Genomic DNA, 70,882 nt, shown 5'->3' on the forward strand with positions numbered 1-70,882 from the left:
CAAACAAAAAAATTAAAAAGGGAGGTTTTATGCCCTTCCTGCCTTGGCCATATCCCTGGGTCATGGCTGATGAAGAAAGGGGAGGCAAATCTCAGGAATTAATAGATTTCTGCTTACAGAAGAAACATGTAAATTCCCCTTTTCAACATAAAGTGTGCCTGTAATCCCAGCCTTTGAAATGGTGGTAGTTATTCAGTAAGATAAAGGCTGCTGTGAGCCTGCCCTACCACATTACAGCAAAGTACTTTGTCACTGGCACCCTAAAAAGTTCCAGTTTCTGCATGACAAAGATATAAAACAACTTGCAGGACAATTAAAGAACAGTTTGTCCTCACCCTATTATTACCAGCCATTCTTCCGCCTTTCGATATTTGCCCGTAAATTGCTACCTCCCCCATCAATATAATTGTAATCAGCCACGGTTAACATTTGTCTTTGGATGCCTTTTCCAAGGGAAACACAAAGAAGGAAAAATACGGCAAAGAAAAAAGCCACGCTCCGGATAAAGAGCCTCGCCACCAGCCTGCTTTCACACACAGGCTGCGCACTTTGCTGCTAAAATTACATTTTAGGAGCCCCAACGGGCGCGGGAACAATGACCCCGCTCATTTCCATAGTGACAATGGCTGGCGGAGGATTGGAACATGTCTTTTTCCTCTCCCCGATGGTCCTCAGCCAACGACAGTAGAAACCTGCCAAGGAGTTGAGTCCGTGGAAGCTCTCGGAGCTGGGAGGTTCCCGTTTGGGCTGGGAGGCAGCCGCTGGGCCCAGCCCTTCTCCAGATGGTGTTCACACCCTCAAACACCAGCTCCTCCAAGGAGCCCCGGTGGCTTCTGAGTGGGTCAAAACTTCAGCTTTTCTGTACGGCCTGGCTGCGTGCACAGAGCTCCCCCAAATTCATAAAATCGCAGAATGGCTTGGGTTGGAAGGGAGCTCAAAGGCCATCTCGTTCCAAAGGCCATCCTGCCCATGGCAGGGACACCTTCCACTGTCCCAGGCTGCTCCAAGCTCTGTCCAACCTGGCCCGGAACACTTTCAGGGATGGGCAAAGCCACAGCTTCTCTGGACAAGGGCCTCACCACCCTCACAGGGAGGAATCTCTTCCCAATATCCCATCTAAACCTACTCTCTTTTAGTTTGAAGCTGCTCCCTCCTGTCCTATCACTCATGCTCTTGTGAAAAGTCCCTCTCCAGCTCCCCTGGAGCCCCTTCAGGTCCTGGAAGGCCACAATCAGGACACCCCAAATCCTCCTTCTTTCCAGGCTGAACAACCCCAGCCTTTCCTCACAGCAGAGGGGCTCCATCCCTCTGATCACCTCGGTGGCCTCCCCTGGAATTGCTCCAGCAGGTCCATGTCCCTCCTGTGCTGGGGACCCCGGAATTCCCGTAATGCCTTCCTTGGTTTCATCTCTCAGGGGTTTTGTGCTGCTGTTTCAGCGGGGCCCTTTGGCAGCAGCTTCTCCAGCCCCCAGAGCACGGCGTGTTTCCTCGGTTGTGTCAGCCCTTAATCCCGCTCTTTTTTTTCCTTAATAAATGCAAACCTAATTTTCTAACGTCTCCACTTAGATCTAATCCACGAAGCTGTTTATTATCCTCGTTACCCTCTCCTATACCTTTTTCATTTGTATTCAAAAGCCTCTCTTTAATCTGTCTCAATTCTCCAGGTATGGCCTCGCCGCTCTTTCGTACAATCCCATAATGATTTCCACGGATGTGTTTTAGTCCTCTATCGATAGGTCTCGGGATGTTATTTGCTTTCCTTAACTGCTTCCCGCAGCGGGAATCGCTGCTTTTAATATTCCGTGCGCTGACACCTTCAATCTTTTCCTTCACCAGCATCTTGTGCCACCCCATCCAGGGGTTAAATCTTTTATTATTTTATTATTATTATATATATCTATACGGGCACACTGGGGCTGCGGTGAAGGGGCTGCAGTTTGCACCCAGCACTATTCGAAGAGGGGTTTGATGTGTGTGAGAGCGGCCAGAAGGCGCTGATCCTTAAAAAACCCCGTTCTGAAGGGACAGTCCCGGGAGCCAAGGGAGAGGCAGGACGCGCTCCGGTCCCCTCCTCTCCCCCGCCTCTCCGAGGTGGTTTCGCCCCGTCTCCCCCGCCGCGCGCGTTGGTTCCTCCCGGCCGCCCGGCCGCACTCACCCTCCGCCACGCCCTCTCCGGCTGTACCAACTCCTCTCAGCGGGGGAGGATGGAAGAGAGCGGGAGGCCGCGCTGCATGGCCTCAGCGGGTTTGCGGCTCTCTCTGCTCTCTCTCTGAGAGTTATATTGAGAGAAGCCCCGGAATGCGCTTTGGGAGGAGCGGGAAGGTGAGCGGAACAGGGCTGCTCCCCCTCTCGAGGCGGTGGATGGTATAGCCCGCACACCCCGCGCGGCCGAACCCGGAAGGTGGCGGCGCACATGGACGCGGGGACCGGCCCCGGGATTGGCACCGGCACCGGCACCGGCACCGGGATCGGGATCGGGATAGGGAACGGGGCGGGAGGAGCCGCCGGGGCGCTGGGCGCTGCCGTGGCTGCGCTCTACACGGCCACGCTGCCGCCCGCCCTGCCCGGCGGGGATGCGGGTAACGTACCGGGACACCGCAGCGGCGAGGGTGGGGACCCTCGGCCCGTGCTGGCTGGTGCACCGTGGTCAGCCTTGGCGGGGGACGTGGAGGGATGAGGCCCTAGGGCCTGGTGCATTTCTGTCACCCCGTGGGGTTGCTGTCACCCTGCAGGGAGTCGTGCATCAGTGTCACCCCTATAGGGCTGCTCACTCCAGAGGAGCTGGTGTGTTGATGTCACCCCTGGAGCGCTGGTGTCACCCTACAGGGTTGTCATCTCATAGGGATGCTCATCCTGTAGAGACTGGTGCATGGCTCTCACCCCCCTAGGGTTGTTCACTCCAGAGGGGCTGGTGCATTGCTGTCACCCCATTAGGTCGGCTGTCATCCCATAGGAATGCTCATGCTATAGGCGCTGGTACCTCACTGCCACCCCATATGTTTGCTCTTATTCTGCAGGGGCTGGGGCTTTAGTGTCACTCCAGGGGGTTGCTGTCACCCCATAAGGATGCTGATCCCATAGGGATGAGTGCATTGCTGCCACCCCATAAGGATGCTGGTCCCATAGGGATGAGTGCATTGCTGTCACCCCATAAGGATGCTGATCCCATAGGGATGAGTGCATTGCTGTCACCCCATAAGGATGCTGATCCCATAGGGATGAGTGCATTGCTGCCACCCCATAAGGATGCTGGTCCCATAGGGATGATTGCATTGCTGTCACCCCATAAGGATGCTGGTCCCATAGGGATGAGTGCATTGCTGCCACCCCATAAGGATGCTGATCCCATAGGGATGATTGCATTGCTGTCACCCCATAAGGATGCTGGTCCCATAGGGATGATTGCATTGCTGTCACCCCATAAGGATGCTGATCCCATAGGGATGATTGCATTGCTGTCACCCCATAGGGTTGCTGGTCCCATTAGCTCCCCGTAGTGCAGTACAGGCACTTTTGGGGTGCTCACCCCTTTGGGGCTGGAGCATTTAAAGCTCCCCACAGCAGCACTGGCTCCACAGGTGGGTGCAGCAGGGACGCCCTGCTTTGGGGTGTGCACTCCTCGGGGCCGGGGCAATCACCCAGTGGGGTCAGCACAGCAAGGTCCCCCCTGGGGCTGGTGCCCTCGGGCCATCCCATAATAGTTTGCTTGTATTTGAGCCTTTCAGCAAAGGATTTAGCCAGGGGCCCTGGGGACAGCTGGTGGCTTTAGGGGACAGATGTGCCATCCTGCCAGCTGTGCTGTCAGTGCTTTAGACTGTCACTTTCCCGGGCTTGTGCAGCAGGGAAATCTTTGGCTCTGCCTGTCTGGAAGTGCAGCTTCCTGACAGTGTCAGGCTGTCTGAATTTCTGTGTTTGGCACTGCTGATCCCACAGGTGGGACAGAGTTCTCCTGTTTGGTCCTGCTGGTGTTTTATTGATTTAACCTGTTCTTGCTTAAAAAAAACCAAAACAAACAAAAAAACCCCCTTTGGTTTTGAGTGTGTGGTTTGGAGGGCTTGGTTTTTCTTGGGAATATGTTGATAATTTTTATTTCATGGAACAGGTGTCCAGAATAATTTCTTTCTGTGTTATCCTAGAGCAGTGTTCAGAGGCTCTGCTTAACACTGTGCCTCCTGGTCATCAGTGGTTTCAAATCCAAGCTGTGCATGAAATTCCTTCTAAATAAATGGCATTTTAGTGGATTCATGTATTTTACAGGCTCAGGATGTATGTGGAGGTGGAGAGAGAGAGGCACTGGCCAGTCTGGCCACGTGCATCCTGGTGGCTTTTGCTTCTGCTCCCAAGTTACTAAAAGGGCTGGGTTCGCTCCTTCTGGGTGTATCAATTAATGTGTGATTAATATGTGATGACTGATGTATTTACAAATGTTACCATTTTGGTTATTATTATAATTTTTGCCTTTTTTTTTTTTTTTTTTGTCTGTGCTGCATGAAGCCTCAGGAACCTGGTTTTTAACTGTGCTTGAGCCTGGATTCTCCCTCTGGCATGCAAATAACCATTAGCAGCCTTTGCAGAGAGGGATGCAGGTTCTCCTGATGATGTGATGTGATGTGATGGATGGATGCTGGGATTCGTTTTTCTGTTTGATGTGAATTATCCCAGTAGACAGAGCGAGCAACCAACCAGCACTTGGGTTCCTTCCACTTTCCATAGGTTATTGTGGTGTTAGAGGAAATCTCTCAGGACAGTGTCCCCTGACCAGCCCTGTGACCTCACTCTTTATTTATTTATTGAATTTTCTTCTAAATTTCCTGCCTGGCTTCCATGTGTTCACTGGGACTGAGCAGAGACAGGCTCATCGTCCCTGCTGTCCCCTTGTGCCTGTCCCAGCCAGCATTGTGTGTCCCATCACAGTGTCAGGACGTTTTTGGGCAGTATTCCCCTGATTTCTCATGGCTCGAGGGTGGAATGGCTCAGCTGGAGTCCCTGGAGTGTCTGTGCATGGCCCTGCTCGAGATGTTTTATTTGCCTGTGCCTGAAGCTCCAACTTGTGCCACCTAAAGCACTGAGGCTACTCATGTGAGTAAAGAGCTGCTTAAGGATTTGGTGTATCTGCTTCCTGGCAAGGAGCCTCCTATTTTATTTTATTTTTTAGGCTATCTGTATATTTAATTGTTCCCAAAGTTTGCAGTAATCCGAAAATGTCAAAGGCAGTTGGTATTTCCACTGGCAGCTTGCTCGTGTTACTTAGTGTTAGAATAAAGAAATGAATGAGAGAATAATGGGGGGAAGAAGGAATTATAATTCAGAAACATCCACAGATGTTAAAACAGCTTAAAAAGGGATCAAATAAAATTTAAAAAAGAAAAAAAAGAAGAAGAAGCCAACCAAATATTCCCTGTGATGTTTCAAAATCAGCTCTCAAACTTGCTGGGAATAAAGCAGAGTTCAGGCAGCATTGGGGCTGTTCCTTGAACACCTTTGAACACCTTTATGGGGGAGTCAGGCTGGGCAGTCAGAAACTTGTTTACATCAGGAATCACAGAATATCCTAAATTGAAAGGGGCCCACAGGGATCAAGTCCAACTCCTGGCCCTGTGGAGCTGGAGGGAATAAACTCTTCAGTTTGAGCCAGTGCCTGAAGATGCCACAGGTTCATTCTGTCTCACAAGAAAGACATTGAAACCCATTTTGTGGGTGCTGTAGTTCTTCCTCGGTGTGTTTTGTTATTTAATATTAGTGCTCCTCACTCCTCCAGCCCATGCAGGCTGTAAGGGATGCTCAGGTGTGTGGGTGGGAGATGGAGAATTCACCTTATCCAAAGTCGTGGGTGTTATGAATTTACTTTGATTTTCCCACTGGAATTCAACAGGCCTGCAGCCTGAGAGTTTATTTTTTGCAGGTCTCCTTGCCTTTTTTTTTTTTTTTTTTTTTCCTTTCTCCTTACTTCTTACAAGGCAAAGTTGTGCTGTTGTCTTTCAAAGCTTGGCAGTGGCTTCCACCAGTGGTTTATTTATATGATTTTTGCAGCTTCCCAGTTGATTTGTGGCTGTATTTCTTTGGGGTTATTCTTCCCCTTGATATAAATGTCACAGCAGTGTGAATGAACTCAAACTTTTGCTGTTTTATTTGCACATATTGCTGCATCCCAGAAGGACTTCGGTGAAGGTGAATCCATGCCTGGCTTGGGAGCAGCATCCCTGGGATGGGGTGGGCGATGGGCATCACCAGCTGCTGCACACTGGGGAACCCCCACAATGCCAAATTTAGGGTTTCCTTTATTATCATCATCCTTTGCTGCGTGCAGGAGGATTGATCCCTTCACAGCCTCGCCCTGCCCTGGAAATGTTGGAATTGCTGAACCCTGAAGGGCTCATATTTGGGATGCATGGATGGTTTTCACACTGCATCCACTTTTTGGGGGCTGTTTTGCAGTAGGGTGGAGTTTTCCTGAAATAAGAATGGCCAGTGTTTGCTATAAGTGCAGGAAACTCCATGTCTCAGAGATTGTGGTGCAGGTTTGGCCCCGGTCATTGCCAGGCCACAGCTGTAATTCTGCAGAAGCTGCCACCAGCAGAAATGGCTGATTTGCATATTTGTTTTAAAATGCAGCATTTACTGTGGGGTCTGAATTTAAAGGTGCCATTTGTCCAACGCCCCCCTCGCCTTTGCGTGGTGGGATGAGGATGTGATTGTACAGAAATTTAAAATATTGTTAATTTAGCATTTAAAGCCACCAGCGCCCTTTGTTTGGGTCTCTCCCTTCTAACAACGCTGCCATGACCTTGGCACCTGCAAAATTAGCAGGACCAGTAAAATTGGATTATGAAATTTGAGGGAAAGAAGGAAAACCAGTTGTAATTTTTAATTCTGTTTATCCCTGAATGTGTTGCGCCCACTGAATATTTTCAGTGTATGTTGTTCAGGAGTGTTTGCTGAAAAATGTGCCAGTGCTCTAAAAATCCCAATTATTTTGCTAACATGGGTCTTTTTGTGGCAGTTATTTTTCCTGGCATAAAATACAAACAAAATGCAAAATCTAAATGTTGTTTCTAGTGGGAGCTGGGTGCAGCATCCACTGACAGGTAAAAGAGTTACTTGTGAAGCAGAATTGCTTTAACATCAAGGGAGAGCAGCATTCCTGAATAAATGGATGCAGATTTGCACGATCGGTGATTATATTTTTCCTCTTTAAAAACTGTAAAGCTCTGCTTTTGTGCTGGTTTCTAATTTTTTGGGGGGTTTTTTTTGATGAGGAACAACTCGGTTGTTGAACAGACAATGCAGCTTAAGTGCTGCTAACTGTAGTGCTTGAAAGTTATCGAGTCAGATGGTTTTAAATTAAAAATACACACACACAAACGTCTGCATTTTGAGTATCTCAGGCCATTCTTTGCCCGAGCCTACCTATATTTTCACTTATCTGTTCATAAAAGTCTCACGAAAACATACAAAAGATATTTTGTGCAGTGACATCAGAGGGAGAAAATATTCTTAGAAAATTTCATGCTGTTAAATCTCCACAGATTTACAGTTTTATCCAGTCAAATTAATGCAAAACCCCAATGCAAGCATTTGGATTTTGAAAACTTTGGAGGAGTGTCATTTCCTAATAGTAATTATTGGTTTTACATTATTTTTTCACAGGGGAGCTGATCACAGCCGCATATGAGCTTGGAGTAAGTATTAGTTTTATTGTTTAATCAATGCTCTCATTAACAGTTTTAGGAATTAAGGAAGTTTAATTAAGCATGGAGTAAAGTAGATTAATTTATTTTCAAACCACAGTTTTTACTAACTTATAAGTACAGCACGCGACAATTTACTTCAAGTTTTAAATCCAATTAAACTAAATTATAAAGCAAAGGCTTTACTGTATATACAGTAGCTGGCTTATTATCAACCCAAATTTTGTATAAGCTGGGGAGAATAAAATAAATCGGGTTAACAATTTTAATAAGTTTTATTATTTAATAAACTTTATTATGGTGCATGATCCCTTTAGGCAAGACCTTAGGACTGTCAGCGCGGTGGTAATCCGATAGCAGTGTGGTCTTTCAACTTGCTAGCCAATAAAATAGTTGAGAAGCTGCTTTTAAAAAAAAAAACAGAAAAAAAGAAAAAAAAAAATGAAAGAGGAAAAAAAAAGACCCCAACAAAAAACAACAGCCTTTTGAATGACCCTAATATACTGTGAACCCAAACAAGGAGCCCTTTAAGGCACGCTAATGAAACGTGGCACCTCCTTTTCCTGGCCGACGCCGTGTTATTATGGGCGAGGCGTGGAGCCAGAGCCACTGAGGGAAAAAATCTTTGTGGGGTTGGGATGGGCACCGAGGGTTGGGATGGGCACCGAGGGTTGGGATGGATATGAGGGTAGGGATGGGCACCGAGGGTAGGGATGGGCACCAAGGGTGACTCGGGGAGCGGAGCCATTTGGGGCTGCCCCGTTCCCATTCCCAGCCTCTCCCCTTTTCCAACCCCGTGTCGCTCTGTCCGTAGGTCGCCCACCCTCCCGGCTACCCCCTGTTCACGCTGCTAGCCAAAGTGGCCACGGGGCTTCCCGGCGGCTCCCCCGCCTTCCGAGTCAATCTCCTCTGCGGCTTGGTGGGAGCAGCTGCTGCCTCTTTGCTTTTTTGCACGGTTTTCAGGTAAAGTCCTCGGGGGTGCTCGTTCCTTGGCTTCGTGGTGCTTCCCCGGCGGCTCGGGACGTTCCCGAAGGCTCCCTCTGCTCCCCGCTGGCCTTCGGACCGGCGTTTACCTCCCCCCCTTCCCTAATTAGTTCCTCTGATTAACCTAACAGCAACTTAATCTGAATTTGACCTTCTTTCCCGCACAAAAGCCTCCCCCTCTTTTATTTTCTTCCCCCCTCCTTTTCTTTTCTGTTAAATAATAATAATAGCAATAATAAAAAGTGCGCCCTTTCCCTTGCCCAGCCGTGACAGGTTGTTCAGGCTCATTATCACAAATCACCGCTCGGTTTAACTAACCAGAACTAATGAAGTTTGTCGTTCTCGAAAGATGCAGATGGTCTGTTTAAATTAACAGGATGAGCTTCACCTATCAGGAAACCGCGAACTTGGTTTAATTGCAGCTCCCGGCGGAGGTGGATGGGCAGTTGCCTGCCCGTGGTACCCAAGGAGCAGGGGGAGCATCCCTGCCTTTCCCTGGAGCAGCTCTGGGCTGGGGGGAAACGTCCAGAGCCTCCTCTCCGGACCTCTAACCTTGGGAGGACAGGGAACAATCGGGATGCTCACGTGGTCGTGGGGTTTTTGTTAACCCCGCTCGTCTTTGATGTGCAAGTTCTGGCTGCTCTTAACCTCAGCCTGACCCATATTTGAGAGGATTATGGCAACCCGTATAAACAATTTCTGATGTTCTTTTGCAGGGAAAATAGGGCACGTTTGGAGGCTGCGAATGGTATCGGGGCGCTTCGGGATGAGACGGGGCGCTTCCCGACCGGGATTATTTTGACAAAAGCCCTTTTCTCCCACCCATTTCCAGAGCCACCCCTCAGGAAAACCTTCACAGGGAGTGAAAGCAACCTAGAAATAAAAGCAGGAGTAAATGGGGAGGTGGTGAGGGGCAGATTCTGCACAGCCTGACAGCCCTGAGCTCGCCTAAACTTTGTTCCACGGGGTCTGTCTTCCTCTGCTGAAGAGGAGTTGCTTTTTTTGCACATCACCTTGCACGTGGCATCAGCTCCAAAGCACACCTACTGGAACTGCTTGAGCAATTCCTAAATATTTCTGTAGGCATTGAAAGTGATTGCTTTCACTGGTGGGTAATATGTGTAATTAAGTCGGCGTTATTTAATTTAATATCCCGCATTTCACAGCCTATTTGGGAAGCAGGAAGTGGCGCTGCCCTCCCGAGCACAGCACCCGGTGCAGCGTCAGAGCACAGCTCCATTCTGTTAAAAACTCCTGCAAGGAGTTGCTAAAGGTTTTCTGTATTTGGTTCTGATTTCTTTTTTTAATGATGGTTATTCCCGTCATTGCAGTTATTTGGGATTTCCCGGTTTTCAGTTTGAACCGCAGTGTGACAGTTCCTTGGGTGCCCGCTTTGTGCTTTGGAAATGATGCAACCGCTCCTTTAGAGGAATAAGGATACGGGAGAGAAATGACAGGCTACATTTGAGAATTATTTTGGGAATTACTTTAGCACTTCTGAAGGTTTAGGTGTTTTGTTGTTTAATTGGATTTGGAACATGGCGCTTCTGTCAAATTTAGAATTTGCATGGAGGAACGGAAAATGTGGAAGCGAGAGATGATAAAAACTATTAAGACAGAAATTATTTAATAGATACTGGGAGGAACAATTATTCAGCCTAGCAGTGATTGATTTTTTTTTTTTTTTAATAATTGTAAGGTCAGTTTTATTTCCAAATTACAGTATTACATTTTTTCCTTCCAAGCACCTTAAAACTGATCTATTTTTTGGGACATTCATTTGGCTAAAAAAAAAAAAAAAAAAGAAGAAGAATTATTGCTTTTTAATTTACTTTTAAAAGGAAAAAAAAATTATAAAGTGTTCAGTGGCACTGTCTGCTTGAAGCTGTAACTGTCTGAGGGTGATGTGGTATATTTTAAACCGGGCTTGTCCTTCTTCACAAAGGGACTAAACGGGTCTATGAAATCCCCTCTTATTTTTGTGTTTAAATAAAATCATCTGATGGGGTGACCTCTACGCGGTACCAGTGGCAAAATCGGCAGCTGCTCCTCTTGCCGTGTGAAACGTGGGTGTTAATATGAAAATATGTAGATGTTAGGAGTACAAATAATTGATGAAGTACACATCCTTCGGGAGCAACACGGTTCAAGTGGCAAATCTGCCTGCTCAAACAATAGCCACCCTCCAGCGGGGAGGAAGCCATCTCTATGGAAATGGGGCTGACGCTGCCCTATTGATCGAGTGAAGAAGACATTATACAATGTCAGTTGGGTTGTTACAATTTCATTTGTCGTCTGACCTGAACTTAACCTCTAAAACCTTTCTTTTTCTCCCCGCCAGCCGGGCAGGGTTGCTGTTTACCCTCGCACGCGGTTTTGCCTCCCAGCATCCCCATACCGTAAATCTCTCCCTTTTATTTCTTTTTTTTTTTTTTTTTTTTTTTTTTTTTTTAATTAACTTCCCCATTGATCCTTTTTGTTTGAGTCATTTCCCGGAGTTTATTCCTCGGCAGGTCGGGACGATTTTGTTGCTTAAGGAAAAGAGCCGCGGTTCCCTCTGCGGTGTTTGGGATGTTGTGGCACGTGCGGGATTAGGGTGGAATTTATTCCTCGAGCAGATTTCTCCTTTGCCAGGTGATGGCTGGCGGGATGCTCCGCGCAGGCAGCGCTGGGGTCGAGAGGAAGCAGCCGCCGCATCGCGTCTGTTTTGTTAATTTTTATTGTGTTATAATATGTGATATTACTCGTTTAATTACGTTCTTTTTTTTTTAAGCCTGGATTGTTCTTCTCGAAGCAAAATTGTGCCGCAGCACATTGATGCAGAAAGGCTTTTTGTCAGTAATCCAGACTATCGCTGAACGAGCCGTTTGCTCCTTTGAGTTACTTCTCAAGTATGGATTTTTTTTTTCTCCCCCCTCTGCACAGTCTTAATAAATTGCTTGTAATTATCGTAAAATGCCATTTACAAAGAGTTTTCTCGGACTGCTTGTAACTGAGGCAGATAATTCATCTTTGCTTTGAAGGAGGGGGGAGCTGCTTTATGTTTTTAGGACTCAGTGAGTGCGGCTGTAGGATTGTTTCTTCAAACAACTATTTATTTGTTTTACTGTGGGAGGCAAAGCATAGCAAGTTTACAAAGTAAACCAATTATCTTCTTATAATATGATTGCCAAAGTGTCATTTTCTGCACAGGGGATGCATTCTTTGCGTTCTCTGCTGCAAAGAGAAATAGGAAGCTTTCCCCTGCTCTGAGTGCATTTTTTTTTTTTTTTCAGTGTATACCTTTCGTAGTTTGGCTGTTTTGGGGTTTCTAAATACACAAAGCTGTGTTATTGCAGAGGCAGTAGCAGAGTAGACGGTATTATTGCCCAAGTATTTGTAGGAAGTTTCTTGCCAGCTTTTTTCTTGCTGAGCAGGACACAAGGTTTTGAAAAGGGGGGAGATATTGCATTAAATTAAGTAGTTCACATCTCTTTAGTTTGCTGTTCTGGGCTTCATATTAACTTTTGGATTAATACGTTATACATACATATATATATATATATATATATATATATATATTTATATCTATTATATATATGTATTTGTATTCCCTGCTCACTAAACCTTCCAGGCAACAAACTGTGAGTGTGTGTAAAACCCAGAGCCAGCTCTTCTCCCACCGCCAACAAAAAGGAGAGTTAGGCACGTTGGATAATGAAATCATCAAAATGATTCCATCGTTTTGAAATCATCATGACGTTTTGGAAGTGGCACTTGACCCTCTTGATGGCTCCTGGGGTCTGTGTCCTGGAGCTCTCGTGGGAAGGTCCCTGAGGAGGACCAGGAGGATCAGTGACCTTCATGGCCATCCCAGAGGGACCCCATGGCTGATGCTCCCTTAAAACTGCCAGGTGCTGGGAAAAGTTGTCTGCTCCCCCTGATGGGTGAGGAGATGCTCCATGTCCCTGGGGTACACGGGTTTGCCAGAGCAGGATTCATCCCTGAACAGTTTGACCCGTTTTTTTTTTGTGGACGTGACTTGGGGAAGATGGAGGGATGAGAGAGGAGTCAGTGCCTACTCAGCCAGAGCGGGAAATTAGGAAACTGGACTTTGGGGAAGGAGGAATCTCCTTACAGGGCGTGTTTGGGATTTTTCAGATTACAGATTATCGTATATTATCTCCCTTGTAGCACAGCAGGAACGTCTTGGGCGTTTGGAAAGCAGCTGTGCTTAGTCAGAAGTAGTTACAAAGTTTTAGGAGGGAGAGAAGAAAGGAATGTACTCAGGTACTAATTTGCTTTTAGAAAATCTGCCGTGATCTCTGGCTAATTGATCACATATCTGTTTGGGGTTTTTTTTTCCCACTTGTCCCCAGAATAAACTGGCGCTGAGTTCAGTCTGTTTGAAGACGCTGCCAAATCTGTTCATTTGCATTTGGCTCTAAAGTAGGCGCACGAGGCTGCAGTAACTCTGCTTCATTTTGAAAAGGGAGGGAGGGGGAGAAGAAAAAGCAGGGCAAAAAAAACCTCTTTTTTTTTTTTTTTTTTTTTTTTTTTTTTTTTTTAAAGACTGAAGAGTCTTTTCTGACAGCTAGTCAGAGTTAGAATTAGTTCAAGGAAATGTTAATAATGCACTGCCTGGCTTAATCCCTTTGATATCACCAGGTATCCTCCTGTTCATGGGTTAATTGCTTTAAAAGCGGAGGCAATATTCTGAGCGGTGGGCCGCTTCACCTTTTCACAGCTGTTACCATTGAGTGACAACTAAATCCCATGTGTAAGATGAGGAAGAGCTCAATCTCCAATTGGGAGAAAATTTATGTAAACCGCAATCCCTTCAGAATGTGCGGAAGTCACAGACTTTCTTGATTTACTCTGCTTTTCCCAGAAAGCTCCATTGTTCCCTTCCCTAAGTCCCATCAACCCTTTGTAGCAGAATATCACAGCGGCGGCAGATAGCTTGAAATATATAAATGCTATCATAGCTCTGATTAATAGCGGCGCTTATGAGTCAAGTCTGATAACGGAGCAGCTCTCCACTCAATTTCAGATACCGCTAATGGAATCTGTCTCCTGCAATTGTAATGTGAGAAGGGCTAATTTGCCATGGAGCTTGGAGCTGTCACCAGCCGGGGATTGGGGGGTCAGATGGGAGCTGCCAGGTTTTTGCCCTGCAGCTTGTATCTCTCGCTTTGAATAGCGCAGCCCCCTGCCTGCCAGGGAGCTGATAGGCCGCCGGGGGGTTTATGCCACTCGTACAATAGCGAAGGGCTGCATGGGCTGACTTGGTAATTGTGAAGCCAGCTCATTTTTATTTTATTTTATATTTTATTCTATTTTTTTTTCTCCCCCCTCAACTCCTTCCTTCTCCCCCCCGCTGCCTTCCCCTCTCCTTTTTTTTTTTTCCCTTTTTTTCTTTTTTTTTTTTTTTTTTTTTTTTTCTGCAGCTGCATAATTTCTAATAAGAGGTTTTAACAAATGTCAGATTAGGAAAAAGTTTTTGCAATTACCCAAAAAGAAAAAAAAAAAGCCAACTTATAAAACATTTAAATAGCTCAAGTCGGCTCCTACTGCGGGTTGGGGTTTTTTGGCTGCTGGAAGCAGGCGCTGGTTATTACAGGAGCCTGGGATAAAGGTGTATCTCTTTTCCAAGGATTGTGAATCAAATAATAGGTTGAACTAATACACCCTTTGCACTTGCAAAGACACCAGGAGAGAAGTCCTCATTTGTAATGGCTGGAAGCACAGTTTGTACAACTCGAGTGTGAGTGTGGGGTGATATTTCTTAAAGCAGCACAGCCCTGTGTGCATTTTATAGATCTGTCATGAGCTGTTCCGCTCGTTGAGCTGCTCTGGAAGAGCTTGGCGTGGAGATGTTGGATTTAAATTCCAAACTTTCCTGGCAAGGGGCTGCTGCAGGCAGGCTGCAGTGCTGATGGACATCCTGGGGCATGCAAGGTGTGAGGTTGGGATGTCTCATTCCTCGCTCCCCTGATCAGTTATCACAGGGGGTTCTTCTCATCCCTGGTGTCCAGACCCAACGTGGACCCACGGAGGTCCTTGCTGTCATCCCAGAGCAGTTTGGTCCTCCCAGCAAGAGGATCCAAGGTGACTTGGCCCCAGGACACAAGGGATGGGGTGCAAGATGCCTCTTGCATGTGCTGGTGACCTTCACAGGTTCATGCTTCCAAAGGGATGGACAGAGACAGTGTCCTTCAGAGGTGCTGTCCTAACTGGCCACCTCCAGTCCAGGAGGATGTGTGTGAGGGGGTGCAAGGACCAGCTCCCCTTTTCCAAAAAATCCTCACCGGCACAGCACTCCTTAGTCACCCTGGACCATCTCCTCTCCAAGCCGTGGCGTTTCAATGAAATAACTACAAGAAGGAAAAGTCAGGAAGTGGTGGCAGTCCCTGGCTGGGTGTGAGGGATGTGGCACTTTGTGCATGTGGTGGGAGGTGAGGGTGCTGCCTGCTCTCCCCCATCCCAGAAATCAGGGGTCTGTGGGAATGCTGGAGCTGTGGGATGCTGAAGTCCTGTTTCACACGAAGGACAGCAGCTGGTTGTGGCCAGACCGGTTTGGTTTTGTTTTATTTTGTGGTGACCCTGCCTCTCTTCCCTTCACTCCTTGTGACCATGGGACTCAACCAGGAGAGATGAGCCAAGCCCTGCTCTCCTTCCTCCTCCTCCTGCTGCGGGCAGGGCTTAAGTGGCTATTGAGCTCCAGGTCCTTGAGGAAGAATAAAATCTGGTTTGCTATTCCCTGTAGTACCTGAGCTGGCTCTTCAGCGCTGAGAGCAAGAGAAACCGCCTTTTGTCGTGGAGTGTTTGTGGCTAAGAGGCAGGCAAACCCAGAGGGATTGGGGTTTTTGGGGATAATTATTGTTACTTAAGCCCTAAACTCGTGTTTGGATTTTAATTTTTAAACAATTCTTCTCTTTCAGCGCCGATGCTCGGGCGCGCTTGAAATTTATCAGTGGGAAGCTTGGTTGTTGAGTCTTCTATGTCCCTTTCTGTTTAGCCTGCATAAAATAATAGTTGGTTTTTTTTTTTTTTTTAATTGATTGATTAACAAGCAAAACCTCTTAAATTCAAAGTGTTAACTCTTCAGTAAACTGCCTTGAAATAAAAATGCATTCAAGGGGTGTATCTTTGCTGCTGCAAAGCCACAGAATTGCAGGGACAGAAGTTGCTAGTGATGTACCTGGCATCTGTGGAAGTGAACAGGGAATCACTGACATCAGGACCAACATCTGCAGGTGCAGGGAGAGGCAGATTTTTTTTTTAAAAATCCCATTATTTAGTTAATTAGTGGAGATTTTAAAAATCAGGAGAGTTTTTTCTTATTCCACTGCCTAAAATAAATAAATAAATAAAAGATTCAAGGCTAAGATCTGCTGCCTGTAAAGTTTTGGAGCGAAGAGGAGGCAGAAATAATCAGCTTATTTCACTAGGTACAGATAGGTGTTGCCAGTGTTAAATACATCAGCTTCAAAAATAAACCATTCCAATTATCTTACTTTTCTTAATGAATCCGGTGCACTGAAGATTGCATTTAATGAAAACATTTTAATTAAATTCCAGTTCCCGTCCATGTGTAGCTTTGTGCCGATCATTTAATACATTTTGGGGAATTATTCAATATGACATATCTGGCATTATTTTCAAAATAAAAAGTAAAACGCTGAGTTTTTTTGTTAAGTGCACATGACTTGTAACCTTGGCTAAAGGAAAAATTAACCAAACTTAAAGGCTAAATTTTAAATTGCAAACTTGCATGTTCTTGCATGTTTTGGTGATTGCCAACAAATGAGAATCTAAAAACTACAATTGCAAAGAAAAGGGGAAAAAAAAAAAGAAAAAAGGTTAAAATATTTAATTTCAGTTTTCCCAAATGTTCCTGCAAACTCTTAATCAAAACTTGTCACTAAAATAGTCCTGATTTAGGCAAATTCCTACTGGCTGCATCCTTGGACCTGAGGCCCAACAGCACATTCTTTCACTTGCATGCTTGAAAAGGAAAACAAAATCATATATATATATGTATTTAATATTTTTCTTTTATGTTTAGGGATGCCATTGGAAAAATGTTTTCACAAAGGACTGTGTGACCTCTCCTTTGCTGTCTCTTTCTGTCCCTTCTGAGTGCGTTTTCAGATGGTCATGAAGACTTTCCCACTTTTTGCCATGGCTTCAATTCTTTTCTTCTTCCATGAGCGGGCTCCTGTGTGCTGGGGCTGTTCTTTCTCGTAATGGGCTCAAAGACTGGGGAAAACAAGCTGGATTCTGGGGGAGCAGCTACCTGTCCTGCCTGCTCCCCAAAATATTGGGATAAAGATCTCCTAAAGTTCTCCTAAGATGTTGCTTTTCCATGAGGTCAGTCGAGGATTCAGCTGTTGGGTGTCTTTGTTTTGTAGCATCTCAACTCTGTTTGAAAAATGTGTTTAAAGACGGACACACGAGTAGAAGTTGAGTGATGATAAATCTCTGCTGCTCTCTGCTTTGCAGTCCTGATGTGCTGTCAAAAGGAAAGACAGCATTAAACAACTGGAAGGTATTTCTTGGGAAAAAAACCCCAAATGTTTCCTTCTCCCAACCATGGCACATCTGGGAAGCCTCCAGATGGCAGAACGCGGGGCTCCAGGCAGAGTGGCTGAGCCCAGGTGTTCCTTCTTGGAACCAAGAAGGCTTCAAGGCTTTGCTGCAGGAAATATTTGCATTGTCAGTGCCAGGCAACGTTTGATTTTGGTGAGATGAGTGGCTACATGCCATGAAAAACTTCTTAACTTCCACACAACAAGTGGCCTCTTCGTCTTGTTCCCTCTGTCTCCACGTTTGGTGACTGGAGGTTATGGGAAGTCTCTTTCAGCTCTTCCACAAAATCCTCTGTCTTACCACAGGAATTCTCTCTGTGCCTGTAATTAAGGCAGACGTTATCTTCTGGCTCCCCAGTGTCGTTCTTCCTTATGTTACCAGTGTCTTCAGTTGTGGATTGCACTGCCCTCCTTTGCAAGATTCTTTGTGATTTTTAGAGAATCACAGAATCTCAGGTTGGTTTGGGTTGGAAAGGATCTTAAGGCTCATCCCATTCCACCCCCTGCCATGGGCAGGGACACCTTCCACTAGACCACGTTGCTCCAAGCCCCGGCCAGGTTGCTCCAAGCCCCGTCCAACCTGGCCTGGAACACTCCCAGGGATGGGGAAAAAAATTCTTGGCTTTTCGCTTCCTAGCTTCAATTTCAAAGCTTTGCCCCATCCCCTTTGCTCTTTCAATTTCCCCCATGTCTATTTTACTCTCATTTTTGTGCGTTTTTTGCAGGGTTCTTTCATCTCACTCTGCCTTGCATCACTGAACACAAATCAGTGTTTTCTCCACCCTGAGGTTGGTCTTTGGTCCAAAGTGGTGTAGGTGGCTGAGCTGTCCATGCCTAAAGTTTTTTGTCACCTCCTTGGATAGTGTGAGGTCATCTTGGCCTTGAGGCAGGAGAGATGTGGCACATTATCGCTTTCTGGAGAACTCCAAGTGGCTGCAGAGGCAGAGGAGCATGGAGATCTTCGTGTCGACCAAAATGAGCTGTGTAACCACGTTACTCCAGCTGCAGGGCAGGATTGATTTAATTTGCTGCCAAATCATGCTGACAGTCACGTGGGATTAATTTCCACTTGTCCTGCTGGTGCTGCTTTGCACTGTGGATTGTTGCATTTCTTCTGCTAGGTGCTCTTCATTCTCCTCTGGAGATACCTGCTCTGATTGCTTCCACTTTTGAGAGTTTTCCTCTGAATCAGCAAACTCACAAATCCATCACTGCTGGTAACAGAACCTGCAGAAAACCCCTTCGTCTCCAGCTTGCACTTCCCAAAGTGGTTTCCTTGATGTTCTTCAAGAATGCAACACGTTCCCGTTTGGTTTTTTTGACATCCTGTTGTACTTGGAGGAGCTTAGTGCTCTGTGCATGGAAGGGGCTGTCACAAAGGAGGTCAGCCAGGAGCTCAGCAGCTTGGCTTTCCCATGAATTTCCTGGGAAAGTTGTTCAGCCCGGAGAAGATTCCAGGGAGACCTTAGAGCCCCTTCCAAAACCTGAAAAAGCTCCGAGAGAGATGAGGAGAGTCTTGGACAAGGGCCTGCAGTGACAGAACGAAGGGGAATGGCTTTCCAGTGCCAGAGGGCAGGGATAGATGGGATATTGGAAGGAATTCTTCCCTGTGAGGGTGCTGAGGCTCTGGCACAGGGTGCCCAGAGAAGCTGTGGCTGCTCCTGGATCCCTGGAAGTGTCCAAGGCCGGGTTGGATGGGGTTGGAGTATCTTGGGATAGTGGAAGATGTCCCTGCCCATGGCTTAGGTTGGACCAGGATGATCTTGAAGTTCCCTTCCAGCCCAAGCGGTTCTGTGATTGTTTTTATGGTTCTGTGGACAGACAGGTCTGTGGGCTGTGCTCAGTTTGGGCTCCTGACCCCACCCTGTCCGGTGAGCAGAGGTGTCCTCTGTCCCACATAGCTGGGATAAGTCTTTAAGCTTTGGGTTGAGTGGCTTTTGCTTTAAGCCGTATTTCATAAAACTCAACTCGCAGGTTTGAGACTTTTTATCAAGAGGGTGGGATTTCTTTCATCTCATTTGAACTCTCATGATATGTTTGCGTCTTTCCTGGGGGAGACAAAGAGAACTGGTGAATGATTGGGACGTTTGCCTAAAATGCTGCTTTTCTGAAGAAGATTTTTGGAAAAGTTGTTTCAACTTCTTTTTACCTTGTTTCCCTGCAAGAATTTCAAGGGGATCTATGGAGTTGTTTCTTTATAACTAAAAGTTTGAACTATTTAAATGGCTTAGTCAAAACAGGAACGGTATGAAGTGGATTTCTGTATTGGTGATCTGTTGTTTTTTATTTACACGTGGTCCTGCTATGCTTTCCTGGTGTTTTCCTCAGTTTTTTTTCCCAATTCTGTTATTTTTTGTGACTTCTTCCCACAGTCTTGATGTTGAACTTCTGTGTCACCTTGAGTATGGCCTGGAACACCTCAGAATTGTTTTTTTTTCCCCAGTGTTAATTCTGTGCTTCTCACCCTTTGGCTACATCCTGCAGGTGCAGATCTCAAAATACTTCACGAAGGAGATAAAAATCATTAGTCCTGTTTTCCAGATACCTCCAGATAACTCTGGCAAACCAAGGGGAGGAGCCCTTGTAGAGAGGACTCTATCAGGAGCTTCCTCATCTCATGTGGAAATCACATGTGTAGCTTGATGAAGAGGTTGGGTAGTTTATATTTTTTTTGTCTTATACCTGCTAGAACTGTTAGGATTAAATGGAACTGTGCGAGTTTGGGGTGGAATTAGGAAAATACCCAATTTGTGGCAGAGACTTGCTGAGTCTTACAGTGGAAGGGTGAATTTTTGGAGTGTAGCTTTGACCACAGCCACAGCTAGTTGTGCTTTTGGATAAAGCTTAACTGAGCATGTTGTGGTGCTCTACACGACATCTTTTCAAGGTGGCTCCTGAAGGGGAGAGCTTCCAGCCAAGGCAGAGCCAGAGCTGCTCCCAGTGAGACTGGCTGGGAAGAGCCCCTGTGGTGGAATGGGTTCCCTGAATTCCACCTCGTGGGCTCCCTGTGCTGGCTGCAGCATCCAGCTGAGCTGGGCAGGCAGCTCCATGGGGAATGTGTGCCATAATCCCGGCTGGGAGTCACTGAGGTGGCCGGATTTGGGCTCACAGCCATCCCAGCAGTGCCTGCTTCACCCGCTCCCTCCCTCTTGCTGGAGCTGGCGCCCATTTCCCACACTCCTGACCCTGGTGGGCGCCTCTCCCTGCTGGGACTGTGGGTGCTGCCACTCCCACCCACCCCCACCCACCCCCAGGACACCAAACACCCCCCCAGGAAAGCCCTGCCAGTGCTGTCCATCCTGAATAGCTCTAATCCACTCTTAATTCAGCTCCTGGATGAATTGGAGGCTGCACACCCTTGCTGGCATCTCCTCCAGAGTATCCCATTAGAGCCATGACTCCCTGGCTCAGTGCACCACGACCCCTCTGGGCCTTCACTCATCAGGATTTCTGAACCAGATTCAATCCTGGAAGTTTTCATGGCTAGAAGAAGCAGATACTTTGGTGTTGGGTGGCTGGCAAAGAGGCTCTGCTCTTCCCAATGGCAATCCTTAGCAGCGAAATTATTAGGGGGATCTTAACCATATAATGTTTTGGCAGGGTGCTGGGTGGCACTCGTTGCTGCTACAGTATGTTTTTTTTTTAAAAAAAAAAAAAAAAAAAAAGAAAGAAGGACAATAAAGTAGGCTCTTTTTTTTGTTGGAAAAGAAGATTTCATGTTATCTGTGTTTGCAGGCTTTCTGGCTCATATGCTGGAGGAATCCTTGCTGCGGGGGTGTTTTCATTTTCTCGTCTAACATGGCAGTGGTCCATCACGGCGGAGGTTTTCAGCTTAAACAATCTGTTTGTGGGGCTGCTGATGGCTCTCACTGCTCGTTTTGAGGAGGCATCTACTGCAGAGGAGAGATCAAAGGTAAAACATCTCAAGGAAAGTGAATAATTCTTTAAATTTTTCGTAATTTGTTATCACCCATTTGTTTAATTTCCTGTTCATTTACTGCTGGTTTAGTTTCGTTTAAATAAAAAGGCCAAATTTTGGGTCTTGCTTCAGCATCTGTGCTGAGTGGGGTCAGTCCCTGACCTACCTGGATGTTCAAGAGACAAACATTGAAAAAACCCTCCCCACTTTGCTTAAGGATTGAGTTGGGACTTGTTGGATGGGTTTGGGGTGGGTTTATTTAATACCCACAGGGTGGAAGCAGGAAAACCAAAATCATTTCAATGTAAACATTTTAGTTCATCCTGCGTCAAAGACACAAACTAGGCTGTGCGTGTTCAAGGTTTTGTTTCAAGAACTGCTAATTTTCTTTGAGGTAAATGGATATATTTTACAGAAAACTTCATCTAATCAGAAACCAGGTTTCCGCTCAAAACCAGGAATGAGCAAATTTTCAATCAGTTTTTGTTTTGAAATTAAATGTGCCCCTAAAATAATGGCATTGTTAAACACGGAGACTTTAAATTTCATGCTGTATTTTCTACTTTATAGACAGACTAGGCAGCCAAATGATATTTTTTGCTCAGCAGTCTTGTTCTTTCTACTTTTGTTTGCCCGAACATCTGATCTCTTTTCCTCCGACAGACTTGCCTGCTGTGACTCCTGTAAATTGTGTGAATAAAGGGATTTCTGTCGGGCTAGGCTAGAATTTCAGGAGTCTGCAGTGGTAGTTTACCCAGCTTCGTGAGTTCTCAAATAATATGTTTTATCAATGGCTACAGAGACCTTGTTTCACCATTGGATTTGTTTTTTTTTATTACTATTATTATTATTATTATTTTCTAATGAGCTTTGTCCCAAGACCCCCACAACCTGAACTCCACAGACATGGAGCTGGGCATTTTCCAACCTTCTCCTGTGTTTCACATGCCCGGTTTCCAATGGGATTTTCAAAATTAGATTTTCAGAAGCAGTTAAGGAGCTTGTTCCAATGGGTTTTTTTGAGTGTCTGGCATCCCACGCCTGGAAGAAGCCAGGCTGCCAACAGCAAGCTTCCAGTGCTTTTCAGAAATCAGATGGTCATATAGACATCGTATTGGAGTTCATCCATGTACTTAAAAAAAATTACTGAGGTGGTTCTGAGCCCTGCCAGGCAGCTCTGAAACCCATAAAGTTTTTTCTGAATTTATGGCAAGGCAGTGTCCAGCATTGAATCCTGAGCAGTTAATTAAAAATTACAAGGCGATCCCATCACTACACCAAGGCAAATGTTTGCATCTCACACAGCACCCTCACCAGGGGCTGAAACAAGCAGGGGAGGTTTAGGTTGGATGTCAGGAAAAGGTTTTTTCCCCAGAGGGTGGCTGAGCACTGGGACAGGCTTGAGCTTTTGGAGTAATGAGGGGTGTCAGCTTTAATTCCCTTAGCTCAGGAAGTTTGTGCAGCCCTGACTTCAATCCTCTGTGCTTAACAAAGAGGAAAAAAAAATCATTCCTGTTACAAAAAGTTAGATTTCTGTAGATAATGGCTTTATTTTAGGACATTTGTGAAAAGTCATTCAGAGTGAACTGCTGGGCAGCCTCCCCTGGGCAGCTGGGTTCAGGAACTGGACTCATCACATCTTTATGATGTGCTGATGCTGCACAGGATCTCTCTGTGCATGGAGGAGTGGCTATTCAGCTGGACACTTCTTAATGTTTTCTGTTAAACAGTTGAAATCTCCCTGTAACTAATAAAAAAATGCCCTGAGTTCTGTGTCACAACTGACCAGTGCTCACTGGTGCGTTTGCCTTTCTCCTGTAAGGATGCTGTGCCGAATCTTTTGGATCCCTGGATGTTTTTGCAAATAGCAATTGTGAATTTTATTTCTTTTTTCCCCTCTCAGATCTCTAAATTGGGTGCCTTTAGCTGTGGGCTCAGTCTGTGCAATCAGCACACGATAGTGCTTTATGTTGCTTGTGTCGTGCCCTGGGTTCTCTCACGGCTTTTCAGGAAGAAGGTACGTATTTACTGACCCACACCTCTGGTTTTCTAATTCATTCTTCTCCCCCAGAACTTGTGCCGCTTCTAAACTGATGTATGTGATTAATCCTAACCCGCTGAAGTTACTGTCTGACACCACAGTCACTGATCTCAAGGGGGTCTGATTTAAAGAGGGGCTACAGGAAAGCTTTTGACAGGGGCAGGGAGTGATAGGACAAGGGGACTGGCTTTAAACTGATAGAGGGCAGGGTTAGATTTAGATATTTAGGTTAGATTTAGGAAGAAATTCTTGGCTGTGAGGGTGGTGAGGCCCTGGCACAAGGTCCCAGTGAAGCTGTGGCTGCCTCTGGATCCCTGGAAGTGTCCAAGGCCAGGTTGGACAGGGCTTGGAGCAACCTGGGACAGTGGAAGGTGTCCCTGCAGGGGGTGAAATGAGATGATCTCTAAGTTCCCTTCCAACTCAAACCATTCTGGGATTCTGTGATCACAGTTTAGGGCCTTTGCTTATGCCGGTGATCTGTGACTCCCTTGTGTCCCTTGGCCAGGAGTGCTCTGCCCCAGCTGCTTGAAAATGTCCTATAAAGGATATTTTTGGAGCTAAAACCTCAAGATTCCTCATGCCATCAGCTCAGCTGGAGATGAGTTTCTGTGTGTTGGCTCCCTGGTGGTGACCAGCAAAAGCCACATCCACCCTGTGTGGTTCTCAGCAGTGGGACAAGGAACAGCTGAGCCTGGGTGAAGCACGAGCTGCAGGAAACGTGATGCAACTCAGAGGAGCTTGATCCAAAATCTCTTCAACAACCCCCTTTTCTGGCCATATATTTCCATTAACAAAATCAAGAGCCACTTCTGCAATATATTTTTGTTCTTTAAACAGTTTGTTGTTTTGGTTGTTTGTTTTTCTCTGGAGCGGGGAGGTCCAGAGAGACCTCTGTGATCTCCAGCAAGGGCAAGGCTGTATAATAATCCTGGGAAATACTTGGGACAGCCTGGTAGTGCCTGCTGCAGGAAACCACTGAGAAAGATGGGTAATGGATGGAAACTGCCTTTTTAAGGTACAAATGAGCCAGCTTTCTTCTGAAGGAGCTCTGACCACCATCATTATCAAGCTCCTTTCTCTGCTCCATAGATCATCACTCCCAGTAACCCCAAATGCTGAGGAAGGGCTTTGATTGACAGGGCAGTGGCTAACGACAAAGCAAGCGTGCAATATTCTAGGGTGGGATTTTCCAAAGCACTTAAAGGAGTTAGGCACAGAAGTCCCTTTGAAAGTCTTGTCTCCCTGACCCCTTAGGCAGTCTCGAAAATCCCACCCCAAAAGTTGGCCTATCCAATTTAGCCAGCGTAATCACGATGGAGTAAATGGCAAAACCGGCTCCTGATGATGGTGATGATGTGTGCAGTTGTACTAGGGCAGCATTTATGTGGTGGGGTTTTTTTGTTTTGTTGTTTTTTGGGTTTTTTTGCCAGATGGAAAACCAGCCAACTCTTAATCGCTGCAAAGTGGGTTATCTCAGCCTTGCAGTGCTTCAGCCATCTATGCATGTCATGCCATGATTTAAATGTGAAAGATGCAATGGGTATGATACTCATGAGTCCTAGCTAATATTATTTGCTTCACTTAAATTTCACCCTGCCATGCAAAGGAGATCAGTTTGATGCAGTTTCCTAGTAATCCACAAAATCGTAAGGTTTAACATAGCATTTTGTAGGGACTTACTATAAATTGAGAGATCAGTGCTGTGTAAATATATTTGATTTCTTTTTTTTTTTTTTTTTTCTTTATCTGTTCTTGAAGTTCCAGCGTGATTAAACTAAAATAAACATTGTTATGCAATATGACATATTTTGGTGCAGGAATTGTCCCTAGGCCATTTGCTGAAGTTGGGCTTATGCTTCTTGGCTGGTTTGCTGCCTTATCTCTATCTGCCGGCTTCGTCCTACCTCAATCGAGCCCGCTGGACATGGGGAGACCAGACGACTTTTCAAGGATTTTTGACCCACTTTCTGAGGGAAGAATATGGGACATTCAATCTGGTAAACAGGGGTCATTTCCTAAATTACTGCCTTTTCACTTACTCAACAGCAGAAGTGTTCTGTTCGTGGCGATTAAGGGCTCGCGGGGAAGGAAATTGAAAATGTTTCATTTTTTAAGCATTCATTTCTTATTTTGACCTCCTGACCTGTCAGGTTTTCTGGGAATGGAACACATGGCTGGGAGAGCAAAGAGATAGTTCTCGCTGCTTTATGGGCTGAGCCAAATTATTTCCTGGGAGCTGTATGGGTGTGTCATGTTTGTAGGAGCCCAAATAACAAATAATGCCAGAGGGCGTTGTTGGCATCAATTTTGTGGTGTTTTTAAGATGAATATTGTCTTGTTTTTCTATTTTTAACTCAGACATTTAAAGAGGTCACAAGCAGTTTTCATTTATTCCTCTTTGACTTACTAATGCTGAATTTAAGTGAGTGGTTGGTTTGAGGGCTCTGAATTATTCCTCTTAACTTACTAATGTTGGATTTAAGTGAATGGTTGGTTTGCGGGCTCTCAGGAACCTCTGATCTGAGTTACTGAGGTCTCTGCTCTTGCCAAGGGACGGAAGAATCCGTGGCTGCTTTCAGAGTGTAGGATTTGCATCTGCCTCCTCCAGCCCTGACTTGGGTGTTGGGCTCTGGCCACCCAAGGAAGCCACCAGCCCATAACCTCAGGGTCTGTCCTGCTTCAAAGATTTCAGGGCAGAGGCCTGGGAAATCACACCACTGGGAGGAAAACAATAAAAAGGTGTGGTCTACAACATGTTCTGCCACTCCTTGGGGCCCTGAAGCCCCACGTCCTCAGAAATCACCCCTCAGATGCAGCCGGCGTGACGCAGCATCGCTGTCACTGTGCCATTCCACCCTTCTCAGAGAGCTGTGTGGCTGTAGGATGTGTGTCAAAAGACATGATAATTCCTGCTGCTGCCACTAAATCTGTCCAAAAACTCCTACAGAGCTCAGGTCCGCCCTCTGAAGGACTTGTGAGGCTTCCCTTGTTGTCCTGTTCCCAGCTGCCTCCTGAAAATCAGCCTCCACTGGGCAGAGCAGTACCAAGGCATGCAAATCCCTTAACTCCTCTCTCCATCAAATGTGATGAATTCAAGCTGATGTTCAGGAGGCTTAGGGATGGACTGCGTGTAATCCTGCACCACAAATCACATTTAGGATGAACTTGTCTGAAGCAGGAGCAATAAATACAGCAAAATCCAAACGTTTGGTCCCGGTGCCAGTTGGGATAATGCCAGAGCACTGCTGGATGGACAGACAGCTTTTACATCCCATAGCTCTGTTTTAAGGGCAGGCAGGGTCAAAAAAAAAAGCCCAGAAAATATTTTGGAGAGGGTTCCACCTGGATCAGAATTGTCATCTCTGTGATGGATGTGTCCAGGGCTGCCAGCAAGGTGGGGCTTCAGGAGCTCTGAGCTGGCTCTCCATCCTCTAACAGTTAATTTTTAATCCAATCCTGGATGCAATTAGCTATTCCATTTTTATTGAGATTAAATATTCCTTCCAGACTGCCTGAACCTTTTTACCTTATCTTTTATCTGGTAGCCACCACTTTTTCCAGCAAGCAGCCGTGAAGGTAATTCCTCACCTCCACACAGCATGTCTTTTTTTCCCAGACTTGTGCCATGGATTGCAGGTCTCTGCGATAAAAATTCTCATTATCTCATAAAGATTTTGTACAGCTCTGCCTCTGTCAGGGCGGAGGAGATGGGGGCAAGTCTGGGAAGCAAAGAGGAATTGAGCAGGCTGTGGGGAGATACCCCAGAAAATAATTGCACCATGAAGATACAGGGCAGAGCCTCAAGTTGTGCCAGGAGAGGTTTAGATTGGATATTAGGGAAAAAAAATCCGCAGAAAGAATGGTCAGGAATTGGAATAGACTGCCCAGGGCAGTGGTGGAATCACCATCCCTGGAGGGATTTAGAAGATGTGTGGATGTGGGTTAGTGGTGGGCTGGGCAGTGCTGGGTTAATGGCTGGACTCGATGATCCCAGAGGGCTTTTCCAACCCAAATGGTTCCATGATACAGCAGGGATCATGGCCAAATGGTGTGACACGCCCTGATCACAGGATAATGTGCTGTCAGCGCCTTGAAATAATGCTTATCCAGGGGGTGAATCCTTCAGTGGCATCACATAAAACAGGAATGTGGGAGAACGTCTTGCAGTTTGGGCAGAGCTTGCAAAGAGAAAATGAGAAGATGCTCCTTGCCCCGGCGGTACCCAATCAGTGTGTGGGTTCCTCATGGGTTTCCTTTGTTTTTATTTTAGGCCAAGTCCGAGACAGGATCCAGTATGGGAGAGATGCTGCTGTGAGTGAAACCTTGGCTGAGCCTTTCAGGGGAGAGTAACCTGTTGCTGCTGCTGTCCTTTGGGCCAAAGTGGCTCCTGTCCTTCCCTTCCTCATCCTGTCCAGAGCTGGGGCTGTGTTTGTCCAGCAGAGGGACAGCATTCCTGTCCTTGTTTTCCCCACTGAAGGAAAAGCACTGCATTCCCCATCCCAGCCATTTTTCCTTCAAAATCCTGCCATATATAACCCACTCCTGTCCCCATTTCTGCTAGACTTGGTCCCAGCAGAGTGGGAATATGTTCTGTGGTGCTTATTCCCTGTTTCTCCTCACACTTTAATTGAGTGCAAGGGGTGATTTGGGGGTGACACATCCACGCTTTTAATTTCTCCACAGTTTCCAGCTGGCACAGATGAAGTCAGAGCTCTCCCTTCCCGTCCTTGCCCTGGCACTCGTGGCCTGTGTGAGCGCAGCACTGCCGTGAGTTGGACAATATTTGCTTCCATGTGCATTTTTTGCCCGTTTTTCTTGCTGCCTGCATGGGCAGCTCGCTTTGCCTTCTGCTTGCTGCTGCAGAAATTGCAGCAATTGGCTGTGGTCATCTGTGATTAAGAGCAAAGTATCCCTTGCTCCTTGTTAACCCCATGGCTTGCTAGATGGCAGGCTTAAAACTCCTGAAATCCTGATGGTTTTGTGCTTTGAAAACAGAAGTTTCATAAATGGCAAAGGTAAAGAAAGACTCGTCAGCTCCTTGCGTTAAATGAATTTAGGTATGCAAGGGAGTTCAAGCTCATAAAATTTTTGCTTTGTTTTCCATCCTGTTTTAGGAATTATACATTATTATTTTTTTTAATAGGAAAAAGCAGCAGAAATCACCTGTCATCTGGCTGTTCAGTGGCATGCTCTGCCTTTATTCCCTTTTCTTCGCTTGGAGAGCGAATTTGGATGTTAGGAAGCCTCTGTTTCTGGGCGTGGTGAGTTGCACTCCAAAAGTTGCTCTGGCATGTTCATTTTTGAGAGAAACACTCAGAACTTTAAAACCACCTGACAAGGAGCAGGCAGTTGTCCTGAAGCTGCAGAAGGTGCCAAACTGCAGCTCCAAGGCCAGGTTGGACAGGACTTTGGAGCAACCTGGAAGCTGTGAGATGTGGGATGGAATGGGATGATCCCAGTTGTGGATTCTCTCCCAATTCCAGCTGTGGGATTCTCTCTCCTAGGTGGAGCGGTTCTGGCTGCAGAGCAGTGCTGTGGTGGCCGTGCTGGCAGGGCTGGGGCTGGCCACACTGGCCAGCCTTGGCAGGAGCACTGTGCTGGAGGGCACCTGGCTGCTGCCATGCCTGGAGTGGCTTCCTGCTCTTGCCCTCGTTGCTTCTCAGCTTTGGGCAAATTATAGGTGAGAGGTTCCCCTGGTGCCGCCTCTCAGTGTGAGCTGGGGTGCTCCTGGGGTTTCTGTCCTTGGCTGGGAGTGGGAAAGGCACTTTTCACAGCCCACCTAAGCTTGCATGGCCACAGGACTCCGTGGTTTGATCTCCCTCAGAGTCACCAACTCCAGGCTGAATGGGGATGTCACAGAGGTTGAGGGAAAAAAAAAAAACTCTGTAGATATGTAAATTTCTACAAATAAAACCTTGGAAATCTGTGCTTTGTCTCCTAAGGAGATTTGCAGAATTCATTTGGCCTGAACTTCCCTTGGTTTCCTTCAGGTTACCCTGTGCCCTGAAGTTTTTTGTGTTTATTTTTCCCATTTTGTAGAAGTTAAATCTGCGGTTTGGAGCTTCCACATAACCATGTGCAGTCACTTGGATAGGAATCTGTGTCCTGGTAGGGTTGCTCAGGTACAGGCTGACCAAGGAAGTGTAGGCTGCGTCCTCAGGGATCCTTTTTTTGGCACAGCTTTTCCAAAGGCTTGTCCATAGGTGAGCCAGGTGTCCTGGAGTGTCATCTGAGTCCATAGCTGGAGTCTGTGCACATAATTTTAATGAAAAGGATCCAATCTCAGATCATGTAAATCTACTTCTGCCTGATACTACAAAAACTTGGCTTTTCCAATCTTGATTAAAACATGAAAGGATGAGGAGGATTTCAAATGAGAACCATCATTGTCTTGGAACTAACTAAGAAGCTTTTAAATTTAGCCCAAGAAGAAATCAGAATTAAGGTGAAGGTGTGCAGTATGTATTTTGGCAAAACTGTAGTGGGTTGTGTCTGTTGTGATGCATTCTGAGGGACTGTGTTTTAAATGCTTTGTTTCTGTGTCTCAGTTTCTCTGGAAGTGGAGTTCTTAAGTTGTTGTAGTGATGAAGTTGTTGGCACTCTCCATCCCTGGAAGTTCAAGGCCTGGTTGGAGCAACCTGGGATAGTGGAAGGTGTCCCTGCCCATGGGATGAGATATTCCTTAAAATTCCTTCCAACCTAAACCATTCTGTGCCTCTGTGATGTTTTCAGCCTGACCAGGGTGGATTTCCCTTCTGGGTGCCCATTGAATTAAATTGTTCTGAAATTCTGCAAAGCCATGCAGATACCTGGTTCTGAGATTCTGTTTTCCATCTGTTCTCTTCAGCACCTGTGACCAGAGCAACAACTACGTTGTTGATAAGTTTGCAAGGAACGTGCTGTCCTCCATGCCAACGGGGGCAGTGATCCTGCTAAGAGGAGACTTGCCTGGGAATGCTCTTCGTTACCTCCATTATTGTGAAGGGATGAGACCAGATATCACCCTAGTGGACCAGGAGGTACGTTCAGAAAGGCAGGTTTAAATATGGGCTGCAAAAGTTCAGTTGTTCTTTGAGAGACAAAAATACAATAATGTTCAATAAAACTCATGATGTGGAAATAAATATAATAGATTTTTTTTTTTTTTTTTTTTTTTTTTGGTGGGTAACCCTGGGATTGAGTGGGGTGTGCATGTTCCTTTTTCACTGAGAAATGGGAAAAAAAAAAAAGTTACAGGATGGGTCACCCACACTTCCAGTGCCACATCATCTTCACATCTGCCTTTGCAACAAGGGCCTGTGACTTGTTGGCAAACCCCAAACCCAATTCCTGGTGTTTAACCAAACCAAATCCCTTGTTCTGTGTCTTACCAGCAGTGGCTATTTTGTGTTGGAGTGAGGACCAGGTTCCTCTGATCATAAGGCACCGGTGACCAAGTCTGGTGCTGTGGTGTGACCGTGGTGTCCCAGTCTGACCATGGTGACCCAGTGTGGTGCTGTGGTGACCCAGCCTGGTGCTGTGGTGTGACCATGGTGACCCAATCTGCCCATGGTGTCCCAGTCTGCCCATGGTGACCCAATCTGCCCATGGTGTCCCAGTCTGCCCATGGTGTCCCAGTCTGCCCATGGTGTCCCAGTCTGATCATGGTGTCCCAGTCTGCCCATGGTGTCCCAGTCTGCCCATGGTGTCCCAATCTGCCCATGGTGTCCCTGTCTGCCCATGGTGTCCCAGTCTGCCCATGGTGAACCAGTCTGACCATGGTGACCCAGTGTGGTGCTGTGGTGTGCCCATGGTGTCCCAGTCTGCCCATGGTGTCCCAGTCTGCCCATGGTGTCCCAGTCTGACCATGGTGTCCCAATCTGACCATGGTGTCCCAGTCTGCCCATGGTGTCCCAGTCTGCCCATGGTGTCCCAGTCTGCCCATGGTGTCCCAATCTGCCCATGGTGACCCAGTCTGCCCATGGTGACCCAGTCTGACCATGGTGTCCCAATCTGCCCATGGTGACCCAGTCTGCCCATGGTGTCCCAGTCTGCCCATGGTGTCCCAATCTGACCACAGTGTCCCAATCTGCCCATGGTGTCCCAGTCTGCCCATGGTGTCCCAATCTGACCATGGTGTCCCAGCCTGATGCTGTGGTCTCGTGTCACTGACATGGCGGGTGACTTTCCCTGAGTGCATGGTCATTACTCCTGCAGAAACCATTTCCTTCTGGATGTAAACCTTCTGATTCCCGTTTTAATTGTGACGATATCTTTTATTCTAGATGATGACTTACGAATGGTATTTACCCAAGCTGGCAAAGCATTTACCTGGCGTTCATTTTCCCGGGAACCGGTGGAATCCCGTGGAAGGAGTATTACCCGACGGGACGCTCGCCTTTAATCTCCATCGTTTCCTCAAAGTAAATAAACAGTAAGCGTTTCTTTCATATGTAACAGCTTTCCTAAAATCTCTGACCTTCTTTTTTTTTCCCCTCTTGAAATTGTTTATGGAACAGCTTGGTACTGCATCCAAAAGACCAATTTTCTCCACTGACTTCCTCCCCAGTGGCGAGATTATTTTTGCAATTAAAGCAAAATATCTCTGCAGAAGTAACTCCATCCGGATATAATATTGCCTGTTGTTTTGAGGTTGGTTTGGCTTTTAGGAAGGAGGGAATAAAAGGTGATCTGCAGAGTGTTTACTGATGATTTGTTGTTGTTGTTGTTGATACAATTCATCACAGAGAATAGGAATGTTCCTGTGTGCTCAGAACGACGATGGTTGGAGAGCAAATTGCTGCTGCTTCTCCTTTGTGAACATTGTGGCCAACTGATTAGCATAGAATGAATGTATTCCAGGAATAATCATCATATAAAAATAGCTTAGTAAGAGTGGAGGAAGGATTAGATACTCACACGAATAAGAATGGCATCTGCATTTAGACTAGCTGGGGTGAGCCCTGCGAGGGTGGGGAGGCACAGGAGCACAGCCCCGTGCCAGTGGGGAGAAATGGGCTTCTCCTACAGCTTCTGGCCAGTTTGGGAGGTCCAGGAGAGGGGACAGGATGTGCCAGCTGCTCAAGATGGCAATGCCAGATGGGGAATTCATCTGTTTTCCACCCTGCCCCAAAACGTGCCCGTGCTGATGGGAGGTGTGCCGGGTGGGTGTGTTTGCTGCACGGCCAGCTGTGGTTTGGTTTGCTCAGGGACACGTGGGGCAGCTCACGGTCTCTGAGGTGGCTTCACCATCGCTCTCTCTGTTGTTTTTTTTTGGCAGTAAGGAAGTGTTTGTCTGCATAGGTCTTCATGAAGGGGACTCGACCTGGAGAAGGAGCCACTCGCTCTGGCCCTGGGGTACCTGTGAAAAGTTGGTTCCTTCTGGAGCTGTGTTTGACCCAGGAGAGTGGATTCGTCTCACAAGGAATCTCTATAACTGGACTGAAGACTATGGCAGGTACGAGGCAGAGGAGCCTCTGCTCCCTCCTGCTCATCATTTTGTGCCAGCAGCATTGCCACACCCACTGCAGTGTTAGAGGAATTAAACAAGAGCCATAATCTCAATGTTTTGTTTTCTGGAGAGATAGCAGGGAGAAATTCTTCCCTGTGAGGGTGGTGAGATGCTGGCACAGGTGCCCACAGAGCTGTGGCTGCCCCATCCCTGGCAGTGTTCCAGGCAAGGTTGGATGGGGTTTGGAGCACCCTGGGATAGTGGAAGGTGTCCCTGCTCATGGCAGGGGTTGGAATGGGATGGGCTTTAAGGTCCCTTCCAACCCAAACCATTCCATGATCTGTGATTTTTAATAGTGTGGAAAATAGCAAGGACATCTCTAGTCAAGTGTGAGGTCCAATTCTGACCTTAAAACTTGATCAGGATCTAAAGTTATTGAGACATCCAGAGGTTTAAATGTCATAGGCTGACCTGTGGTGATAAAAAACGTCTCTGGCTTTGAGATCTGGGATGCTGTGAAACACCTGATATACCACAGGCTCCTCCTATGGAGAGAGAGGAACAAAGTTTTCTTTGGCGAATCAGCTGAATTCCCTGCTGTCAGAGCCACAGACTTCATGACAGGTTTTCTGCTGCCTGGGAGGTCTGTAGCTGCCTGGCTTGGAAGGGTTGTGGTGGGTGAAACCCAGCGACGTGGATCTGATGGCTGAATTTTATTTCCATTCCTGTTTAGCTTCAGCCCCTCTTCCTGGGAAGCTGTTGCCAACGAGGAGATGTGGCAAGCCAGGTAATTTTCCTTTGCTCTCTTCCAACAGCCAGTGGGCACTGCCAGCTCAGTGGTGTGGAAACGCACACCAAAGCAGGCAGCTTGATGGGCCATGGCCTTATTGGGTCTACATGTGCCAAGCTTCGGAAGGAGAAGGCTGGCAGGGTGAGATGAAGCGTGCAAGGCTGCCAGCAAAGCCTTCAGGAAAGCGGCTGCTATGTTCACCAAAATGTTCTGCTCAAAGTTTCTCAAAGGTAGTTGGGATGTAGGGTGAGGAAATGGATTATGGAGAGAAATTTGTAATCACTGATGCTGTGTGCTGTCCCACACGTGGATGTGCTGAAGCTGGGTATAACCCCGTGATGTGAGCTGGTTGCATGAGGCAGTGACCACAGGGAAGTTCTTCTTGTTTTCCTAGGATGAAAACAGCTTTCTTCATCTTTGACCTTGCAGAAACAGCCAGTGTGACTGCAGAAACAAAATCACAACTCTACACATTTGCATACACTGTAAGTCCTGGATTTGGGTTAGGAATGCTCCCTGCAGCCTCCATCATAATTTTATTTCCCCCTTTTCTTTTAAATTGCTGGAGTCCGTGGAAATATGGTGTTTCTGTACAGGCCCTGTAATCTGCATTCCCTTTTTTTATCCAGACTGGGAGCACAGCCGATTCAAAGAGATTTGTTCAGGGATTTTATCCTTTCCTGCTTGCCCCCCCAGTCATGGAGGATGCCAAAAGCAAACCAGTCAACACCCTGCTTTTGCTATAATTATGTTGTCTGTGCTGGGCTCCAAACCCATGCCAAGAGATTGCTTGTCCTGAAGTCCCCTCTATGCACTTGTCCCCTCTGTCATTACACAGTCGTGCGTCTGAGCCAGCAAGTGTAAAATCCGACAGTCTTCTCGCTGCAAATTAATTCTGCTGCATTTCACACCAAAGAATAACACCCATAAGCTGGTGTAGGTATCTCTGGAAATACTGGACAGCCTGAGATGCCAACAGACGCACGGAGTGATCGGTGTGTCGGCAGAGAGGAGCAGCATTTCATACTCCAGCAGAGAATCAACAAATAGTTTCCTTAATTCTTGCCCGTTTTGCTGTGATCTGTGCTGTTCTGCAAAGTTCCCAGGCACGTGCCTGCTGTTGAGCTTATGAATATTCCCACTCAAGTCAACAGACTGCTTAAGTCCTGTGGAAGACGTCCTGATCTCCTGAAATATTGAGTAAATGTCTTGCAGGCACGGCAGTTAAATCTCTTTTTTCCCCCAGCTTGGCGTAACACCTCTCTGGGGGAAGCACATAATGTGCCTTGGGGTTATCACCATCATCTGTAATGTTTCTAAACAAACAGCTGCTGTTGGAAGGGAAACGTTTCAGCCCCCCTTGGATTTCTGGTTCATGCTGCTGAATGGCAAACACAGGGCAAATTACAGAAATACTCCAGCTCTGGACTTGGACATCTAAATAGCATCTGCTTCTTTCCAGGCAGTTTTGAAGCGCTGTTAAAAGCTGTTGCTCCCACTTTGTTCAATTAATTTGCTGCTCCCACCTTCTTCTTTTTTTTTTTTTTTTCTTTCCTTCTTTTTTGTTCCTTCAACAGTCGTACAAAGAAATTGTCAACTCCCATCCCCGTCACCCGGTGAACTGGCACAAAAACTACGCCATCGCCTGCGAGAGGATGCTGCGCCTCCGCCGCGGCCACGTGGATCCTGAAACGCTGCTCCAGGAAACCGTGAAACATTTCCTGCTCTACACCCAGAAGGCACAGGACGATCCCCAGCGCCAGGACATCCTGCAGGCTGTGCAGCACCTCAAGGAAGAGCTGCAGGGGCTGAGGAGAAGGAGAGCGGAGCTGAGGCGCGAAGCCGGGTAGCGCCAGGTCCTGCCGGAATGGTGAAGTCGGGACTTGAAAATCTGAGTTGGTCCTTGGCAGCGTGGGAGTGGTTGTAAAAATGCAGAAATGGCAGCAGAGAGGAGATCAAGTGTGATCCCCTCTGCAGGAACATAGTGATGTTCGATTTCTGTTGCTAAATGAACTTTGTTGGGGGTAGGGGAGAAGCTCACCACTAAATAAAATGTCGGGTTTCAGAAAAGAGTTTGCTTTTACAAGAAAGCTGTGAGCTTGTACTGTGAATATATATTTTTTTATTAATGCATCGTCCATTCTAGATGCAAAATGTATGTAGCATTTTATTGTTCCCTCTGTTGCTGAGCCAAGAGGTTTCCTAAAGCCATTTTTCATTAGCTGGGCTGTGTCTGTGTGTTTTTGTGGTGGATTTCCAGCAGCACAAGCTATGGGATGGTGCCCTCCCAGGAGCCTGCTCTTTCACTGTTTTGGATGTGCTCTGAGCCCTGGCTGTGCCTGTGCCCAAGGGCACTGCAGAATCATGATCAAATCCCAGAGTGATTTGGGTTGTAAATGACCTTAAAAATCATCTCATTCCAACCCCCTGCCATGGCAGAGACACCTTCCACTGTTCCAGGCTGCCCCAAGCCCCATCCAGCCTGGCCTTGGACACTTCCAGGGATCCAGGGGCAGCCACAGCTTCTCTGGGCACCCTGTGCCAGGGCCTCACCACCCTCACAGAGAGGAATTTCTCCCCAGTATCCCATCTAACCCTGCCCTCCTTCACTTTGAAGCCATCCCCCTTTGTCCTGTCACTTCATGCCCATGTAAACAGTCCCTTTCCAGCTCTCTGTAACCCCTTTAGGTACTGGAAGGAGAGGATGTCCTGCTAGAATGGAGTGGATGGAGACCAACCCATTTTTTCTGCCTCTCTTGCTTTCATTCCCTTGGGACTTTAGGATGGGATGGACTTTGTTGCTTACAGTTCCAACAGTGAGCAGGCACCTCGTGCATTTTCCCTTGCAGAAAAGGTGTCAGCAGCTTGACATCTCCTGCACTGGGGCGGAGGGACCGTGATCCTGAGACCCCACATGGGACATAGGAGTAACTCCCCTGGGATGCTGCTCCCCTGGGATGCTGCTCCCCTGGGATGCTGCTCTTCTGGGATGCTGCTGCCTTGGGATGCTGCTCTCTCCATGGATCATGGCATCTGTGCTGTGGCCTCTTTCTGTGCAAGCCCAGAATCATCCACTCTGCCACATCCTGATAGCTCCTAGGGACACCAGAACTGCAGTTTTGGAGATACCAGGGCTTTAACCAAAAGAATTGGGTGTGAATCCATCCTGCTTTTCAATCTGCCCAAACAGCCAAACAACTTCTGGGGTTAACAAGAACTCAACTTGTTCTTTTCAGTAAAAAAAGACATAAAATGTCGTGCCTCTCAATATTTTGTCAGTTAACAGTACTTCAAATGCTTAAAGCAGACCCTGAGCTCTGGTGGTGTTGCTGTAAAGCTCTGTTCATCTAAAATTTGATACATTATTCTGTGGTTTTGGGATATCTCAGCCAGTGTTTTGCATGATGAAAATATACTTCCCTCTAGCCCCCCCTCTGGCTCTCACTAGCTCAGTTATTCAGGGGTTTTAGGGAAATAGATTTCATAGAGGCAGAATAAAGATTTCAAAAGAGTGGCTCTCACCCCAGCTCCAGTCCAAGCTTTATTCTCGATGTGATGTTCCAGGAGCCTGAGAAGAGAGAGAGCGAACAGGAAGAGACAGGGGTTTATCTAGTTTTTGGGCCAAGGAAAGATACTGGCCCTGAGCCAATAGGGTCAGGAATAGGTATGATAGGGAAGAAGGGTTAAACTATGTAGCAGAGGCTTCAGGGGGACTCTGAGGGGAAAAAACATTCCTCAGAGGAACACAACAGCAGGAGACAAACTGCTGCCAGGCCAAAATTTCTTTCGGACTGGTAAAATTCTCAGAGAGGAAAGAAGTACTTCTGTAAAGATGACATTATCAAACAGCATCTCTGGAGCAGACTGGGATGAGGGCAGGAGAGAGGGGTGTTGCAGGTGGATGCTCTGCTGGTCTGGAGTTTGAGGTGTGTGTAGGGACATGTGGCCACTATTCCTAACAGATCCTTTTAAAAGTGGACCGCTCCTCTCCTCTCCAAGTGCTGATTTTTCCAACTTTCACTGAATGCTTCCCATATAAAAATCAAGCTGCTCTCTAGGAATCTCTAACTCCACCTGCAAAACATCCTTTACTTTTCATCCTCTCACTCTTGATTTATTTTTGTAGTATATGATTTCCATAGCAATTCCCCGTTAATTCCTGCGAGCCATTCCTGTACGAACAGCAGATGAGAAATGAGCAATAAAAAGATGGAAAACTGTGGCTTCTAGGTTGCAAAGCCACAAAGCAGAGGGGTGAGAGGGAAGAGGAGCCGTTCAGGGGTGTCATTTTAACTCTTTGTGTTGTAATTGACTACATTTCAGGTCGGCCGTGCCTCACTTAAATCTCTTCCTTCCTCTCAATCCCCACAGAAGTGTTTGTACGGAGCGAGGGAATATCACACATTCCTCCGTGCAGCTTTCTCAGGGCAGGCTTTCTCCTTCCCTTCTCCAAACCAGTCCTCCAGCCCCGGCAGAAAAGCATTAGGAATCCAATTTTTGAATGCTTTTGTTACCTGCATTATTGCAAATCCATTCAGGCAAATATACTGAGCTGAGGGTTTTCTTTATCTTGATTAGACGCCCCTCCTTAGCCGCAGAGTCTTGAAATAATTGGAAGCTTTTGTGGATCCCGCTATCTGCTTGGGAGAAAAGAGGGGCTGTGCTGAGTAAAGTATCATCCTATATTGTAATAAACAGTGGTGCTGGCTACAAAAAAGGACTTCACCACCGGTAAAAGCCTTCCCAAGTGGGAAGAGCAGTTGGGACGGTGATGCCTTTTTAGGGAGAAAATCGGAACCATGCCATTGATGTGCTCCACGTCCTTATAAATCCTGCGCAACTGAGGCACAGGGGTCTGTGCTGGGCGTTCAGCAGAAGATATGCCACGGAGGGGGAAATATCCAGCACTGATGGAACTTCCAGAATTCCTCCCCCTGAACCTGTTCAAATGAGATTTGCTGGTGCTCTCAGACGGAGCCGCTGCGTGGATGTTGCTGAGCCTGTTGGCTAGAAGGCGGTGCGGAGGGATGCTGGCAGAGTTTAATTTTTATCAGCTCCTCTTAGGTGGCACCCTGAAGTTTATCAAACAAGCAAAGCTGATTTGCTCTTCGTTAGTCTCAGTTGCATGAATCGGTTGCCAAGTAAACAGGATTTTGCATTTTCCTAATTACTTTCATATTTGTGTTTTACCTCTATTTGTTCTCTTGCAAAACGGGTCCTAATAATTAGTCAGGCTCCTGCTGCCTAGACCAAAAAAAAAAAAAAAAAAAAAAAAAAAAAAGGGGTGGGGGCAGAGAGGAAAAAAAGACTTCTGAGGGTCTTTTCTCCCTTATAAATTCATTTTTGTTACAAGCATCTTTTATACATATTACTAAAGGGAGCGCACTAAGAAATGCAAATAATAGTTCTTTATTTTATTATGACAGTTAATTAATAGCAACCTGTTTTAATGAATAAAGTCACTCAGAGTCCTTCAGCACTTCCTAAGTAGAGGCCAGAATCTGTAGGGATTCTTTTTTCCCCCCCATTGTATAGCTCCGAGACTCGGCGCACTATATAGGGGCTGTATAGAAATGCTCGCTAATGAAGAGGGAGGGTGAGGAACTTGTCTGCATTCAAAGATCACTGGTGAGTCATTCAGCGAGAAAAGGCCCCTTGCTAGGAATAGTCACAGTTCCGCGGCATTGTGCTAGCAAAAGGGTTTGATCAAAGGTCTCCTGCCGAGCTTGCATGGTTTCCTTTCATACGACGACCATAATTAAAACCACTAATTCTCTTTTAAAATGCTGCAGGATGCCATGTAGGCATCTGTCTGGAGTGTCCTTTGTGCTGTCGGGAGCTGTTAAGGACCAGCGCCGAGGGCTTTTCAGCGACATGCCAGTCAGGAAGGTGATTCGACATAAGGGTGCCTCTGAAGGCTTGACAGGGCCTTGACTACACAATTCCAGCTGAATTTGCCCCTTGTCAGCTGCCAGTAAATAAATCTCAAAGAAGAAGGAGGAGGGGGGGAAAAGCTGAAGTTTCATTACCTGATCCCCGGGGCTTTGTTGGTTTTGGCATCGCCCAGGGGGAAGCCCTCGCCCCTCAGGGCCTGGAGCTGGAGTTGGCCATTGGAGACCCCGTCGCCCGGCGTTTGAAGACCGTCAATACTTGTAACAGTTCAGCTGTTAGGAAGACAAATAAATGGAAGAGCCCGTTAATCCCCTTTGGGTACTGGGTGCCTTTTGCCCTTTTATCACAGCCTTATTAGGTTCCTACTCATCTTGAACCAGGAGGGATGAATTGAAGTTGTTGAGCGCTAATTGGCAAAGACTTTTCATTGCGGGCCAAGAACTTTCACTGACTTGAAAGTAACTTCGCCACGGGGGAGAATCAGCAAATTTTTGCCTCGCCATTAAAACAAAACCCCCAAAATCCCATTGGGATTTGATCTGGTGTTTAAAAAAAAAATTAGAAAAATATATTTAAAAAAGAGGGAACTGCTAAATTGTTGGGCTTATCCCTCGTGAGGATGTTGGCAACTTGTGTTTGGTCTTTGAAAGAGAATGATGGAGGCAGGTGTGGCTCAGGGAGATCCACCCTGAAATGCAGTTGGGATTCATGTATCCTATAGGTGTGCATTACCCAAACCTACTCACGGGACAGGCTTTCCAAATGCAGTGGGAGAAGGTCTGTGAGGAGGCACCACTGTTCTGGACAGTTTGGAACCACTCCAGGGTCAAAGCAGAGCAGTGCTGAGGTTTCCATACGCCAGGAGACAATTCTGGCTGACCTGGAGTCGTCCCTGGGTTTAGTGGGATTTATAGATGGGAAGTATTTCATCATGGAGGCACTTGGATGTTCTCATGTGAATTGGTTTTTAATGTTGATTTTGGTAAGTGCTGCCTGAATTTGAAGGTACTTACTGACCTCCCTCCCCATGTCCCCCACACTGCATGTTTTAAACAGATGAAAACTTTTGCAAAGTTGTGAAGGCATCTTGTACATGAGAAGTGAGGATGTCATTGGCAACCTCCACCTGGAAGACATCGACCTGGGGGTTTTAGAGCACAAAATCCTGCTAATTTGTCCCCCAAACTCTGCATTTGAGGGACTCGTGAACCAAGGTGCCCACACCAAGGATGGCATCTCCCACTGGGATGCCAGTGCATGCACCCTGCACAACCCACACCACTTTTCCAGAGTCTTGCAGGACAGGGAGCTTGGCATGGTGCTACCTGGGCGAACGTGCAGCTGAAGCTCTCCCACCATGCAGTGGGGAATGAAGACATCATTGTCAATATACCCTTGGAAAGGCTGTTTAGTTTGGATCTGCCCGATGGATTTGGAGCCATCTGCCGAGACACTGCCCGGCTCCATGGCCACCAAGGGCAACACAGCAGTGGAGGGTGCTGGTGGCACCAAATTTGTCCTTCTAAGGAGCATTTGAGTGTTCTTGGTTGTTCTGGAGTTGTAGCACGTTGCTGCTGATCAGAAATTGCTGCTGAAATCTGGGGACAAAGCATGTAAAAGGAGCATGGTCTGGGTGATTATGGGGGTCTTTTCCATCATGTTCTTTGATTTAGTAGTAAAGCCACCAAAAAAAAAGACATCTGAAGAACTCTCCTCATGAAGCCCAAGGAGGATCTGCTGCCTGCTCCAGGCCTGAAGGATTTGCCTGCCCAAATTTTTTTCCACAAATTTATTTCTTCTCCCTTGCTGCCTCTTGATGCTCCTGTGATGTTCAAAGCTGACTTTTCAATAAAGGCTTTTTCTGAAACAGAATGAAAACAAAGAATGAATATGGAATCATTTTAGTCAGATGTATGGAAGGAATTTGTGCTGGTTGAGGGCTGGTTGGAGAGGGTATTTCGGTTGACAGTATCCATCCATCCATCCATCCACCCATCCATCCACCCATCCATCCATCCATCAACCCTTCACAGCCTGCTTCTAATAAACTGGAGATTTTGCCTTTTATTGAGTTGAACAAACCCAAGGCTAATGTACTTGTTACCAGTGAATTTTATCAGTAAATCTTTGATAGTCCCATTCAAAACTGGGCTTTACTGATGAGTAAGGACATGAGACATGATGACCTTGAGGAAGATGAAGGTCAGCCTGGGCAGTTGGTGTACACATTGCTGGAGAAAGAGAAATCCTTTGGAAGTGACTGTTTTCAGCATTTGGGAAAGAACAAGTCAGAATTCACTACTCAGTTATAAGCTGTAAGGTCTGGCATCGGGAAAGTGGGATTTTTTTTAGAAATCCACAATCATAATTTTGATCTTTAAACTTAATTGAACTAATTCAATTAGAGCATGCCAGTCTTGCATTTGATTGAAGACAGCAGCCTGGTTTTGCTAGAAGGTAAGAGTGAACCATGGATAATTCTGACTAGATATGAAAGAGGATTTTTCTGTCTTGTGGGGGCCCAGGAGGGAGGTCAGAGCCTCCTTTGGCTCGGTGTATCAGCTTATGTTGATATTTGATCAATACAACCTGCTCACCCATGACTCTCCTCCAAACCCACCGAGACGAGGTTTTTGTCACATAAAAATTGGAATCTGTGACATGACATGAAGAGGATTCAGCTTCTTCACTCGCTGTTTTATTTAGGACCATTTTGGGCAACGGTCACCTTCAATTAAACTTATTTGCGGAAAACGTGAGAAAGGTGGGCAATGTGGGCTACGTGTTTTGTCCTCAGTTTCTGAAGGCAGTGTCCTATTGAGGTCCCCAGAACATGAGTGACCTCAAATATCATTGAAAACATTGGGGTACATTGTGCTTTTAAATTCAGTGACATCACTCATAACACTTTAATTCTTCCACTTGTTCCTGGTGTTAAAAGCAACCAGTTTGAAGAAACCCCAGGGACCCCTAAATACTCCCCCCCCCCCCCCCCCCTTTTTTTTTTTCCCCCTCTCCCAACTGGAATCTAGCTTTTTACCATTTCCTTAATGTTTGCAGCTAGAAATACAGCTTAAGTGGCATTATGCTAAGTAATTATTCTTACAGGATGTGAAATGAAACAAATTTTGCACAGCATGAAATTATTCCTGCCATGGATGGCGTTCGGTGGCAGATTTCTCCGTTTGGACCACAAACAAGGCTCGGTGGCAGCGGCACAACGCGAAGCCAGAGGAGGGGGGCGAGCGGGGAGGGAAACACTACCAAAGGTAAGTCCTTGTAGCAAAAAAGAGGAAAAAAAAAACCCAACACTTTTTTTTTTTTTTTTTTTTTTTTTTTTTTTTTTTTTTTGGCTGGATCAAATATTAAACCTGCTACTACAAATTTCACGCTTCGCATTCCTGACGCAGATGCCAAGGGATGATGCCAAAAATTAATTGCAAATAATATTCCTTGCCTTTGTGTGCCGCATCCAGCAGAGGGCACAACGGATAAGTAGTGATGGGTGCGACGCCGGGGCCGCCGCCGCTGATAAGGCTGCTCGGAATTATTTTCTGCAAAAAAAATATGTGGCAACGTGCTTTGGTGCTTATTTCCATTTGGGGATGTGGTCTGAATGGAAGGTTTAGATTTGTCACCCTTCCTCCCTCATCGGCCCCATCCGTACATAAGAGGCTTCCTTGTTTTGCCCACTTTATATTTCCTTAAACTGCTGGGGTTGGTTTGGCAAGGTGTGGGGAGCTGGTTTGGTCTTTGAGTGATATCTTCAATTCAAAATTCAAGTCTTGGCTGCTGATAGGGAGAGGACATGTGGTAGCATGTTCTTCCAGCAGTGTTTTTATTTGGGTTTCTGTAGGTAAATAAAAATGTTACAGAGTGAAAAAAAAAAACCCAAAACAAAATCAAAACCTAAAGCAAAACAGGTTGAAGATATTTATAAGGAGGGGAATATTGTCCCTTTTATTTATGGAAAACTGAGAGTCACTGGTTTATATATAACAAAAAAGCGATTGGGAAGAGAAAGAGAGAAAGTTTCCCATTAGTTTCACACACTATAGAATAAATCCTGTTATTTCGCTAGGCAGGAGATAGGTGGGGAGAACATGTAAGAGAAGCCTAAAATAACAGGTTGTGTGGTGTTTTTTTGTTTTTTTTTTTTTTTTTTTTTTTTTTTTTTTTTTGTTTGTTTTTTTGTTTTTTTTTTTTTTTTTTTTGTTTTTTTTTTTTTTTTTTTTTTTTTGATTTGCTATTATTTGCATTCGGTGGATTATGCAATTAGAAAAATGGACCATTGGGGCATGGCAATGATTTTACTAGTGCAGAGAGGGTAGATACTCCCAAGTACAGTCAGTATTCAGAAGCACATTCCCAGAAACAAGCACAACCCCAAAATCAGCCTCTCTGATTAGGTGAAGATTTTTTTCATAAATAATACAGATTAGGAAAAAAAATGCTGTTAACACGTTCTTCCCGCCCATCCTCGTTTGGAAAGCCTGATACTTCAAATTATTCCCACTGCTTCCAGCCCTCTTTGCACAAGTGGGATGAAGTGGGAAGGAAGGAAAGAAGAGTGGGAAACGTGTGTGAGGAGAAATACAACAGCACAGTCTTTCTCAAACCACTGAAAAATGTATTTCACGCTGGTTCCTTCCAGTTTCACAACACCTAAATAGATGCTGCCTTGGAACAAGTCAACATTTGATGCAAACAACCTCAGAGCTCAATCTGTGCAAGGGAAAAAAAAGGAGTCTGTTTTCCTGTTCTAGTCTCTCCCTATCTTGTTTCAGGGTTTTTTGTTTAAATCAACACTTTCCAACTGTGTAGATTTTAGCTGGAGGGTTTTTTTTTTCCACTTGCTTGTTTGTTTTGGAGAGGAGGGGGGGTTGTAATTTCCCAACGTATGTGAGAGAAATGAGATGTTTAAAGCGCCTCAGTGGAGTGGCATAAAAGCTGGGAAATCAGAGAGATTGTAAAGCTATGATTGTTTTAGAAATAAAATAAAATAAAATAAAATAAAATAAATCAAGCAAGAGCAGGTTAGAGCTGCTAATACTGAGCTAATTAAGAGCAGCAGTTACATAAAAAGCAGCTAGAGTCCACATTGTAAGTAAGCATTATTGCAGCCATGAGAAATGCAGCTCCAAAGCTTTTAAGGGCTGGTGTGTGACTTTTTTTTTTTTTTTTTTTTTTTTTTTTTTAATGTGAATTAAGTGCTGATGAAGAGTGTGGGATTGACAGCTTTGCAAACTCAGTGTTGCTGTTAACTCACATAACCCAGGGTCGTGCCTACAAGACATGCAGGAGCAAGTTGTCCCAGATTTCTGCTGTCTCTGATTTTAGGGACAGAGATCACTGAGTCCCCAGTCCAGGCTAGGGGGATCCACAATCTATTTGTAGATTTCCACAAGAAAAAAAATCCACAAATTTGTGAAGCTGGGCAGTGGTGGAGTCCCCATCCCTGGGGGGATTTAAAAGCTGTGTGGCTGTGGCACTTGGGGACATGGGTTAAAGGTGGCCTTGGCAGTGCTGGGGGAAAGGTTGGACTCAATGATCTGAGAGAGTTTTTCCAACCTAAGGGATCCATGGTTCCAACTCTCGCAATCCCAAGCCATTGTGCAAACACTGAGTCGTCCCTCAGACCCTAAATCCTCCCAGCTTGGGGCTGGTGAGAAATGGAAACCTCCAGTTCCAACGAGGCAGGAAAGCAAAGGGTGCTGCTGTTCTGGTGGGACTGAACCAAAACACCCCCTGGAGCTGGATGTGCAGGATGTGAGGAGCAGGGAAGGCTGCTCTTGCCCTGGGTTTCACCCAATATGTTTGAAATGAGCAGCAGCCCTGGCAGGTAATTCCTTTTCCCTTTAGAGGGAGTAAAAGCCGCGGGGACTGACTGAGCCCATGGAGGGAGGTTTTGTGTCTGCTTCCTTTGGTAAGAACAGGGTGGCTGCTCTCCACAAGCTCATGGCAGGTTGATGGCAGTGGATATTTCTAAGACTCACAAAACAATGATGAGCAGGAATTCCCACTGGGAATTACAGAATTTATTTGAAGCCAGTTTAGATTAGACTAAGTCACTTTTTTCCTGCTGCTGGAACATTTCTTTGTGATGCTCCACTCAAGAGCAGTGGAATAATTTGCCCTGTTTGGGGCATTATTTGAGCCTTTTGGTTTCAAAGTCTTCTTTCTTATAGGACCACTTTAGGTTGGAAAATGTTGAAAACACATTTTGTTTTAAAAAAAAGAAAAACAAACAAACCCCCCTCACTGCCAAATTTTAGACCTAAAGTCTAAAAATTTAAAATCATGATGAATATATACTTGGTAGGGAAAAAAAAAAAAAAAATTCACATCTCTGCAAGTTCCACTGGAATTTCCTCCAGGTCCCTCTTGTTACCTCAGCTTCACTGACATCTCTTGGAACATGGGACATATCCTGAGCTGGCTCCTGAGTGGCTCTCCGGGCTGGGGTAGCACAGGATGAGGATGCCTCTCCAATTCCTCCTTGGATCAGCCCCTTTTCATCTCTGCCTTTCCCAGGGAAGACTCTCCTGGAAGGGCTGCACAGTGCCAGGTGATCCATCCCATCCTAAGGCAGCAATCCTGGAGGAATCAAGGGGATGGAGAGGTTGGGGGTTCCCTTCTCTCAGTCCATGCTGGAGGAAGCCCAGGTCAGCAGCTCAGTGTGGGAAAGCCCACACAAGGTGGCAAAACCTTCTGCAGCTGGAATTTGCATTTTCTGACTGCGGCCAACAGGGGAATAACCCCCATTTAGCTCTCTTCGTGTACAAGATTTTGAAAAAACCCAGGATTTATACAGATGTGTATAAGCTAAATATTGAAATATGACTGAAACAACGTTTTAGAGCTCAGGCTCACCGGTAGATTCCACTCCAAGCAAATGTGCAGCATCAATTGGCAGCTGCCTGGAAAAAAGATATGAATAGAGACAGCAGGAATAAGTTGCAATGGGCCAATTGAGCTGTTTTCAAGGGAAGAAAATAAGGGCAATTGCTGATTTCTTTGGCCTTGTTCTCAAGTGCTCTGTGCCACAGCAAAGACTTGTGATGAATTTGCACAGGCTTAGCTGCTCTGTAAGGGAAAGAAAAGGACCTCCTGCTCTTTTATTTTGTTTTATTGGCAGGAAAAACCCATCTCTCCTGTGCAAGATGGTGCTAAGGAATAGAAGAAAGAGGAGAGTGATGTCCCTGAGCACTGCAATGAACAGCTAGAGCAGGGAGTGAGAGGGACTGGAGGGACGCAGAGTCCAGGGAGGGAAAGTCTTGTCTAATGCATAGGAAAAGTGATGTGTGGGCAGTGGTGAGGCAAAGGCAACTTTTGTGAGTCCCTCCTGTCCCCGGTGCCCCTGAGGAATGCTTGGTGTGCTGAGAGCTGTCCAGGGTCACACGGCTCAGCTTAGCATCCCTGGGAGAAGTGAGTGGTGTGTCTGGATTGGAGACGGTGCCTGATGAGGAGATGCCCAGGGCTGGCTGTGTAAATGTGTAAATGTGTGAATGTGTAAATGCTCAGGTGCTCTCCTCTGGAGCTCAGGTTTTACCATCAGACAAGAAGCATTTTCCACCATGGCACGTTACTCCCCACTGAGGTGAGGTGCCACAGCATTGTCCTGGAGGAAATTCCTCAGCTGTCCCTGGGGGCACAGAGGATGCCCAAGGATGTGAGGATGGAACAGAGCCTGTGAGCGATGCCCATGGGGTGGGTGTCACCCCCAGGTGACGGAAGGTGTGTAAAGATAAGCTACACTAAAAGCCTGGAAGGTCTGTCCACGTCTTTGTGCATCCTTGCCCACGCATTCCTCCCTCAGCTGCCTGTTTGGCACATTCCTGTGGCCGCATGGTGACAGTCCCCCGGGGCTCGCCGGGGTCTGTGTGTCTCTGAGGTGACATCCCCACAGATACCAGAAATGTCCCGGAGCCAAAACACAAAGAGGATGGTCCCAAATGCAGCATCCTGGCATCCCTGAAGTGCTGATTGCTGTGTGCTGAGGAATGGGGGGGGGGGGGAAGGCTGCTCTGTGCTTCTTCCCTCCCCTCATTCCCAGCGTGTGGCTGCTGTTGGAGGTGGAAGAACACATCTGCTGGACACAAAACCGGCCCAGCAGAGGTGTGACCCCGTCCTTACAGCCCATGCCACCTTGCTTTCGCCCAGGCTCCATCCAGGCTCAGACTTCCCCGTGTTGTCCCCTGCTTGTCCCTTGTGGTTTGACCTGTGGCAGGGGACAACTCCCCACCTTCCCCCAGGCAGACGAGGGGACATCAAAGCTGTGCCTCCCGTGAGCTGGGCCAACACCTCCAAATCCTAACGGGACTGGACCAGATTGAGCACATCCCCCTACCTCAGACCTTTTTTGGCCAAATCCTGGCCAAGGTGGCCGCATGCACTGGAACCCCTCGAGCGAGGGGATGCCCCTTCCCCTTCCCCTTCCCCTGACAGGGCCGGCAGGAAGGGCTGGAGCCGGGCAGAAAGCACGCACTGGCACCGCACTCAGCCCTTCCGCTCCCCTCTCTAAGTCCCTGACACATAATCTTGGTCCTGATTTGGTCTCCACCTCATCTGGCTTGTGTAAGCTGCTTCCCGTGACCTTTCCTCAGCGCAGGCAAGGAGGGGGAGGGATGGGGGGCACGGTTAGCAGAGCCAGACCCTCCTGCCAGCGGGCAGAGGGTGCTCTTGCCTTGCATATCCCGCTCCCTCCGGATCGCCGAGGCTGTTCTCCTACAAACCAGCCCTTCCCAGACGCTCGGGACCAGGGATGCCCGAGCATCCCCGCTGGTCCAGCGCGCCGGCGACGGATCTGCTTCATTAATATTCCTGCTCGGGTGGGCGGGTGGAGGGAGAGCTGTGTCTAACCTACTTTATTCAAATAGAAAATGTGTGTGGTGGAGTGAGAGGGGGAGATACAGGCTCTGCCGTAATTCCAGATTTAATTGGAAATTTAGTAAATCTGCTAAAATATTTAGCGGTTTCAATTTTTTTTTTTCCTGCCCCCCCCCCCCCCCCCCCCCCCCCCCCCTCCTGTAAGAAACAAAGGATCCCGGTTTATCGTGCGTCTTTCAACAACTTTAATTTCATTTGTAGATTAAGGATGGAAGTAGCATTTCCACTCGATTGCATACTGGGCATTAAGGAGACAAAAACGTTCATTGTTTGCCCGAAGTCGGAGGGGTTCGTGCAGACATTAAGCTGTAGGTGGCATTCTTTATACCTGACATCAGGAGCTTTTGTCAGCCCTTCAGCTGACAGGATTCTCTGCTGACCCCTCTGAGGTGTGTGGAAAACAACCAAACCATTTCTGCCAGGTGATGAGGACTCGGGGAGAAGTGGGACAGTCTTGTCCCGCCCCACTGGGCAGTGGCTGCTCCCAAAAATCGGTAATTCCAATTTTATTTTTGGAGAGACCATCTGAGAGAAATAAAGAGCCAAGATTTGGTGGCCTTTCCTATAACATAGTCAACAGCAACCTTGGCCCAAGTAGTGAGCATGAAACCCTTGGGCATGTAAAAACATGTAAAAACTCCTATTCGCAGGTTTGGAGCAAAACCTGTCCCATTGAGCACTTCTTGGGGCCAGAGCTGAGGTTAGAGGGTGGGATCCTGGTCTGAGACCCTGAAGAGTCACTGGTTTGTGGTTAAAACCAGCATCAGGCCCATTTCAGGATGATATTTGTACCCATCCAGGACAGGGGGTGACTGTGGATAACAAAAGTTGTATTTCCATGTATGATTATAGAGGTAAGCTCCTGTTCTGGCCTTAATTGTCCAGGCTGGCCTTCAATATCCACCATGTATAGAAAAAATCTCCCAGCCAGAGATGCTTTTGGGGCTGTCTTGCAAGTCTTGTGTTGTCTGTTGCCCAACAATGACCATTGCTCCCATGAAAATTAGTGGGAGTTCATCCCTCAGCTCATATGGGAGGAGGATGTCTGTGCAAATCCAATTTCTTCAGTTTTAGTATTTTTTTTTTTTAATAATCCTTTGCTTGTATTTTCTCTCAAAAACTCAGCCCAGCCCCTTCTGAAGCCATCTTTCTGTAATTCTCTTAACTACTGTAACGCAAACTCACCACAAAAGCTCCTTGAGAAATCAAGGCTTTTGTGAGCACCAGGCGTGAGGAAGAGAATTGTTGCCTAACCTTTCAGCCATCCTCATTTTCAGGGGAGCAAAGGACAATCTCTGGTGACATAGTTGGGTTGTTGGGGTTTTTTTTTTATCTGTGGCAGTTAAATCAGATTTATTGACATGCCACGTTATGAAGGTGGGAAGTAACATTTGTTTTCTTGGGTCTTAAGGGAATTTTTCCTGCCATCATTAAACTGGATTTTAAACTATCATTTAATGTTTTGTTATTTTTCTCGGGTGGTGGTTTTTTTTTTTTGGTTTTTTTTTTTTTTTTTTTTTTTTTTTTTTTTTTTTTTTTTTTAGCATCCAGTGTTAATCCTGCAATTGGAAACCACAGTGGATAGAAGTACTGTGTAACTTGCTTCCAGAACAAATAAGGTACAGCAGCTAATTTTAGTTTTAGGTTTCAAGGAGGGGGAGAGCAAAGGGGGTAAGGCAGCACCTTCCCTTTATGCTGTGAGACAGCCTTCAAGCGCGAAAGCAGAAATTCCCAAGCTGAGATCTGGTGAATGTAGAAAAGGTTCATTTTCAAAATTGCAACAGCCTGTACTTAGGTGATATTAGAAGACACCATGACAGTAAAGTAGTTTTATGCATAGCGGCTTAGCTAACATTTTGAGAACTAGTTTAGTGAAGCTATCAGGTTTAAAAATACCAAGCCACAAAGTTTTAATGAAACTATGCTTGGATCAAAGTACCATAAAGAGCATCCAAGAACTGCTTAAAAGATCCTTGAGTGGAAATTAGAATGGATCTTCAGGATTTATTCTGTAAAGCCTGTCTATTTTGACCTTTTTTCAGTCTCATATTAAGGCAGCTGAAAGTGTGTTTTGTTTGGCTAATGCTGGGGACTCGCTGGAGCTATTAGGTCTGTTAAACTGAGGCTGCCACTAAAGTTTTAGTATGCATTAATTGACTGATAAGGACTTGGGAATCAAATGGCTGAAGGAAAGGGCTATCATAGATTTCTTCCCCCCCCCCCCCCCCCCCCCCCCCCACCTCCCTTCCTTTGCTTTATTTCTCTTTGCACTTCATTTACATCCTGAGCCCTATTGGTGATCCAGATTTGAATAAAGCCACAGCTTAAGCAGCGATTAGATCTCAATAGCTTGGATTTTCAATGAAAATTGTGGCATCGTCCTTTTTGCCACGCGTATTTAGCGGGAGGTGTGAAAATTGACACCTGGTGCAACTTTATCTTTGCAAACACTGCCTCGTTTTATGCACAGACGTCCCCGCGTGCACAAAACATTTGCAGATGCGCATAGATAGACGAGAGTATAAAATCCTCCTGAAATTAGGGTATTAGTTGATAGGCCTTTGACTCTGTCAGTGTCAGGGGTTAGCGGGAAACAAAGACAGGGCTAAGCAAAGCTTTGCAAGAATGGAGGGAGATAAGGAGACCTCCCCCTTCTCCAGGTTAATTTTTTAAGCATGTCATCCAAACGTTCAAAGCAGTGATCCTGCAAACGCTGTTAGAAGAAGAAAGCCATCGGGAATATATTAATGCAGTAAGGGGGTTTTATTTTTTTTTTTTACGTTCTGATGTTATTATCATTACTGTTGTGGTTGTTGTTATTATTATTATTATTTGGAAGCAATATGTTTAAAGTTCACCTGCTAATCCTTAAGCTGTTGATATGACGATGTCAAAAATGATGGGATTTGGTTATTCTCATTATTGTTATGTATTGTTCTTCTCTAGCATTCCAAATTAATATTTATAAATGCCAGGAAAAGTAGTCTTTTTATAGATATGAGAGCTCCCCATCTCCATTTTTATTTTCTTTTTAACAAATAAGCATTTTATCCAATATAGATGATTGCATTTAGGAACGAAAATTATTTCCCAAGCAATCCATTTGACGCTGATTGGAGATTTTTTTAAACTTATTTTTCTGCCAGCAAGATGACAACCTGTAGATGTGATCTCCCCTTACCACCCTTCTCAACAATCTTTGTTCAAATTCAAATAAATACTGATTGCAGTGAGTGTGATCAAACTGACACAAATACTGAAATGGGTCTGAAATTCCACCAAAAGGCTCTTCAAGCACCAGTGAAACAAAACCAATGGCTGGGAAGGAATTTTGATTTTTGGTCACCTTCTTAATTTGAAGCCCTTCATTTCTAGGGGTGTCCTGTTTTTCTCCTGTGTGATTTGTGCCGAGGACACAGCCCTGAGGACCAGATCCCTCCTGATGGTTACAATCATGGAATCATGGAATATCCCAAATTGGAAAGGACCCACAAGGGTCATCAAAGTCCAACTCCTGGCCCTGCACGGGGCACCCCAACAATCCCACCACGTTCCTGAGGGTGTTGCCTACCAAGAGAGGCTAATTATCCTTTGGCTGCTCTTAGCCAAAGAAGGGATTGCTATGCTGTTATTCCAAAGTGAGGAATGGGATTGCTGGGTGGGAGAGACATGGGCACACACAGCCTTGGTGAACAATTTTGGACTTGCCTGCAAGTGCTGAGGGAAGGATGTTCACTCCCTGCAGTGGGTTTTCATAGCTATTTTTAACCAGTGCCTCCAATTTAACAAGAAATGAAGAGGGGGGGGGAAAAAAAAAAAAAAAAAAAGAGGAAGAAACTCCAATTCCTGCTGACCTGCACAGCTGGCTTATTTGAGGCTTTGTATCCAGTGGGGGGGGGGGGGGGAAGTGTGTCCCAATTACCAGGCAAGCAACCCAGATCCAGACTGCTGGTGAAACTCATTTCTGAAACATTTGCAATGAGAGCAGTGATCACCTGTCCCAGCTTAAGAGAGATTCCCAAAATTACCAGCGCTGCACACAGAGGACACACTCTGCAAAGGATGAACATCTTCAAGGTTGCATTGGGCTGGTGTAACTGTCCCAACATCTGGAGGCTTTGTGGACATCTGTCCACCCCAACTTCATCTCTGTGGTGAAGGACACGATCCCATTCTTGCGTCACTCTCGGCTTTTGGGGATAAATTTTTGCATGAGCTCCTTCGGGGCAATGCCTGGCTTTGAGACTGGGGACATCTGATGGGAACTGGTTTAAATTCAGGCAGGAATGAAGAGAAGAGATGGGCACCACCAGGATGATTTATCCTGGCTTGATATGTGCTGGTAGTGCAGAGACAGATTGTGGGAGGGCTGAGGCTGCCGAGCTTTAATGGACCGTGCTGCTGCAAATACAGAGAGACGGGAACTGATGGAGAATATATTCAGGCTGGATATCAGAAGGGAGTTTGAGACTCTCAGACAACAGAGATTTGGGAATGGCCTTGGGGCAAATGCTCCAGTTCATTTGAAGCTGAGGCTGTGAAATGGGATTGTATGACTTGGTTGCTGGGGAATGTGACGGGAAGGACTTGGTGATTAAAGGGGGCCCTTCTTGTCCTCAAATGGGTTTTAGGATGTTTTAGTTTCCTCTTTGGTGCTGGAGGTGATTCCCAGAAAGTCCTGGAGCTGCTGTCATCTTTTGATGACCATGGCAATTGACACTGCTTTTCAGGCTTTTGACACATTCTGACAGACATGGATGAAGTGAGTGTGTCCTGGCTGAAGAAATAGCTGCATTGCAAGTGTTGGCCCACTCTGCCTGTGGGATGAAGGGCGGTGGTTTTGGCGTAATCAAATGTTCCATCTTGACCTCTCGGTGGTCTGTGCTGCTTTCACATCCTTGAGAGACATGAAACCATCAATGACTCCTTTGAGCCCTTCCCTTGGACTGGGGTCTCTAATGTAATATCAGTACACTGCAAAAGACCATTTTTAGCACTTTCAGCATTTTAAACGAGTACTCAGTCCAGGGGCTGCCTCTTCTGCTTTCTATAATACAAACTGGCATCTTGGCACTTGGTTGGAGAAAGAGAGCACGTGACACAAGTCTGGATCAGGAGTCTGGATTTGATAACTCAGACTGCTTGGTGCTCAATTTCTGCTGCAGTCTTGTAGGAAGATATTAATTCCTTTTTCCTCTCAGCTGCTCCCCAGCCACTCACTTGAGGGATCTTATAGACCTTTTATTTCCTAAAGACTCTGGGTTTTCCCAGAGGCTTATATCCTACAGTCTGCTATATACAGACACACAGATGCTGTAAACCAGAAATATCTATTTCTGAACTGGTTTCCCTCTTCTTTATAGATCTGTAAAACCAGTGCCACTACTAGAAAGAATGCATCAATCAATGCCAGACAAGTGCACTGAAGACTTGAACAAAGTGGGACTGACCTGTGAAATGGGGCTGCTGTCAGTGTGAAATGAAAACTTGGGGCTGAACTCATCCCTGAAATGGTGAAACCCTCTCCAAGAATCTGTACAAAGTTATTTTCTCCGTGGATATTAACAAATAAGGACCTTCTTGGAAGCAAAAGTGGTGCTCTGCTGAGGGACACACTCTTGGCAGCCGCTGCAGGATCAGACAGGATCAGATCACCTCTCATCAGCTTTTCCCCATGTCAGGGACCCCCTTGCACCCCAAAACTTTGAGTGTCCTTGGAACAGATCTTCCATGTGTTCCTGATGGCAGATGCAGCCAAACCTTGCCAGAAACCAGCAGCACCAGCAGGTGGTTTGCTTCCCTGAGGGGAGGACAGCAAAATCATTTCATGGCAGGAGATCCATGTTACCACCTCACTTCTAGCAAAGGAATTCTTTCATTCACTCCAGCCTGCTCCTGGAGCTCGTTCCCCAGCCCAGCCAGCAGCTTTGTGGCAGGTACTGCCTTTCTCCTCCTCCCTGCTCTGCAGCCTGTGCAGGGTGGTTTGTAGCACAGAAAGGACATCTCAATAAACCACTGCTTCTGTACAAGCGCTTTGCTTCAAATATTTGACATGGAAATTTCTATAACTCACAAGCATTTCTCAGGAAATAATTGAGGATCTCCTGCCAGGGTTTTTCTTCCAAGGGACGCTTCTGCCACTGCTCTGCTAAAGGAGGAGTTTTGGAGGTCAGCCCAACTGCCTTGCCATTGCTCATGACAAGAGTGTTGCCAGGCTGAAATGATGGATACGCGCAGAGGAAGGGGAAGGAAAGGTGAGGGATGGAGGGGGCTGATGTCCAGGCTGCTCAGCAGAAGGCTCATTCCCATCCAAGCGGGGCAGAGAGGAAGGGGAAGGCTTGGAAAGCCTGTCCCATGAGGAAAACTGATGCCTCCTTTGGACAACTTTCTCTCTTTCTTTTGGTGCTTATCATTTGTTCTGCCTATTCACAGGAGGGACTCAAGCAAGACACGGGGCTTTGTGTTCCTCCCCCATGCCCTAACGAGGGGGGAGTTTCGGGGCTGGCACTGGGGAGTGTGTGCTCACACACCATGGAGGGGGACCTGCCCCACCAGGCCCAGCCTCCCACCGCTTGGGGACAAGGGGAAAACTGGGAGATAATTAAAAAAAAGGGAATTTTATGGCCAATCCACACCTTCTGAAGTGGGAGTTTCTTAAGGATGTTTTTGGGAAATGCTTTCTGCTTGTGCAGGTGTTGATACCCTGAGCCATCTCAAAGGCTCATGGGCTCCTCTTTCATCAGAGGGTCTGTGCAGCATCTCCCAGAAATGCTCTGGACACATTCGCGCCTCACAGGGGGTCAGTCCCCTTCAATCCTACAGATTTATGGCCAGTATGCCCATAATTCCTAAAGGCACAGATTGCCATATGCAGGAAGCACAAATACATATATATTGCCTTCTTTTCCTTGGCATCTCTCTCCATGGTGGGGGGTTGGAATGAAAAGATCTTTAAGGTCCCTTCCAACCCAAATATTTCTAGGATTCTGATTCCGTGATTCTGTAAACGGTGGCCAAAGCCATTGGTGTGGCCATCAGTTGCCTGACCCACAATGGCTGCTATTAAATATTTCAGGCCCTCAGTCTTAGCAAATAAAATTTTTGAAATCAGAATCACTCTGGGTGCAGGTAGAGTTGACAATTCTATACCAGGGCATCTTTAATGTGTTCTACCAGAAGTCCAATGTAGGTTTTTCTTCCCCTGCCAGTGGCTCAGACTTGTGTGGGTTGGATGTTTGCCTTGCTCATTTTGCTCCTGCTGCTGACAATGGGCATTTCAAAGAAAACAATGATGATTTCTTGGAATAAAATGTGCTTGTAAAGAGGAAAAAAAAAATCTCAGAGCCATTTGCTGAGCTTTTATCATTGCTCTTGGGAGCAGAAAGGAAATTGGCCGCGTGCTGCCTGTGAACAAAGTGCTTTTCACGCCCTCCTTGAAATCCACCCATGTTTGGCCAAGTTATCAGTCAAATGCATGTTCTTTAGAGGTTTGTTGAAATTTGGCTGCTTCATTTCTCTGAAGGCACGGTCTGCCCAAGGCTGTTGAATGGGAGAGGGACTTTTTTCCCCAAAATGTGCCTGACTTAATTCCCTGTGTTGATTGAACATATCTAAGGGTAGCCAGTGAGCGAGCCAACAAAAACCCAACACTTTGTTCCCTGTGAATAAACAACCCTCAAATTTCTTTTTATTTTTTTGTAGTATTAAAAAAAGAAAAAAAAAAAAAAAGAAAAAAAAAGGTATCTTGGATAATATCTTGCTGATTACAAATCTGGGTTATGAACAAACTTAAAAATAAGTAATAAAGTTGCAATATTGAGCACTCAGTGGCTGAGGAGTTCTGAGAACTCAAGCTGCCTCTGCAGGCTTAATTTGCTTTCCCACTGCCTATGGCTTATGATAATTTTTAATTACCCAATCACACGATCTCTTTTCCCACAGGATCCTTGCTCCTTTGCCACACAGGATGGACAAAGATCTCTTCACAGGTACTCAGGTTGGTTTTTCTTTTCATGCTCATCCATCATGCTGTCCAAAGGCAGATATAAATATGGATCTACTAATTAAAAGCATGTATATATTAAATGGCAAAACAATTTTACTTCTGATTTATCCCATAATGTAAACAGGGGCCACCACAGACACAGGGAAGAGAGGACGCACCTGTAAAACCTGACTTTGACCAGTCCTAGCAACCATTTTTGCCTCCTTAATGCTGTTTGCCTTCAATAATTTAACTTCTTATAAAACTGGAATGACAATACAGTACAATCTGTCTGGAAAAAGTCAACCTCTTTATTGCTTGAGAGGTGTTGCAATACAACAGTGATGGGGTCCTGTATAAACCAAGATAGGCGGCAAAACTCCATATTTAATACATGCCCAGCACACAAATAAAACCTGAAAAATGTTTCATTTTGGTCTTTAAGCAACAGAAGGAGCCAAGGAGGAGGTAGCAGGAAGCTTAGAATTGGAAAGTGATAGCTTTGGCAATGCAGTGCAATGATTGAAAATGACATCTTCCACACACCCAGTTAAAATTCATACCTTTTAACCTCCACAGCCATCTGAGATCTGTATCATTAAGACTGATTCAACAAGATGCCTTGATATTCTAAATTATTTGTATGCCTGGTATTCCAAATAAACATTTGTGAAATTCATTTCAAAAGATGTTAACACTCGTGAAACCCATGTGCCCCAGAGGGATTATATAAATTTCCATGTCAAATATTTGAAGCAAAGCACTTGTACAGAAACAGTGTTTTTTGTGTTTTGATGCCTTTCATTTCCATAAACTAGATTACTTTCTGAAATTACTTTCACACAGAGAACAGTTTCTATTGAATTCCAGTCAGTGAGCTCCTTGGAGTGTGATGTGAATAAAATATGACTGGGTTATGTAGCTTCCAGGATGCATATGCATCTGTGCTGTGTAAGCAGGGAAAACTGAGTTTGGATTTTATCTTGAAGTGGGTTCATACACAGAGATTTACTGTCTTAAAGTAATTGCTAAACAACTCCTTCATTTATAGCCTAACAAGGAAGCTCTCTAGATTCCCAAATCCAGCCCCTCTACCTGGCTAACAATGACATGATCTCCCTCAGCAAGCAGAGATTTGCTGGCAGGCAGCAATTCCTGGCTGTCCGTGGCTCTTCAACAAAAAAGTTTTATCTGCTTCTTGCAAACATTGCTTCTGCCAAAAATTCACACACACACATACACGCAAAAATAGATCTGAGCAAACATTGCCTCCATTGTGCTTGTTTTGACAACCCTGTGAAATGATCAAATACCAGGTATTTAAACGGGAGATGGAAGGAAAAAAAAAATTGCCCAGGGTGTAGGGGAGGGAAGCAGCTGTGAGATTAAGTGTTTTTACATAAACTACACACACACACAAAATCTCCATTGTTATATAATATCCCCCACGCGGGTGTCTTGGGTCAGCTTCTGGAATTGCTTCTAGAAAAGAGGGTAAAATGTCAACTTTGGGGGAAAATTCAGGGTTCAGCCCTGCATCCTGCAGCAAACCTTCTGAGTGCTCCTTGGTGAGAGCACAGCTAGAGCTGGGTGAGCCCCCTGAGCACCCTGGAGAAGAACCTTGCCGCTCAGATCTGCATTTTTGCAGTTGTTCAGAACCTGGCACTCCCCTGTTTGCATCGGAAGAAATTTCACATGTGAAAATTGAGAAGCCAGGTCACTGCGGCCAAGACTGATCGCTGGGTCTGAGCTGTTCTCTCCTGCTGTGGCAGCTGTCCCTCTGCCCAAAAAGCAGATGCCTGCCCTGGTCGGGGTATGTAAAGATTCATTGGCAGCCCAGATAGCATTTGGTTTGCTTTGCCTCGTGGTAGTCCTGGGGTCAGATCCTCTAACCAAGAAAGAGATTCCCTCACTTTAGCCTGGAAGTGCTGAATAGTTTTGGGTGGGTATCAGGGGTGCAAAATGCCGTGGCTGAACTAAGCTCGATGCTTTCGGCTCGTGCGGCTGAGGGCTCCAAGGAATGGAAATTTGTTTTCAGCTGGTGAGAGGTGTGAGGTTTTTAATGTTTTTTTTTTTTTTTTTTTCTGTGGGGCTCAAACCAGCATTTTCCAGAGGGGATGAGGGAAGGAGTGAGTTCCAGAACAGGCAGAGATGTGGTGATGGGAGACACTGAAGCTCTCCTGCAGCTCTGGTTCACCTGTATGAAAGGACAGGCTGCTGGGTTTTTCCTCTTTTTATTTTATAGCCAACCAGAAACCTCCTGATGTCCTTGACAAAGTCAAAACTAGGGGGAGAATGTCTTTCTCTGTCCTTTAATGGCTTTTATCCTCCTCTTTATTGTCTCACTGTTCAGGGGCAGGGGCTCCAGACCAGCAGCATCTTATTTCCCCTCTTGTCACCTGCTATCTTCTGTTCCCCCATCTTTGGACAGATCCTTGATGAGGAGAAGGGAAATGAGTTAATGCATCCCACAGCTGAAGTCAGCAGAGTACAATGTTCTTGGTTTTAGGATGTTTCACGTATTTTGTTAAATTTGGCTTTTGTGTAGCAAGAAAAACCCAAGAAATCTTGAAGGAAAAGGAAAGGAAAAAGCTGAAACCTGCGATGCTGAAGTGGAGCCTGATAAAAACGTCCTGGAAGATAACAGGTTTGATTCCCCTCTGAAGTGGCTGGTTCAAAGCAGCGCTGAGGATGCCCAAAGCCTGCCCCAGGCACAAGCCAAGGGGGTGTTACACCCACAGAGGAGAACAAGATGCCCATGGCTCTGCTGCGGCTGGCGTGGGCAGGGGCTGCTGAGGGAGGGTGAGAACAGCAAACAGGAGCAGGAAATCCAGCTCCCAGGTGTCTCCTGATTCTGCTCCTCCTCCTGCTCCTCCCCATGGCTGCAGTCCTTTGGCTCTGGTAGCAAAACCTGTTTTGCCTGAGCGGCAGCGAAGCTCGAATTGCGCCGAGGCGCATCTGCCAGAATGTCACCGCCGGCTCCTGCGCCCGCAGCTCGGGGAGGGCAGGTGGGGAGATGTCCCTGGAAGAGGCCAGGGGGAAGACCCCTGTTCTACACACAGCCCCCAAGGCATTCTGCAGCCACCTGGGTTCTCTCCTTTTCAGGCTGCATGCATTTTTTACCTCATCCCTTTTCCAGAGCAAAAGACATCTGACTGGATCAGGACAAGACAAGCTCTGCTCCCATCTCCACAGCCTCTCCTCATTACCCAAGGCTGACAACGCAGGGACCAGAGTGTAGGAATAAGGGGAGCAGAGTTGTGAGGTAGGAATACATTAGATACAGCCTTCATACCTTTCCACAGATTCACCATTTTCCACTGCCACAGCTCACCTGGAGGAGCTGAAGAGAGAGAATTTTTTTCACTGGTTAGTGAAAGATAAAAAGCTGATTTCCAGCATTTGCCAAAGAACATCAAGCTAAGAAGTAAATAGGGTAAAAAGAATTGGGCTGCAATATATGCTCAGTCTTTGGTGCATTTCTTTAATGCTAGTCTTTAGGGGCAGACTTTGCAAAAATCCCCAATTATTTTAGCTGGTTAATCTGGTCCAAAGTAGGCTGTTGGCCAGCCTATATGCTCTGCGTATGATCTGGCTTAGCTAATCTGATAAATTCCAGTTTATTCTCTGGGTAGGTCCTGCAAATCCAGGACTATTTTAATTAGAGAAGCCGGGCAGCGACAGTTTATTGGGCAGTGGAGGTAAATTCGCAAGTCCTTGGGTCAGCGTTTGCCAGAGCTGCAGGTCATTTGGGTTAACGAGTTGCCACTGCCCTAAATGATGGCTTTTCCTTCATCTTGCTGCTGCTAGGCTGCTTTTAGCCTGTTTTTACAGATGAGCAGGCCCCTGAATATTTCTGACTCCAGTCTTAGGCTGTGGTTCAAGCACGAAGCACTTGCTGCTTGGTCCTTTCTATTTCCCAGCCTTGGTTTTGCTGCGTCTCTTTGAACCTAAACACAAAATGAACATTGATTTCTAAGACAGAGGATTTGAATCTTTGGTTTTCCTCACACTGCTCCTTTTGTAGTGGAGCCTGCTGAGATAAAACTCCCAGGCTGTCAGTACTGTATCCTCCTTTCAGAGGAGAGTTTGGACCACAAAGATCTGTGGTCAGGGGAGACAGGACAGACAGAAGAAACCTCTGGACAGTGGTTCCATGAGGAGAAAGGAGGCTGCAGAGTCACTGAGTGTCTGGCATGAGGCAGTAGAGCTGGGATGCTCTGCCTTCAGCCACTCTCCCTTCCTCATCACAGAGCAGGAAGCTTCTGCTGCACACAATACAGCTCCACTTTTGTTGTCAAAGACAAACCATTTATCATTATTTCTATCTGATGAACTTCATGCCATTAAAATTGAGGACAAGGTGCACAGGACTTCCCAATTTCCAAGGCAGATCATTTGTCAGAAAGCAAAAGCTTCTGTTCTTTTTCTTCAGAAGGATAAGTGAACTGTGCCTATACTGGGACAAGAGACCATAAATAAACCTGAAATAATGGGAGATCACTCAAAAATTCTCCACGCTTTGGAAATATTTCCATTCACATTTGTAACGCTGAAGAAAGTGGAGTTTTATGTAAGAAACAGGCTGCAGAATAAAGATGTTCCTATCTCTGCCCTAAACTTCCTGGAAAAAAAACCCTTCCTGGCTGGTCTTTGTCTCCTCTCCTGTGAACTGAGATTCCTTGAACTGAAATTCCTTGTCCTTTTTTTCCATCAGAGCCACTTGTGAAAGGTTTTGATCTGTGCGCTCAAGGTGCTGGAAAAGATCAGAGGAATGCTTGTAGAGGTTTCCCAAAGAAAGGGAACCAAAATGCAGCCCGGAGCCTCAGATCCTGTGGGCACAGAGACCTTGTCCTTGTGTGAAGGATTTGAGTGGGTGGGGGAAGAATCTTAGCCCCACTGCCACCCCCAAGGTGGGAGCACTCAGCACACGTCCCAAACTTCATTTTAAGGACAGCCCAGAGGGATCCCCGCCGGGCTTTGTTTTCCTCTCCTGACTTTGTCCCGGCTCTGGGGCGTTTTGCTGATGTGCTGGAGGACACAAACACCTTGATGGGCCCCATCTGCTCCAGGCTGAACGCTGGCGGGGGGCGCCCCGCGCGCAGCTTGGGAACGCGCCTCGCCTTCTCCGTGGCGAAGCAGTTGGCATCAGCCGAGCTCCCTGGCACCCGGAGGGGGGAAATCCTGAGGTAAATTCAAGTAGACGTGATGTTAGAACAGAACTAACCGTTCGGGCACGCCGGGGTCGCCAGGTCTCCCAGCAGGGACAGGTGCTTGCCGCTCCGCGCCTGGCCGCCCGCCAAGGCCCGAGCGCCGGGCCCGCTGCCAGTCACGCACGAAGAGCAGGCACAAGGCTGGGCCCACCGGAGACAATGAGTGGTTTCCTTTGCTCTCCCCGCCTCTCCCAGCCCGGGTTTGTGCGTGGCTGGTGCCCAGGTTGCTACGTGGCATCTCCAGGGCCGGCGATGAGGATGCCGTGACGCCGGCGGCGACCCTGCGCGGTGCCTGGAGAACATTCTGCTTGTCCCCCGCTGCTGAGGGGGATGGGGGAGGCAGGAGGGGAGAGAAAATGGGGCCTCCAGAGTCTGAGGTGATTTCTGGGTTGTATGCAGCACGTCCAGGCCGGAATTTGCATATGCAAGTGTCCAGCTGTGCATCCCGACGCTCGCTGTGCATCCCGAAGCTCGCTGTGCACCAGCAAAGGCAGCCCTGTGCATGTTTAATTGGCCCTGCTCCAGCTCACAGTTGCTGCTTCTGCCTGAATCCGAGTCCAAACATCACAAGAAGAGTCTGAAAAACCAGGTGGCACATCGCATGGTAACTGGGAGCTTTTCCTCTCTTTCCAAGGCAGTTTGTTTTCCATCTCCAGAAATTAAGAACGCGGTTTCTAGCACCTTCTGTTTAGTGGAAAACACTGAATAATTTATTTTTTTGCCAGAAAACATAGATCATCCTTAAGAGCTCTGAAAGTCATGCCCTATGCATTCAGAATGGTACAGGCAAAAAAACAAAAAGGCAAGTCTGTTCAAGTCACAAAGAAAAAATATTTTTTTTCTCTTCACACCACCTCCTTTCCCCCTTCTCTGCTTTCCCTTCTCTCATCTGCTAAATGAGATGTTTCCACAGTTTCATTCAACACAGGATGGCAGTGGCAGAGCTTGGCAGCGCTGGGAGCAATGACTTACAACCAAAGGACAGCTTGAAAGGCAAATACACGATTCACTGAACGTCTGGCAATCCGGAGCCTGTCAGTGACCCTTTCCAACTTGCAGCTAAGGAGCACTGGACAGTTCCTTAAATAAAATGCATTTTTGCTTTAGCGTAGGAGCTGACCATGCTGACTTCTGTCATCCCTTACATCTTCTCCTATTTTCTTTTGCATTTGCCATGTGTGTTGTTCTGCTGATCCCAGTTCTGAGGGGAAGCGTAGCAATACAGCTGCTGTGCATTTCTTTGTTGTTTCCTTTCCTGCCTTGGCACCTGTAGCCACTGTAACTAAGCACTTTACAGTAATCTTAAAAGCCTTCCAAAAATACTGTGACTCATTAAAACTGACTCAATAATAAAATCGATGGCAGCCTTCTATTCCTTCTGGAAAACTCTTCTGCCCTGCAGTTCCAGACAAAAATAAATGAGATAGTTTTTAGTTCTGGGGTTTTTTTTTTCCCCCTGCAAAACTTGACTGAAGAAATAAATAAAGTCTCACGTGATACCAGGACCACCAGACTTTGAATTTTTAGGTGTTTCACCTGTGCCCATACACTGCTTCTGTGCTTCCTCTCTATTCCCAGCCCTAAATTTAAGATTGTGGGGTTTGAGGGAAGCGCTGAGCCGGTGCTGCTGCAAATATTTAATAAAACGGAGTGATAGGGAACAGCTTTGTCACAGCAGCATTTACCAGACAAAGAGCTGCCATCTCTGCAGGTGGAATGTGCACAGCCACATGTGTTATCCACATGTGTGCTTGCTCCTGGCAAAGACATCCTTGGAAAGTGTCAGGACAACGGGACTGTGCCTTCAGCTCTACTCCTCCTCCACCCCATCACCTGTGGGGTGAACCGAGCCAGTTGCTGGTACTGTGTCCATGCAGAGTGGTGAGGAAGAGGAACAAGGGCAGTGCCTGTGCTCTGTGACCCACACAGGCTGCCAGGCAGCCGGGGAGGCACAGAGCATCTGCAGAGTGCTAAGAAAGAGCTGGTCTTATGGCGTCTGCTGATGGACTTAGACGTGTCCAGCTTAGCTCTGCTGGGGCCCAGCTAGTCTGCCCACACAGATGCACAGGCTGGAGGTGCTGGGCCCTCCATCTGCAAGAAGCCCTGAGCACAAGTCTGCATCTGCCTCCCAGCAGGGGAAAACTGCTCCCAGCCTTTCCTCACCTGGCGCCATGGCCGCAGCCCAGACCCGCGCACCTGTGTGCATCAGCAAAACAGGATCGTGCCACTGACCTCCTTAGCAAAGATCTCGGAGATCAACTGAGAAAATGTTCTGTCTAAGATCTGGAGATTATCTGGTTTAGAGTGTCTCTTTCTCCAGTCCAGAGGGGATGGAGTTATTTAAATCTTTTTTTTTTTTTTTTTTTTTTTTTTTTTTTTCCTCACGAAGAAGAAACCAGTAGATTATTTTCTTTCTTCAATGTCCTGAAACTCCTCAGGGCTGCTTATCTCCAATCGTGCTTGTCAAATATGCCTTTCTGCTGTGCACTCTTCAGGGGAATGCATTTAAGAGCTTAGAAGGCCCAGCCAGGAGAGGGGACGGGTGCCTGGATGAGTTAAGGTGACCAATGCACCACAGTGAAACAACATCTACAATGGTGGGACTGTGCTACTCCTAAAACCAAAGAACATGTCTCAAAAGGCCTTTAGGAAGCTGTTAAATCCATCTCCGAGCTCCAGCACACAACAAACCCAAAATCTTGACAACTGTTTCCATAACCTGCACCTAAAGAGTGAAATTTTGAAAGAAACTATGCCACCACCAGTCTAGTTCACCACTTCCCAAATCTCACTCTGCAGAGATTTTCCCAATTTTTAGAATTGTTAAATCATATAATGGTTTAGGTCAAAAGGGATCCCCTGCCATGAGCAGGGACACCTTCCACTAGACCAGGTTTCTCATATTTTCCTTTGCACCTTGATCCTGTTGCCTCTGGTCCCATCCTCCTTGGAAAAGCAAAGCAGACTGGTCCCTGCTGCAAACTACATGAAAACACCTTGCATGGGACTGAGGTAATGTTAGTCGGAGGCAGAACTGAATTCCAGAAGTAAATTATCACTTTAATTCTGACAGTTTTTTTCTGGGGGAAAAATAAATAAATATATATATAAATATAGATAGATAGATAGAGCTCAGTTCCTCCTCTCTAAATTTTTGGCAGCTATTCAGTTTGGGCTCTAGGTCTCCACCCAGCTCTGAACTCATGAGTTGGTCTGATCTGTCAGCCAGCAGGCAGGGGTAAGTTCCCTGTCCCTGACTTCAGTGCAGCTTGACCCAGCCGAAGAGCTGCAAAATCCTCCTGAAAAGTTGGGAGCAGGGAGCAGCGGCTTGATCCAAACAGCAAACCCAGGTGCTGCAGCTGCCAATGGTTTTTGTTGCTGCTGCAATTAGCAACCACCTACCATCCAAATGAGCGTTTCCAGTAGTAAACTTTGTGACATGAGGACAAACGGGGAAATCACAAGACCTAATTACAGCTAATTGCCAATCCATGGGAAACACTCCAGTGAACTGGCACTCTACAAAGGGAGGAGACAAGCAGCATTGTTTTAAAACACAAATTTACCAGACATATAATTAGCTAAATACCCACATACTCTTCTAGCCGCTTGTTTTATTCTGAATCAGAGCTCCTCTAAACGCTGAGAGTGGGGAATGCATCTGCTTTGCTGTTAGCAGGGTTTTAAAGGGCTGTTAGCAGGTAAAGATCAAATCTAAATATACTTTGTGATTTCCTCGAAGCTTGCTGGGAATCACACGCTTGTTGTGGGCTCTCCCAGGCTCCATTGATGTGTTGTTATCAACAGAAGAGATCAGCAAGAGCCGTCCTGGCCATTTTCAGGGCTCAGCTTGTTTCCTGGTGGTGGGACATCTCCTCCCTGTGTGTGGAGCATTCAGGGACACGTGGGCATGTTCCTCACCTCGAGTCTCCATGTGGCTTGCCAGCTTTTGAGTGTTTGTTGTTTCATATACCATTTGCCCAAAGTGGAATTTCCTGCCTAGTGCTCCCCATGAGCTGGTCTGAGATCCCATGTGCAGAGGGATTTGATCCCATGGATTGCTCTGGCTGTGGGACACCACAGCTCAGCAGTGCTGGTGTTTGGAGGTGATCCTCTCTGGCTGGTCCAGCAGTTGTACAGAGAATCAGGAATGGTTTGAGTTGGAAGGGACATTAAAAACCTTCCAGTCCCATTCCCTGCCATGGGCAGGGACACCTTCCACTATCCCAGATTGCTCCAAACTCCATTCAGCCTTGAACAGTTCCAGGGATGGGGCAGCCACATCTTATCTGGGCAGCCTGTGCCAGGGTCTCACCCCCTTCACAACCAGGAAATTCTTCCTAATTTCTAATTCCATCCCTGCCCTCTGTCAGTGTGAAGACATTCCCCCTTGTCCTGTCACTCCAGGCCCTTGTCCCAAGTCCCTCTCCAGCTCTCTTGGAGCCCCTTTAGCCACTGAAAGGGGCTTTAAACTCTCCCAGAACCTTCTCTTCTGCAGCCCAAACACCCCCATATACTTGTCCCATATTTTGAGGTTTGCTGGTTACAAATAGGGCCCAGAAATCCCCCCAGTGAGCAGTGTGTGAGTTGCCTCCCCACCTCTCTTCCTCCTTGTTCTCCTCTGTTTTTAATTCACAGCAAACCTGCAGTGGCACTTCCCTCTATGAGCTTCCACCGAGTGCAGGTGAGAGAGCTGAAAACGGGGATGAATGCCCTGGTTTTTAAATCTTAACATCCCCTTCTCTGAACGGCACAGTTACATCTGGCTCGTTTTGCTCATTTACAGTTTAATGTAAATACCAGCCCTGGAACTCATTTGGGAAGCTTGCATATGCTAATGTTTTGTAGCTGAATTATTATTATTTTTTTACATTAAACAATAATATTGATATTTTCAAACCTTGCATGCCAAACACTGAAATTGAATTAAGTATTGTTTAAAATAACAATAATATAAATTTGTTTTAAATGAATTTAGTGTCATTTCATTGTTTGAAATGTAATGTGGGAAAATATTACAGCTAGGGCAAGAGTAAATATCTAAGTCTGTTAATTTTATTGAAGTAGTGGATAGATCGACATGAACTATTTCTCTGTGTGTTTGGTTAATATTTTATTGAAAATTGGTGTTAGCTCTAACTAATGAAAATCCAAACTCTCTTCACATATGAAGGTGTAAAATGCATCCAACAACTTAATAACCCATTAACTTCAATGGAATTTTTAATGCTAAAATAAAAAATGAAGTGTTTTGAAGAGATGTATAGAGAGCGGAAACAGGCCAAAACAAGTCAGTCCGTATTCTGAATTAATAGGGATGGATGTGCAACCAGGATCCCTCATTATCCAACAGCCAGTTTGAAAGGACGCTGCACGAATGCCCTGAAAATAATTAAAATATTGTGTACTTCTTAAATAAACGCTTTCCATGCGTCAACACTGGAGCATTTTGCAAAGGGCAGCGGAGTTCACTCCATTTTCCAGGTGGTGAAACTGAAGCCCAGAGTGGGGATGTTATTTGCCTGGGCTCACCCTGCCAATGGCCAGGGCTAGAGCCAGGAACAAATCCCTGTCTCTTGACAGCTAATCCAGTGCCTAAGCCAAGATGGTCTCCTGCTTCAGGAAAATGCTTCCTTTGTAGGTAGCACTTGAGCACATGTTAAAGTCAAGGGGACTTAAATGTCTGCTCGAAGTTAAGCCTATACTTAAGTACTTTCCAAACAGAGGGTAAACTTAAACCCATGTTAAAGCGCTTTCCAGAATCCGGGCAAAATCTGTCCAAAGCGCTTGATTCTTCTAACTGCCACAATTAATGGTGTGGAGAAGTCGAATTCTGGAGATTCCGATCTCTTTTCATCCTTTGCTTTGTTATTTCCCCAGGTTTTTCATAAAGAGGGGAAGGTAAGGAGGCTGTTTTAGATTTTTTTCGAGTCCTTCTAAATTTGGTTCTGTGTGTCCCTCTTATCTAGATGGAATTTCAGTGTTGATTCTCGGTGTTTTATTGTGGATCCTGCCACGCTTGAGACTCGCATGCTATTACGTAATTATCAACTCTCACATCTGTGTAAAATTAATAAATGTGTTTATTAGGAGAGGAGCAAATGGTTTTAACGACACAGGGGGAAAATATCAGGAAAGCTGAAACTGAACCGTGTTGGGTTTGTTGACTTTACCAAGATTCTCCGCTGACCTCCCTGCTGTGTGGTACTCGTGAAGTTATGGAATTGCAGTCATGGCAGATCTGAGCACGTATATTGTGTGACAGAAGGGGAGGGTGGATATCAAAGTGCTCTTCTTCCTTCCAGCAAATTAAAACCACCAGATTGACACAAGGCTCCACTCAAGAAACCATCAAAAGGCAATTTATTTCCGTAGAGCAACGATAACACCCCGGTCGTGCCGGTGTGGATTTGAGGAGAGATGTGCATGGCCTCAACCATAGAGGGAATTTGATCTGTGAGATGATCCTGGTGCAGAAAGGTGAGGAAAGGCAAAGAAAGAGTCCCCAGGCTGCACATTTGTCTAAAGCAGGTGAAATTAGGGTAACATGGAATCATATCATAGAATCACAGAATGTTTTGGGGCAGAGGGGGCCTTCAAGATTATCCAATTCTAACACCTTTGCCATGGGCAGAAACACTTTCCACTTGACCAGGTTACTCAGAGTCACACCCACCCTGGTTTTGGATACTTACACAGTATTCAGGACCTCCAGGGTATAGGGCAACTCAAGGGTTTGGATATGTAAAATTTCTTCAAAAAAGATGTAGGAGTTATCTAGAATTGGTGCTGTTGACCAACGAGGGAAAAAAAAAAATTGTCAGGAAGGGATTTAGACCTGAACTTTGAAAAAATAGGTTTGGAAAGGGTGTATGGAGTGAAATGGAATCTGCTAGTAATGGGAGGAGGGGTAGATTGGGGAACAAAGCCTCGTCTTGAAGGTTCAGAGATGCGGATCTGAAGTTTGGGTATGAAACTGAAAAGATGTTGCACAGTAAGGAAAAGAAACAATAAAAGAAACAATAAAAGAAACAACAGAAGAAACAAGAAAAGAAACACCAGCCCTCTAATGAAAAGAAAAATAATGGCTGGGTCTGCCTTGGAGCATGGGTTAGGGATTAGTATGCGTCACACAGACATTGAATAGACACTACCTGGGCTTTCCCTAGGGATGAAGATGGATAATGAGAATGAGTGGGAATGGATAGAACTGGAGAGGGCCATGTGCAACATGCAGAACTCCAAGCAATTCATGTGTTCAGGTCTGGGGGGATCAGATCAGCCCCAGGAGGGAGAAGGAACTGCACATGAAATCACCATTCCTGTGGCAAAGACTCCCAATAAACTGCTCAAAGCCTGAGTACTCTGCCCTGAGCATCTGACTAGGAAGTAGCAAACACAGTACCTGTAATGAAGGATGGAGCAGCTGTTGAAAAGTGATTAGGGAAACTCCTGGCTGTACCTCAAGACTATGCAGTGCTTTAGAGCAGCTTTTTAAATAGCTGAACATGTGAAGGCACATGACAATGGGATAAATGCGAGTTGGGGTTGTGAGAGATGGAGTGCTGGGCTCCTTGGAGAGCTTCCTCTGTGATGTGAAGAACGGTGTCATGCCCCAGTCTAGCTGGGCTCCTCTGAAGAATTGAATATATTGTGCTGTGCAGGGGATATGAGATGATGATGGAGAAGGGGAGGATTAAGAGCAGTGTTCTGTCATGGGTCAAAGCGTGTTCAAAGGGGCAAGGGTGGAAGGTGACTTGGGAAGAAGAAATGAGGAGGTGGAAAGTGGTTATGGAGCTGTTTGAGCTAATGAAACACAGAGCTGATGGAAAATTTGGAAGTGCTGTTGACTGGGATCAACACACAGAATTTGGGTATTGTCAAGTACAAAGGCAATGCACTTTGGGACCAATAATAGAAGCTGCTGCCTTAAACCATGGGCTCTTCAGCTTGAAAACAGGCATAGAGAAAGACGGTGTTAAATGCTTGGGGAATGGAGATGGGCCACTGTGCAACCTGGCTGTGAGCAGAACAAGCCCAGCCCTTGAATATTTCCATTTTATTGCAGGGCTGTGGCAGAGTTAATGCTGCTGCAGGAGGCACAGAGGAAAACCCAAGCGGGACAGTTGTGGTTGCCCATGTTTAAGATTCAGACTGGCAGGGTTACTGGGGTGACTGGGGAAATGGAGAACCTATTTTTATGAAAGAAGGCTGAAAGAGCAGGGCTTGTTCAGCCTAATAACATGAAGGCTGGGAAGAGATAGGCCTGCTCTCCAGAAATGCACTGAGGAGGGGGGGTGTAAACACTAGGGAGGGATAAGAGCTATATAAGCTGAAATGCTGGCACAAGAACAAATAGGCAGGAACTGGCTCTGAATAAATCAAGGCTGGAAGTTGGAGGGAAGCTGTTAACTGACAGAGGGAAGGGGATCCACAGCAGACTCCAGCCAGTGTGAGCAGGACAAAAATAATCCAGTAGTTTTAAGATGGTGTTTGATAAACTCATGGAACCTGTGCAGATTTGCTCCCTCTGGTGTAAAGAACCGGAGTGTCCAGACTTGGAACAGCCCTCCAAATTCTACAGAAAATTTAACGCCTTAAGATGCACATGACAGATAATGCATGTCACAGTAATTATTTTAGGCTCTGTGCAGCCGCTGGCAAGCTTTAATTACGTGAAAGGAGCAGCACAGTGGGAAGGTGGAGCAGGGCAGGAATCAGCTCCTGTTCACTGCCACAAGGGATGTAACTTCACTCAGTCACTGAGAGCCGTGTGCTTGTGCTGTGTTGGAGAACAGTAATTTTTATGTTCACCACTAAATGCTTCCTGCATCATCCATGGTGCCTGTCCTCAGAACTGTGACTCCTGTGATTTCAGCAGGAGCAGAATCCCACCAGGCAGCAAAGCATCTGGAAATTTTCACCTGGAACATTCTTCTCCGCAGCACTTTCCTGTCTCTGGTGAGTCCAGTGGATGACTGGGGCAGGTTAGAGATGGATTTTACCCTGGAAGGCTGCAGCCAAACTGTGACATATCTAACTCCGGGTCATCCTGTACACTGCAAATATTCCCAAGTACCTGTAGGTGTTTTTACTCTCCTCAGAGAGCGTTTCTTAGAGAAATCCCTTCTGAGACAGCAGGGGTTCTGCAATCCGCTGTTTTCTAAAATGATCAGTTAAAACACCAAGTTTGCATAAGGTAAAGATGACCCGATGCAAACCACCTGAAGGTCACAAAGCCTGAATGTAAGGTCACCAAGGCATCTCCAGGTTCATGTCATCAGGTGGAAGAATAACGAGGCATGTGTTTTGACAATGTTTATGTTTAATTTAACAATTAGCACTGGCCTCACCTATTGATCTCTACGCAAACATTCGTTATGGCTCACGATGACATTGTAGTTAGCAACTTTGGAGTCTGTTGGGGGTGGCTTCAGCTGAGCTGCATTAAGAAATGCTAATTGCAAGGATGGAACACT

The 70,882-nt window shown here is 46.2% G+C and overlaps 1 protein-coding gene across 1 annotated transcript; it reads left to right on the plus strand.

Moving 5' to 3' along the window:
• The first annotated feature begins 2,413 nt into the window (after positions 1–2,413).
• On the plus strand, positions 2,414–35,629 carry TMEM260 (transmembrane protein 260). The gene is made up of 16 exons (XM_040066524.1): positions 2,414–2,579; positions 7,648–7,679; positions 8,503–8,651; positions 20,981–21,158; positions 23,068–23,181; positions 25,023–25,202; positions 27,476–27,516; positions 27,889–27,972; positions 28,349–28,466; positions 28,710–28,885; positions 30,053–30,224; positions 31,470–31,618; positions 32,465–32,641; positions 33,369–33,422; positions 33,820–33,910; positions 35,003–35,629. The coding sequence occupies exons 1-16, from the start codon at positions 2,414–2,416 to the stop codon at positions 35,273–35,275; spliced, it is 2,154 nt and encodes a 717-aa protein (XP_039922458.1). The 3' UTR covers positions 35,276–35,629.
• Positions 35,630–70,882: the final 35,253 nt, after the last annotated feature.

This window comes from Hirundo rustica, chromosome 6 (assembly GCF_015227805.2).
Source record: "Hirundo rustica isolate bHirRus1 chromosome 6, bHirRus1.pri.v3, whole genome shotgun sequence".
Lineage (NCBI taxonomy): Eukaryota > Metazoa > Chordata > Aves > Passeriformes > Hirundinidae > Hirundo > Hirundo rustica.

Bases quoted from the DNA above. Each gene is read 5' to 3' on its own strand.
- TMEM260 (XM_040066524.1), top strand. From the start codon at position 2,414: ATGGACGCGGGGACCGGCCCCGGGATTGGCACCGGCACCGGCACCGGC. The intron at 31,619-32,464 runs GTAAGCGTTTCT...TTTTTTTGGCAG, and splicing joins TTCCTCAAAGTAAATAAACA to TAAGGAAGTGTTTGTCTGCA. The intron at 32,642-33,368 runs GTACGAGGCAGA...ATTCCTGTTTAG, and splicing joins TGGACTGAAGACTATGGCAG to CTTCAGCCCCTCTTCCTGGG.